Raw genomic sequence first — 72,089 nt, forward strand, 5'->3', positions numbered from 1 at the left:
TCTGCTTAACTCAAGGTCCACTGATTTAAATATTAATCTCATCCAAACCCTCCTCCCTGAAACGTCTGGAATAATGTTTGACCATATATCTGAGCACTGTGGCCCAGTCAAGTTGACACATAAAATGAACCATTACAATATCCTTCAACATTTTGATTTTGGAAGGTTTAGTGAGCATCAGGTAGGGCCTAGAGGGAAAAAAATACATGTCATGTGCAACTTCAGGAAGCTTTTTCCAGACCTTAATGTGAAGGACTCTTTTTTTTTTTTTCCCCCTGTTCCTGGTTTCACAGGTGAAGTGGTGAGCTCCAGGGAGCCACAGAATAAGTCCATAAAGAACAAAGAGCCAGCCCTGTTGCCTATGGTCTAAGCAAAAAGAATTCCCATGGCTCCCATGTGATCCAGCTACTTCCCTTGGCAATGACCAGATAGTGATTGAAGTGAAAGGCCAGGGTTAAGGGTCGCAAATTTCAATGACTACAGGAGTCAGGCAGGTAACATAAATGAGCCAGGCAGGCCAGATGTAAGGCAGACAACAGTGCAATGATAAATGGTGTGTCCCTCTACCTTAGGGCTAGGGAATCAGGAGGAAGTGATAGAGCTGGAACAAAATGGGGTGTGCCTGTGCTTTCTAAAATGGTCAGCTGCCCCTCCCTGGAGCTGATTGTTGCCAGACATTCAACCTCTTCAAGGGAAACTGGAGATCTGGATTTTCATGTGAAATCTCCTGATTTTATTTATTTCTTTTTCTTCTTCTTTTTTTAATGTAGTATTTTTACTTCTTATTTTGAAATAACTTCAGACTTATAGGGAATTTGCAAAAATAGTAGAGAGTCTTCACATACTCTTCCTAGGTCCACTGGGGACTGGAGTCCCCAAATGTTAACATTTAATCATGCTTGCTTTATCAATCTTTGTGTCTCTTTCTCGTGTTTTCCTGAACTTTTTGAGAATCGGAGCTGAATTTTTAGTAGACCTGACAGAAGACCCCTCCAGAGCTAAGTGTTCACTTCATGACTGTTTCCATGATGGCAGATTCTGCTCCTTGAGGGCTAATTTTATCTTTGGAAACAACAGTTAATTGACCAGCCAGAATTTGGTGGAGTTTTCTTTTTCTGCAGAGAGTGCTTCCAAATATGTCAAATCTCCCTTTCCCATTTTTTAGTGACATATTGAGCAGATTCCACATTTTTTAGTGTCTTTCGGTTATTAAGAGTCCTTCCAGTTTAAAACTTTACCTCCTTTTTTCCGCCCCAGCAGACACTTAACTGGAGAGACATGAAAGGGGAAGGGGTCCAGTTCTGAATCTCAGGGAGGTGGGACAGGGCAGGCAGAGATCTTCTGAGGAAACTGGTCACTGTTAATAGAGGGCGAAGTCCTCATTTTCTGGCTTGGTCTCCATTCATCTTCTCCTCTGAGGACTTCCACTGATGCAAGGTATGATGGTCTCCAGGTGGAGGGTGCTCAGCTTCACCCCGGCTCTTGCCATTGCTGAGGAACCCCTCAACAAATGGCAGTTCCCTTGGGCCCTGCCCGTGGCCCATAGCACATTGCTCTCATCAGGTGCTGCCTCCTTTCTTCTGGCTGGAACCCCCCCGGGCAGACTCTTGGCCCTTGACCACTCTTCTAAATGCATTCATGAGAGCAAAGGGAAATTTCAAGTTCTCTTCCTCGCCCTCCAAAGGCTTCGGGAGACTGAGGTGGGAGTGTCTTCTTGCATCTCTTCTATGGCCTACCATGGAAAACTTCCTGCCTCTAGAAGTTTCAGATGACAAGCAGGCACATTTCATTGTTCACTCTGCCCTGTGGTAGAAATTGCCACAGGGACACCAACATTCATTCTGATCATCTTCCTACTGGACATTTCCCAACCTTTGCAGTTAAGTGTGGCTGTGAGACCGAGTTCTTGCCAACGATGTGTATCACTTGCTAGTGTAGCCCAGACAAACCTCCAAGCAATCTGTTGCATGCTCCTTCCACTCTTCTGCAGTTGCAATGGTGATGAAGATGACAGGTATTGAAGATGACAGGTATTGGAAGATGGCAGAACAATTGCCAGGCTGAATCCCTAAATAATTACATGGAGAAGACTGACTACTGCCCCATTCCCTCAAATCTGATACATGAGAAAGATACAAACTTCTACTGTGTTTGAGCCACTATACTTTGGGTTATTGTTTATAGTAGTGTAGCCTTCCCTAACTAATATATTCTTGCTACCTGGGGACACAAGCTCTCCCCAAAGCTGTCCTACTGTGATCCAGTCTGGGAAGCTCCAGGTCAGTCTAGAGCGAGCATCCATCCATAAAGGGTGATACCAGTCTCCTCTTAACTAGAACCTGCTGTCTATGAGTGATTCCCACAGCCCCTTACTTGACTTGAAGGATGGTGGGGGCATCTCCCTCCCTTCTTTCATGGGGGCATTCAAGAAAAAGCTCTTTGATAGGAGCACTGAATTCCCCACAGAGCCAGTGACCCTGATGATTCCATTTTTCTCCTATCTGCAGGGCAGGGAATGCTAGTCCTGGGGCTGATTGGGGTTGGGTGGCTTTTCCAACTCTTGATAAGTCCCAGGGTGGTGCAATGCTTCAGGTGTCAGAAGTTTTCCATGGAATGTAGGGTATTAGTGGCCTGTGGTTTCCAGCTGTGCACCCTAGTGCCAATTCCATGGCTGTGGAAAAAGTCTCACTCAACGGGACACCTGGGTGGCTCAGTCGGTTAAGCGTCTGCCTTTGGCTCAGGTCATGATCCCAGGGTCCTGGGATCGAGGCCCGTATCAGGCTCCTTGCTCAGCGGGGAGCCTGCTTCTCCCTCTGCCTGCCTCTCTCACTCTCTCATTCTCTCTGACAAATAAATAAATAAAATATTAAAAAAAAAGTCTCACTCCACATTCTGATCATAACAAAATGTCATTGGGCAGGGAAAGCAAGGAATAAGAGGGCAACCAGTTGGGAATTGAGGCTCAGCCCCTGCAGACATGAGTGAGGGGGTGGGTAAGAACTTTCTGGGGCCTGTGCTCTCTGAAAAGGCTCGGTCTGGAAGCTGTGGTTCAGGGTGAAGGACCAGGGTGCTCACTGATGCCTCATGGGGGGCTCCCCCATCCTGTGGGCACCTGACTATGCTTTTCACGTCACCTCTCTTTAAAGAAAACACACACATATTCTAAGTCTGATGCTTTCAGTTTAATAATGTTTTTTTTTTAATGTAATTAATTATTTATTTTTTATTTTTTTATTTTTTAGGTTTTATGCTACTGTCTTAAAGCCTGTTGCTTCTGGGCATCGTTTCTTAGCTTCTCATTACAGTTTTGGCCCCAGGTTGGGTTTATCCTTAATATTATGGATGACATCATATAGGATAGCTATAGAAAAATGAGAAAAGGAGGTGGAAAGACAGAGGGAGAGAGAGTTGAGGATGGAGAGGGAAGAGTGGGGGGAAGAGAATATGAATGCTTCCCAGGCACCAGTCCCACCCTGTCCATCCCCCTCAACTCCATCTTCTACTTTCCAACTTCACCCAGTCCCTAGAGGGCCTTGCACAGAAGTTGGAGGGATGGAGGTTAGACTTCCCAGAGGCTGAAGGACCTGCCCCTTTCCCATCTAGGCAGGGTCTGCAATGGGAAGGCTTAGACCCCTGGGCCATCTGGTATCAGGCAATGATGGTTTGAATGTGGGTGAGAAATTGGAGACATTTGAGGGAACAGCAGGAGGGAAGTGAGGGTGGGACATGATGAAAACTTGTGAACAACTCCTCCGCCCCATGTCCTCTTCCTCCTGCTATTCAAGACAAACTTTCCTATCTTTCGGGTTCACCCGCTCCACTTCCAGACAGGGATGCCCTTTTCCTCCCCTAGGCTATGTCTTGCTCCAGCACACGATTGGTTTTCTCTTTCAGAAAGTCTCTCCTGTCCCTGGCTCCTAGAGGTCGGTATCCCAGCCCCCCTTCCCCGGGATCCCTCTTCTACTTGTCTTCTTTCCTGCACTCACACCCTGGCATTAACCCTCCCACCCAGGGCTGGGGCGGGGAGGAGAGAGGAAGGACTCATGGTTCACCGATCCCGGGACAGAGGCAGCCTCTGGGTCATTGGCAAGGGAGGGCAGAGTGGCCTTGTCAAGTTGGGGTCAGTGGGTAAGCCAGATCCAACAGGGGCTGCCTGAAGCTCCCAGACCTCTAATCACAGGAGGGTGGGTGTGGACAGATGGGAGAGAAACGTCTGCCACACTGGGTCCACCAGAAAGGCTTTGTAATATCTAAACCAAAGCCCTCTCTCTGTTATCCTCCCCACGGACCTAGGCGACTCCTAACAGCCCTATGAGAACGGAAGCATTTTCTGACTTTCTTCCATACCTTGTTAGATGCCCGAGTTTCGGGCATGATCTGGTTGTAGTGATGGGACAGGACGGGTTCTGATTATTGCATGACGTGAGGCCCCCAGCCCTCCATTCCTTCATTCTTTCCACAACAGGAATGAGGCACATACCAAGCACCAGATATTGTGTTAGAAGTTGAGGATATAGCTTCAAGGAAGCTAGTCTTTGCTTGGGGAAGCTGACAGTCTGTGGGGGATTTGGAGGAATTAACATAATTACGTGAACAATGATTCCATTACAGGGTGATGGTGGTAGGAAGGACGCATACAGGAGGCAGTGAGATGGATAGTAGGGACCGAGACTGTTCTGGGGCTTCAGTAAGGTCAGTAAGGCTGCTCTGAGGAAATCAGTCCATTGCTGTGGAGAGGTGAAGGGGCAAGCATTTGAAGATCCGATAGGAGGGGGTTGATGGCTGGGGGGTGGGTGGGTGGTAAAAGAATGGGGTGGGGGATGGGCAGGCAGCTGTGTAAAAGTCCGGGCATGTGGGAAATGTCGGCTCATTGGGGGAGAAAAGGAATGCCCTAGTGGCTGGAGCAGATGGGGCAAACCAGAGACCAGGCTGTGGAGCCAGGTGGGCACCAGAGGATGCCTGGCTTCCTTTGCTCAGTGGGCACGGGCCCTTGTGTGGAGAACCTGGTGGGAGGCAGGAGAGGGCTACAGAGACACTCGGGAGAACTGCCTCTGTGGAGGAGGGGAAGGGAGGAATGAGGGCAGGGCCCGTCTTATGGGGGCTGTAAGGATGGGTGCAGGGGAAGGGCCATATTCAAGGGCACAGACCAGGGCCCTAGCCAGAGCTGCCAGGAAGAGAAGCCGTGAACCTCAGGCTTCCATGTGCCGGAGTAGGTACACCACAGAATCCTCAGAAGTCCTGGCATGAGTGGGAGGAGACATCACACCCTGGAAGAGAAAGCATGTCCCTCCCAGTCCACAGGGTTGGGGGTGGAGTTCTCTTCCACCGTTTCGTAGCTGACTGATTTGGGGCACGTCTCGTGGTCTCTGACTCTGTCTCAGCAGTGTGCAGAATCATCCAGGGCACTTGTGAAGTTCGATGGGAAAAGCTCAGGGTAGACAGACAGGGAGAGGCTCCTCCCTGAGCTCTGGATGTGCCCACCTCACCTCCTCAGGAACCCGTTCCCTACAGCACCCCCGCTCTCTCCTGCTTAGTTCACTGTGATCCTCTCTTGGCTTTCTCTTTTCAACATACAGACATCTTAAAAATAAACAAACAAAATGTGAATGTTATTCCTTTCTAGCTTCTTTCCAACCCTTTTACAAGCCAGCTTTTGAAAAAACTACCTCGCTATCCTGGTTTTACTTGATGTTCCTCATGCCCTGAATTGTTCCCACCACCATCCCTGGGACAGAAACAGTCCTTGCCAAGGTGCTCAAATACAGTCTCCACTTCGCAGCCTGTGGGCCTGTGATGCTGCTAACTCCTTACCCTTTTCAATGCTGGGATGCTCTCTCGCTCTTCCTCCCCTCCCCTCCCACCCTCTCTTTTTGGGCCACCCTTCACCCCTGCCCCCTTGACTCACCTCTCCTTGTCCCTTCACTGTTCTCCAGTGTTCTATTCTTATCCCTTGCCTCCTTTCCTTACATCCACTCTGTGTGACTCATTCTTGGAGCCACACTTACTACTCCCACCTCTTCATTCCGGCCTTGACCCATTGCCTGAACGTGAACACCCACCCAGGAGGTAGTGAAACCTATCAAACAGAGCTCTGGGCCGGATGCTTTTACAGGTTCCTTGTGCTTGCCCCTCTCTCTGCATCAGTCGGCCCGTCCCCGGGGTTGTCTGCTCAGGGCAAGCTCTCCTGAGCCAGACTTTGAACTGTGTGGTGTGGGGGCCATGTTTAATTTGTCTATGCACCACCCCCAACCTGAATCAAGATGCCTAACACAGTAAGAAGGCAGTATTTTTTTTTTTTTAATGGAGTGAGAATAAATGTGTGGAGCTACATGCTTTCAGAATTTGGGCTGAAGGCATGTGGAGCTGGTAGACTATGCTTAGATTAATCTTTTGGAAACTGGGAATTTCACTTACCTACCCAGCCACTTGATGTACACTTTGCTGGAGTATCGATGGGGTTTATTAAGTGAACCTAGCCTGATGGCTCCCTCTGTCTTGCAAGGTGGGCTTGTGCCCGTAGTGTAAAAATCTGGTGATTTAGGCCATAGAAGCTTCCTTGAGTTTGGAAAGAGAGCTGGCATGTTCTCAAAGGTGTGGAGAGTCTCTTTGGGGCTCCATGGTGAAGAGAGCTGGCACTGGGCCCCGAATTCCTAAGTGGTCCATGGTGGGACTTCCCAGGAAGGGTGCTGGGGACAGGTTAAGAAATGGGGAATATTTTGCTTGAGAGAGAATGTTGCTACTATGTTTAACTGATGGCTCCCAGCAGGGTCTTCAGAAGGAAGGGTCAGCTAGTTCCTGTCATTCAGGGTGGGAATAAAGTTGGGAGTCAGGGGGTAAATCAAATCTCATATCAAAGGTTGCAGGGAGGCCGTTGTGGGGAGGAGCAGGCAGAATTCAGAGGAAGGTAGGGTGGGGGTTTCCAGTCCTTCTGCAGGTACTGAGCACTGGCATCAAAGAGGGAAGTGTGGCAGGGTTTCTACCCCGTGGAGCTCACCGTCCAGGCTTGGTAATAAAGTTAAACTGAAGAATCTGATATTAATATGGCCTATAGTGAGGAGAACCAAGAAGAGGAAAAAACATGAAGGTCTAAAGTAGTGTAGGGCTGCTGGGGGGAGAAGAGTAGAAGTGTTAGATGAAATGCTCAGAGGCATTATGGGCAGGAGAACGAGGGATAGACGGTGCTACATTCCCGGAGATCTGAAACTAACTGCAGAAGAGGGTCAGAGATGGGAGTGGCTCAGGTTGAAGGAGAGCACGGGTGTGTGTGTGTGTGTGTGTGTTGGGGGGGTATGTGGTGTGTGTGGTGTGTGTGATGTGTGTATGTGGCGTGTGTATGTAGTTGTGTTTGTGTGGTGTGTGTGCATTGTGTGTGGTGTATGGTGTGTGTATGTGGTGTGTGTGCATGTGTGCTGTGTGTGATGTGTGTGGTATATGTGTATATGTGGTGTATGATGGGTGCGTGTGTGTGTGTGCGCATGTGTGGTGTATATGTGTGTGTGTGGCCGTGTGGTGTGTGTTTGAGTGGAAGGTATGTGTAAGCAGAGGAGGATGCTTTCTTCCTAATTCAGAAGTCGTCTTGACAGATCATTACACAGCCAACAGGAACAGTTAGTTCTTGGCTATTTGCACAAATCTTTTCCAGGAGGGAATTAGCCCTCGAGATGCTGGAATCAGCACTGCCCACAGCAGCCTCTGCACCACCGCCCTGCCCCCTTGACTCCCTCCACTTTCTGGGCTTCCGGAATTACAGGGGCTGGTACTCCCAGGAGTGGTGATGAGGGGTCAGAGGTCTGCATCGTAAAGACTTTTTTTCCATTAGTTTAAAACAAGATGTTTTTCATGAATTTAAAACAGCTTTGTAATGACCCATGACCAAGCCGAGGCTGTTACCCAAATTAGAGAGGGAGGGGATGTGGGGAGGGAGAAGACGATAGGGATGATGCCCTGAAGACTGCAAGTCCTCTTTTCCTGGATGTGGTTAAAGAAAAGTACACCCCAGGCCTGTGGGTTATTTGAGCGGGCGATTGTTCTTAGATGCCTGGTTAAACATCCTGGTGATTGTTGGGGTGCTGATCTGACCCTCCTTCTGTCCTCTGGGTTCCTTCCCATTCTTCTCTACCTGGGTGCTGAGCCTGATCCTCAGCAGTAGGCTGGGGGATGTGGAACACAGAGGGAGAGGTGACCCTTCCTTTAGGAGGATGGGAATGATGTTCCCTGAATCTAAGACATGGATAGAAGGTGCCTTTACCAGGTCATCTCACACTGACCACTCTGAGTGACTTCCCCAGTCTTTCTGGCAAGCACCTGTGGCCACTGCAGTCACAACCTTTTTCCCTGAGCTGGTAGAAACCGACCGGCCACCTTGGTCAAGTGCACCAGGTATGACTAGGAGGTAAACTGGCTGAATTTTACCGAAGCTTGCCAACAAAATGTTCTCAGAGTCAGTGTCCCAGGCTTTGGATATCTCAAAGTAACACATCATGTACTTCTGAAAGGTGAGCTAATATTTGGAAATGATCAACTACCACTTGGAACCAAAGGTGAGAAAGAAGGTGGAGAGAGGTTTGGGCTGAAATTCAATTTGGTTGCTTCATCCCAAGGCTCCCTTGTTGTCTGGCTTCCAGACTAATTCTGAAAGTCATTTCGAAAGGGGAGACCATTTTGGAACAATGGAAGTCCATTGGCATGAGTATGGCTTTCCAAAGTGATGAGTTTGAAGAATGTAGAGAAGTTCTGGTTTATTTGAGACAAATAGATTCTCCCCTCTATTACCATCCAGTTAGCACTTGGCCTTTGCCAAGTCTTTGGAGCACTTAGCACTCAATCCCTCAATCCCTTTATCCTGCCAGGATGGAGAGTTGAGGACTATCAGACCCCAGAGAGTTGCAGGGGAGGGACTAATCTGGGGAGACTTCGTGGACCCAGAGGCCCCAGGAAAGGAGCTGGAATGTGGGCCTTCAGGGCTGGGGACTGTAAGTCTTACTTAGTGTAAGGCTCAGATGCAGAATTGGGGAAAATGAATGAGTGGAAGTGATGTTGGGCACCAGCAGAACAAGGAAATACCAGAGGAGAGGCAGAGGGGGACAGCTGGTAGAAAGCTGAGGTAAACTGTGACGGTGGGGCTTAAAACAGGAGGAGAGGGAGGTCGTTGTGGTTGCCCGCTGTTCTGTGCCTTTGGATAATCGGAGGTGGTTCTGAAGTACGGCCAGAACCTGAGGTAGGTCTGCATCCTCCTCCACTTCCGGTCCTGGCAACGCACTTCCTAACCCTCCGAGGTGCTGGGGGTCGAGCCAGGCGGCGTGGAGAGCCAGTCTCCTCGTGGAGGTGACTTGGACAAATAGGATTTTTATGTTCTTGTTAATTCATGTGGGAGCCTGGGGCCTCGTGGGGCTGGAGGTTGAGGAAAGGAGCTGCCCGTGAGGTTTGCAGGAGTCTTGTTCTCTGCTGAGATTCTAGGAACTCCAGAGGCCACTGCCCTGAAATGCCCCCAATTGGCCACAAGTCCTGGCTCCCTCCAGTGCCCTGGCTCTCTCCTGGGTAGAATTCCAACCTCTTCCCCACTTCCTGTTCTGAGTTAATGACAAGGAAGGGGCCCGCCCGCTGGGCAAGTGGGATCATTTAACCTCCTTAAAGACTTAGAAACACTTGGCCCAGGAGGGTGTCAGGGAGAAGTCATTGCATCCACAGCCATCTGAACGGCAGAGAGAAGGGAGGCCGATGGGCCAGGCTGAGGGTTTAAAGGAGAGGACAAGAGAGGCATTCCTTCCCCTGCCTTATGTTCTGAGTGTCAGATTTCTGATGTATCACTCATTCCCTGTGTCATGCCTTGGCAGTCCACCTGTCTCAGTGTAGTCGCAGGGAGGATGGCTCTGGCTTTATGTCCTTTCTCTGATACTTGTTTTTAAGACCTGATCCATAGACTTGATCCCCCTTCCCACTGGGAGAAATCCAGCTTCCTTGTCAGTATCTGTGTGGATTCCCAGGAGCTTCTGCTCTTCTGAGCCTTTTCCCTCTGGCTTTCTTCCCGCTCAGCTGTCACTATCATTAGGTGTCTTGATTCCTGGAGCTGTTCTCTGTGACTTGAATACCCCCAAATATGGGACACAGCCCCTTTCTCTGAATTTTTCTGAGCAACACCAACATAGGTTTTTTGTCTTTGCTGAAAATTTGGGGTTTAATTCCAGCACAAGAACGCTTTAATAGTGAGTATGAATCATCCGTGTCCCAAATTTCATTGGCCCTGACTGCCACAGGGAACGTCACACCATCTCTCGCTCCCTAGACCTTCACACTCTCCAGGCCATTATCTTTCCCCTGCGCCCTTACTCATTCACCCATTTTTCATCTCCTCACTCCGTCAGTGTTTATGGACACCTACCATGTGCACTGTGCTGGTGACACATTAGTTTAAATAGTTGAGTTCTCTTTGTCTCCTACCACGCAGGGAACCGTACCTTTCTCCACGGAGAATGCAGAACCCACCCCTGGCATGTTGCCGTTTTTACACCACATACCTCAGCTGGAGAGAAAACTTCGTATCCTGAGATACATCACAACAAACCACAACTCCGTGAAGCACTATTCCTCTATTCTGACCCTTTATCCTGTGAGTTGTTAAGTGTGTTTCTACCAATGAAATAAGGAACAGACCAACCGTCACTTGGTTGCTTTCCTTTACTTTCTGTGTGTTTTATCCAGAGAGCCCAGTTCTTCCAAAGGAATTCCTTGTAAGCACTGCAAATAAAGATACTTTGTTTTAAATGTTCAAATTTGCCTCTGAGTTTTCTAGTTTTCTTTTGACATCCTTTCTTTGGGTGTTAACCAGAGCTCACTGAAATGTTCTCTTCTGCACAAAAAATGTATAGCTGGATATTTTGCAGGGCATGAGGTCTATAGCCACGTACTTTTGTTATAAATTATTCTATAATAAGAACGATGTAGGGGGTGTCAGGGTGGCACAGTCGGTTAAGCATCGGACTCTTGATTTGGGCTCGGGTCATGCACTTGCGGTTGTGAGATCGAGCCCCGTGTCGGGCCACCCTGGTGGGCATGGAGCCTGCTTGGGATTCTCTTCTTCCCTCTGCCAGCAGGTTTGGGAAGTAGGAGGTGGCCTGGACAGCCTGTGGGCCCTGCCAGTGCGCGCTCCCTGGTAGGGTCAGGATTCTGTTAGCTGGCCTGTTTGAATCCTGGGTTTTTGTTTTTTAATTCCTCATTTATTTTTCTTAAATAAGATCATGCTGAAAGGTCTGGACTACTTCTGCTGGGCTAAATGAATTAAACAAAAAGTATTTTTCTATGCATGAGCCAGGGGGGATTTCATGGGCCAGAATGTGGTGAGACGGCGGTGACACTCTCTAGAACAATTCATGAGAACAGCTTCTGGCCTGGCTATCCCCCCTCTCTCTTCCAGCATAAAGCTCGTACTTAATGTTTCTGAATTTAGAGTTAAGAAAAGAGGACAATTTTTATATCCAGGGATAATTTAAAGGCTGAGTCTTCTAAGAGGGTCAGGGTTGTGGGGAATGGTGAGAAAACTAGCCCTCTTCGAGTAGAGCATCTGGCTGAGATCTAGGAGTGGTAGAAAGGGACGCACTGGGTAGGATGGTTTCTGTCAGAACTGTGGACATATTCTGGGTCTGGATGAATCTTCTCTTGGGCCCCAACCTTGTTTCCATATCTATTAAGCAGAGTCACCTGGTACTAGCGCCTGTCCCTTTGTCTTAGGATGTTTTTTACTTCTGCCACACTGATGCTTACAAACGATGAGTTTCTGGCCCCTGGTTGTATCGCGTCCATGGGCAGCATCCTGCCACATGTCTAGTTCACCTTTGGTCTGTGAACGTTGTTCCCTGGGAAATCTTCCTGCGGAGTGGCTGGGAGAGGCTGGATTCTTCTCACGGCTCTGCCGGGGGTACCCTGGGTGTCCTTGGAAAGCCCCCGGACCCTTGGCTTCTGCCCCCTGCTGCATAAAACAAGAGGTTACCCTTAGATCCCTACCAGGCCCACATCAGTGCCCACCATCCCAGTGAGGGGGCTGGCCCCTCCCCAGGTCTCCCAGTGCTCTCTGGCTGATGTCAGACTGCCTGCCACGGGGCTGGAGCCTTGTCTAAATGGAAAGTTCCCTTTCCAGGGAGGACTCTGAGTCCATGCACTGGACTGACAGTGTTCACACCTTTTGCCCCCCAACCTCTCTTCCCCCAGCCCCAGGACACTTTTGCCTGAGAGAAACACTGGGCTAAGGGCAGTTTTCTATCAGGTTTGTGTGTTTTCTGCTTCTCCCGGGTCCCACAGTCCATTCTGAAGATGTGGAGGCTGCCCTCTGAGAGAATGGGGAGCGGGGAGTTTTGGGGGAGGCAGTCTCAGGAGGAGGAGAGGCCCTGACAGCCATAGCAAATCCTGGACAGCAGGGGGCGCTGTGGGAGCGGCCTGATGGTCCCCATGGCAATCCTTTCCCTCCAGAAGTCATCTCAGGCCACCCCTGCCTAAATCAGACTCTCCCTCACCCACCCAGTCCAGCCCCCTGCCTGTTTCGTTTTTGTAATTCCACAGCGCACTTACATGGAAGGTACTTGGTGTGTGTTTGTCCAATGAATGAATAATGGAAAGAAACAGAAATCTCTCCCAGGTTCCTACCTTCTATGGGCAAAGGAGAGATGCCCTGACCCCAGCTGGTCAGCTGTGCTTCACTTGCCTTGTCAGGGGACTGAAGTCTCACTCTAAGGCCTGCTGCTTCCAGGTTGCCAGAGACCATGGAAGTGGGTGGTGTGGAGTCCTGAGCAGTGGTCTTGAATCACAGCTCTGATTATGTGCAGGTTCTGTTCTTTATCCGACCAAATCCCAGGGAGCTCCATCCAACTCCAAGGATATCCCTGAGAGGGAGACTCACAGGTGGGGGTGTTGGCAAGCCTCAGACCAGGACCATGCACTGGAAGGAAGGTGCGAATGCCCTCCTGTGGCCTCTGATGGGAGGATAACCAAGAAACTGAGGTTCTGGAAGACCTGGGGACCTGGGCCAGCATATCATTCTCCTCTCCAGGTGGTTCTGGGGCTCCGTGTCAGGGTGAGGCCTGATGTGAAGAAGAAGGGGGTTATGGCCTGAGCTCTGTAGCCTGGTTCATGGGGGAAAGAAGCCAGACTGCTGAAAAAAGGATATATATTCCCGAGTAAGGAATGTGTGTAGGTCAGGTGTTAGGGCCACTGAGTTCCCTGCCCTCGTATCTATCGTCGCTGTCACCTCACAGAATGCTCGAACTCTCATTTGTACTATGACAATAACCTCTTGGTTGGTCTCCTTGCTTCCATTCTTTCTGCCCATGGTTTTGCCAGAATGAGCTTTTGAAAAAGCATATTAAGTCATGTCAGCTTTTACTTTCAAAATCTTTCAAAATCTTTGTCAACCTATTACCTGCAAGATGAATCTTAAACTCCGTAGCCATAACCCCGCTCTCCTTCAGATTGTCATCAGGCTTTCTGATGGCAATGCTTTGTGCAAGAGAAAAATGGGGACACCTGGCTTGCTCAGTCCGTGGAGCATGCGACTCTTGGTCTCAGGGTCGTGGGTTTGAGCTCCACATTGGGTGTAGAGATTACCTAAATAAAATAAAATAAAATCTTTTTTAAAAAAGAAAAAAAATGGGAGTAACATATTTAAGATTCCAAGGAAAGAAAATGTGAACCAAAAATTTTATATCACTGTTACCAATGTGCCCGTCCTGAGAAATCTGCTAGAGAGTGAGCTTCAGACAATCAGGATGACTAGAGGGATCTTACCAGAAGGAATGGTGGCAAGCATTAAAAATACAGTTACAGGGATGCCTGGGTGGCTCAGTCGGTTAAGCGTCTGCCTTTGGCTCAGGTCATGATCTCAGGGTCCTGGGATCGAGTCCCACACTGGGCTCCCTGCTCAGCGAGGAGCCTGCTTCTCCCTCTGCCTGCCACTCCCCCTGCTTGTGCTTTCTCTCTCTCTCCCTAATAAATAAATAAAATCTTAAAAAAAAATACAGTTACATGTAGAACTAAAAGTAAATGAGCGTCTAAAAGGCAAGCACAGCATGAGCTGGTTATATATTCAGTTGATTGAGGTATGGGGGTATGAGAATAAGCAGAGAGTGCAGGTAATTTAAAAACATATTCTGAGTATTGGAGGTAGTGGTATTAATATTGTTATTTTCAGACTATTATCGTATAATGTCAGATAATGTAAATGATGGGCCTGTTTGATTATCCTGTGTTTTTAAGAATTAGGAATCATTTTTTTTCCCTCAGGACAACAACTTGCTGGGATTTTTATTGGGATAACATTGAATCTATAGATCAATTTGGAGATAATAGACAGCTTTACAATATTGAGTCTCTCTAGTCATGAACATGATCTATCCCTTCATTTATTAATAATTTTGAATTAGTAATAAAATATTAACAATGTTTTGTAGCTGCTGTGTAAAAAATTTTCCTTAACCTTATTCCTACAATTTGGGCTTTTTGATGGTATTTTAAAAGCTACTTCTAGATCTCATTTTCTAATTGTTCCCTCCTTGTGTATATAGAAATGCAGTTGATTTTTCTAAATTGAACCTATATCCAATGACCTTGCTCAAATTACCTAATGATCTGATGGCAAGTTCTTTGGGATTTTCTACATCTACAATCATGTTGTGATCATGTGTGGGGGTGATGACAGTTTCATTTCTTCCTTTCCAATTCATACATTTTTTTCTTGCCTTTTTGCAGTGGCTAGGGCCTCTAGTGCAATATGGACAGACATGGTGAAATCAGGTATTCTTGATCTCAGGTGGAAAACTTTCATTAATTCACCATCAGTATCATCTTTAATGTAGGTCTTTTAAAAAAGATACTCTAGATTCACAAAGCGCTTTTCTATTCCTAGTTTGCTAAAGTTTTTATCATGAATGGGTATGAAATTTAATCAAATGCTTTTCTGCATCTATTAAGATAGTCATATTACCTTATTTATTCTGTTAATGTGTTAATTCTGTTAATAGGTAATAATTTATTCTGTTAATATAATCAATTATATTCACTAATTGATTTTTTAATTCTTCCAGCTTTACTGGGGCATAATTGACAAAGAGAAATTGTAAATATTTAAGGTGTATAATATGATGTTTTGATATACATATGCCTTGTGAACTGATCACCACAATCATGTTGATTATCATTACCTAATATAGTTACAATTTTTTTTAATAAAGATTTTATTTATTTATTTGACAGAGAGAGAGATAGCAAGAGCAGGAACACAAGCAGGGGGAGTGGGAGAGGGAGAAGCAGGCTTCCCACCAAGCAGGGAGCCCGATGTGGGGCTCGATCCCAGGACCCTGGGATCATGACCTGAGCCGAAGGCAGACGCTTAACGACTGAGCCACCCAGGCGCCCCTACAATTTTTTTTTAATGGTGAGGACATTTAAGATTTTTCCTCCTAGCGAATTTCAAGTATACCATCCAGTATTGGTAACTACAGTCACTATACTGCAATTAGATCTCTGGAACTTATTCAACTTGCATAATAGAAACTTTATACATTTTGACCAGCATCTCCTGGCAACCCCCATTCTACTCTGGGCTTCTATGAATTTGGCTATTTTAGATTTCATATACAAGTGAGATCATGGGTCATTTGTATTTCTGTGTCTGGCTTATTGGTCACGTTTGGAAGATGATGGGAAATTAATCCATTATCTTTAACTGGTAAATAAAGGGAAATAATTGAGCACTTATTCCGTCTGTATGGACCTGTAGCAACTGGGTAACCATATGGTAGACGAAGGAAGTGTCTCTTAATAAATGCATTCCAACTAATAAATGAAAAAATGTTAGAATATCACCACTTTGCAACTCTCAGTTAATTAATGGATTTAGACACTGGACATCAGTAACTTTTTTTTTTTTTTTTTTTAAGATTTTATTTACTTATTTGACAGAGAGAGAGATAGCGAGAGCAGGAACACAAGCAGGGGGAGTGGGAGAGGGAGAAGCAGGCTTCCCGCCGAGCAGGGAGCCCGATGTGGGACTCGATCCCAGGACCCTGGGATCATGACCTGAGCGGAAGGCAGACGCTTAACGACTGAGCCACCCAGGCGCCCGACATCAGTAACTTTTAACATCATGTATTAAAAAGAGAATGAGATATTATTACCTGCCTCTTGGTGAAAGGATACAGCACTGCCTAGACAGTCTTATCAAAAGGATCAAACATCAGTCTGACCCAGGCTCTGGATTCAGCTGTCCGTTTGCTGAAAATACAGAATCAACAAAAATCTGGGCTGTCAGAAATCATGCAGGTCAACTGTCTATCTACAGGTCAAAGGTTATCTTCAATAGATACACTGAAAGGAAAAGAAAGGGATGAAGGGGGAAACCTTTGGATTAAAAGGGACTTAAAAAAAAACATTATAAAATGTAAAAAAAAGGAATTTTAAACTATGGTGTACAGGGATGCACAGTTGGGCAATAAAACCATAAACAAACACAAGGAAAATGTTATAAACATTAAGATGGTGGTTACTTTTGGGGGGAGGAAGACAGGTGTGATAGGGACGGAACACTTGGACAGGCTTCTATGGTGGTTGGCAACATTCTATGATATGGGTGGCGGGCCATATGGGTTTTTGCCTTAAATAATTCAGTAAACTACGCATTTTTGGGGGTGGTTTTCTGTATCTGTATTTTGTTTTACAATACAAAGTTGTAAATAAGCCTAGTCCTTTTCTAGAAAGTTCTCCTTTCCATACTGCAGTCCCCATGCACCCTTTGATAGCTCCATTCTGAGCACTAGTGGCCCTTCTGACAGATCAGTGCTCTTTCCCCCACCAGAACTTGGCACGGCTGCTCCTTTTGCTTAGAATACACCTCCCGGATCACTGAACTAATAAATTGCGAAGTTGGCACTGCACCCTGGTTGGCTGATTCTTAGTCCTGGCTCTTTCCACTATTATACACTGCTCTCCTTTCATAATCCAAGTTGATTCAGAAATCTGCCATGTTCTAGCTATTACCACTTCTTAGGTGATAAGCCTTCTGGGCTTGCCCAGTGAGGGGGACTAAGGGTCTTTCATTAATGCTTAATTCTTGGAGGCCCCCATCTTCTTTTTGGGCCCCTGGCTTTGGAACTTAAGACTGTGTTCCTTCTACTGATTTCCTTACGAGATTATGGTTTTGGGCACTGCCCTCCTTCTTCTTGGCAACCTGGGAAATTCTAATCTTCTTAGTTTTAACTTCAGGCAAGGATACACCATATGCAATTTGGCTTCCTTTTCAGTGTTTTAACCGCTCACATTGCAGGTGAGAAGGCTGATGAATCCAAGAGAAGGGGAGTATTTGGCTTTAAGTTCTTGCATTAGAGAGGCAGCCAATGTAGTGAAAGATGAAGAACCAGCACCAGGCTCAGGTGCAAGGTCATGTTTCTTTCTGTTGACCTCATGCCCTGACCTCTGTTCCCCAGATTCAGCACCAGGCCAGAATTTCTGTGTTACAGGGATTTTCTGCTCACAGCCACATGTTGGGCTGGAACCAGCATGCCCAGCATCCCACCCTGGGCCTTTTGTAGTCAATTCGCTTTTGGAGACCTCTGGTACCCTTTTCTGTCAATAGACCCCACCCACTGAGATAACTTCAGTCAATGAGGGGGAGTGTGTTACTATTTAATCTCAGGAGGGTAAAGGTCAGTGTCTTGATCCCTCTCTTCTTGGCAGTTTTGTTGGACTCTGCATATTTATCTATTTTCACCCCAGGGATCTGCTCTAGCTAGTGGAGATCTTAAATAAACTCGCTTTGCCTAGCCCACATAGAAAAGGTCTGATGATACTGTTTCCCTGGGAGAGTGGGTACCTACCCACCTTGCAACTATACAATTAAAATAACAATTTACTGGTTCCTAACATAATAATGAAAATCTGCTTAGAGATGACCCTCTTCCCTTTAGACATATAAGAGGCTGGTGAAATCTTTTTTTCTTTTTTAAAGAGAGAGTGTGTGCATGCACCAGGGGGGAGGGGTAAAGGGAGAGGGAGAGAGAGAATCTTAAGCAGACTCCACGCCCAATGTGGAGCCCAGCTCAGGGTTCGATCTCACGATTCTGAGATCATGACCTGAGCCTAAATCAACAGTTAGGATGCTTAACTGACTGAGCCACCCAGGTGCCCCGAGGCTGGTGAAATCTTTTTTTTTCTTTTAATGTGTTTATTTTTATTTAAATTCAATTAACATATAACGTATTATTGGTTTCAGAGGTAGAGGTCAGTGACTCATCAGTCTTATATAATACCCAGTGCTCATTACATTGCATGCCCTCCTTAATGTCCATCACCCAGTTACCCTATCCCCCCACTCCTTCCTCTCCAGCAACCCTCAGTTTGTTTTCTATGCTTAAGAGTCTCTTACTGTTTGTCTCCCTTTCTGATTTCGTCTTGTTTTATTTTTTCCTCTCTTCCCCTATGATCCTCTGTGTTGTTTCTTAAATTCCACATTATCAGCAAAGATCATATGGTAATTGTCTTTCTCTGATTGACTTATTTCGCTTAGCATAATGCCCTCTACTTCCATCCATGTCATTGCAAATGGCAAGGTTTCATTTTTTTTTTTTGATGGCCGAGTAGTATTTCATTGTATGTAGATACCACATCTTCTTTATTCATTCATCTATTGACGGGACATTTGGGTTCTTTCCATAGTTTGGCTATTGTGGACATTGCTGCTATAAACATTGGGGTGCAGGTGCCCCTTTGGATCACTACATTTGTATCTTTGGGGTAAATACCCAGTAGTGCAATTGCTGGATCATATGGTAGCTCTATTTTCAACTTTTTGAGGAGCCTCCATACTGTTTTCCAGAGTGGCTGCACCAGATTGTATTCCCACTGGCTGGTGAAGTCTTAAGTTTTATGTTATTAAGCATCCAAGTACATAAGTAATAATCAATTCCAATATTTGTATTAAATAAGACACTTATAACTTGATTGGCTTAAACTATTTAGGGTTACAACATTGATTTTATATAATTTAAAATAAAAAGAGGGATATTTTATATTTTGTTTTCTATGTATCCTTATTAATCATGTGTAATTATTATTGGAGTTGGTGAAAGCCTGCAAATAGTTAGAGGCTCTATGTTACCACCCTGTGGACCATTAGGGATCTAGGTCACCCAAGTAGGGAATCTTCGTTTTACATGAAAAGACCTAGAATATACTCCATCTTAGGTCCTCATAAAAGGATGCCCCACTGGGCCTGAATGGATGCATGTCTTGCTCTGCATGCTTGTTCACATCTCTCATGGGGCTGTGCTGGGCTTTCATATTAGATACACAAACCTCTGTGTGTGTGTGTGTGTGTGTGTGTAGTATATATTTGGCATGAACATCTATGTTTGTGTTGCAAGCCATTCATAGGAAAAATAATAACTGATATCTTGAAAGTAATTCTGAATTTCGAAGTCAACATGCTGTCACAAACATTGCATTATTTAAAGAGGCTCCGAGAACAAAACAGACATCTCTAGACGCTATGCCCATGTGTACCTTACCTGCCTGTGCAACTTGCACGTGAGTCTGTGCGTAGCACACTTAGCAGAGCCCCTCACATTCCTGGGAGAGACTGATGAGGGCGAAAGTACCACCTAGAACCCTCAATCCACAGCAAGAGCTCAAGGAGCATGCTTGCTAACTCACCCGTATCCCATTTTCTCATTCTCCTCATTCTCTTCTGGGTCAACTTTCTCTTCTGTGTGCTTCCCCCAGCCTCCCTTTCCTTAGAGCCTTTACTTTAGAAAACTTCATAGAAATTGTAAGTTCTTGGGGCGCCTGGGTGGTTCAGTTGTTAGGCGTCTGCCTTCAGCTCAGGTCATGATCCCAGGGTCCTGGGATCGAGCCCCGCATCGGGCTCCCTTCTCCTCGGGAAGGCTGCTTCTCCCTCTCCCACTCCCCCTGCTTGTGTTCCCTCTCTCGCTGTGTCTCTCTCTGTCAAATAAATGAATAAAATCTAAAAAAAAAAAAAAAGAAATTGTAAATTCTTTTTCTGCCTCTTCGAGATCTCTTAAAATCTCTAAAAGAGCTTCTTGTAGGTTTTACAACCTGAGGAGTATCTTTCTCAGGGCCTGGGAGCCATCTCTTTGAAATGTAGTCCACAGGGACTGTAGGCCTGCTCTCCCAGGCCCCAGGGAAGGTAGGCGTCATAACGTGCCTGGCTCCAAGCAGCAAAACCACCTCCTCAAGATATGAGAAGTGTATTTTTCCTCTGGATAAAGGCAATTAGCCCAGGCACATGGCCACCCCAATTACCAGGTGAGTTTAGGATGAACTGTGCATGACAAATGGTGCTGTCGAGTCCTCTTGCTTGGGGACTAGGTATCATTAGCTGGAGAACATGTATGTAATGTGATGCACGTACTTGGCTATTGAAGAGGGTGAGATTTTTTTCTATTTTCTGAATCTCTTTAGTGAATTGCCTGTGATGTGCGTCACATTCTGGCTGAATGCTTATTCAATAAGAAAACTGTTTCTTTGTCTTCCACTTTTGTGGTAAGATATTCTGGGTCAGCTGGAGATTTTGTTTTGATAGTATTCCCCAGCTCCTCCTTCTGCAGATTTCTCTTCAGCCTCCTCCTTTGCCCGCTCCTGAAACCACATTATGTTACCAAGAAATACCCAATAAACCTTAAAGGACATTTATCCTCTTCCTCATCTCTCCATAAATGTTCATTTATCTGGATTTTGCTCTAACAGTCCTTTGGAAAAAAGTCCTTTAAGGCTGACGGGATATTTCTTTTACGAATTTAATTTTGCTGAGTAGTTTTCTTTTTACAAATAAAAGTATTCACTATTTTTCATTATATTTAATTTTTAAAAGATTTGTAAAATTTTATTTAAAATATTTGAAAATATGGATAAACAAAATGAAGAGAACCAATCCATCTTTAAGAATGTTTATTGAACATGGGGCACCTGGGTGGCTCAGTGGGTTAAGCGGCACACTCTTGATTTCGGCTCAGGTCATGATCTCAGGGTCTTGGGATCAAGCTCCCTGTGGGGCTCCCCGCTCAGAGGGCAGTCTGCTTCAGGATTCTCTTTCCCTCTGCCCGCCCTCCCGCTTTCTCTCTCAAATTAATAAATAAATCTTAAAAAGAAGATTTATTGAACGCTGGAGGGAGCGCAGACTGGAGGGTGGATTGGAGTAATGAATTTGGTTTCTAAAATGTTGTATTGAGCTGGCTGGGTGTTATCCAAGATATTACATAGGCAGTTCAATATATAAGTAGGGAAACCAGGAGAGAATTTGGGGCTGGCTATCCAGTGGTGGCAAAAATAAGAGCGTGAGTGTGTACCAGATACTGTGCCAGGAAGGAGAGCAGGGGGGCCAGGGCCCTAATCCTGTTAACATCTATGTGTTTTTAAAACTTAGGAAATGAAAGCAAGCGCTGTTATGCAATTTGTCCAGGTTAATAAGCAGCATAGATGGCATTTGCCTCCAGGTCACCTGTCTCCCGAGGGCATGCTCTAATCTCTATACTGTATTTCCTCTCTCAGTCTTTCAATTCAATCTCTTATTCCTAATTTGGACATGGGGCGGTTTGGGTTTATTTGTTTTAAGAGATGTTCATATTTTAATGTATTTTCTTCTAGCTCATGCCCAACTATGAAGGGATTAATTCATAATCTTAATATTTGATTTGTTCTCTCCTATTTGGATCCTGTGGTTGGACTTTTTTCTCCTATGGGTTTTCCAAAAGCAAAAATAACAATCTCGATCCCATGTCATTCGAGCAGGAGAGTAGTTCATAGTCTTGACTGAAGGGTCCTTGAATCCTCCAGAATTCTCTGTGTGTCTGGTGAGGGCAATATCCCTCTCCCCTCCTCCTGTTTCCAGAGTGACTGGCTGAAGGGCTTGCCCTAGAGTGAGCCTACAGAGGAGTGGACGCAGACTTGCACTAGCTCTAGGCCCTTAGGTGGTCACAGATGAAAAAAGCAAGCAGGACCTTCCTTAAGAGGAGACGCCAGCTTGTCTGTTGGCTCAACTTCTATAAAACCACAGACCTTAATGGGAAACCCTTCGGTCAGCGTCCTCATCCTATATGCCCCTTTAGGCCTGCCAGGAGAGAGATCTATCATGGAAACTGACATATAGAAAGTTGTAGAAACCTTTGCCAGATATTTATAGCATTACTAAATGCCAGGAGAGGGAGGCCTAAAGGTACCTCGATTAAAACAAAGAATTAACAAATATTTGAAGGAAGCGAACAGTTTGAAAAAGAAGAACTAAGACAAATGTACAGAATAACCGATTCACAATGAAAAAAACCTTATTTTCATTTCATACACAACAACAATTATTTAGAAAACATCGACTGGATATGAAATCACAGAACTAGGGTAAATTTCCATGAAGAGCCATTAAACAAGAAAGATTTAAGATTTTATTTTATTTATTTAAAAGATTTTAAAAATTTATTTGAGAGAGAGATAGAGTGAGAGTGCACCCACGAGCAGGGCGGAGGGGCAGAGGGAGAAGGAGAAGCAGGCTACCAGCTGAGCAGGGAGCCCCATGTGGGGCTCGATCCCAGGATCCCAGGATCATGAGCTGAAAGTCAGACACTTAACTGACTGAGCCATCCAGGCACCCCAAGAAAGACTTAAGATTTTAAAGATGATGTAAAAAGAAAGCAATTACTAGGAGGGCTGAGTAACTGAAAATACTTGGCTAAAGATTTGGAAATTAAGTTTTTTTTTTAAAATGTAAAACAAAAAGGCAATAGAAATGATGGGTTGAAAGTTAAGAGATATAGATATGTCCAGAAGAACAAATATTCATTTAAGAGAAACTAAAGAGAAGAAAACAGAAGGGAGACAAAAAAAGCCAAGGAAATAATAGAAGGAAATTTCCCTGAGGGCAACTTACACTAAAGACTTTAGATCCACATAGGGGAAGAGAGGAAAAAATAAAACAAGACGAAGCCAGAGAGGAGGACAAACCATAAGAGACTCTTAAACATAGGAAACAAACTGAGGGTTACTGGAGGGGAGGCGGGTGGAGGGATGGGGTAACTGGGTGATGGGCATTAAGGAGGGCACATGATATAATGAGCACTGGGTATTATATGAGACTGATGAATCACAGGCCTGAACCTCTGAAACCAATAATACATAATTCAATTAATTGAATTTAAATAAAAAATTTAAAAATAAAACTAAGTATGAAGAGACAAAAAAACCCCCAAAAACCCCTCAAAAAACCCTTTAGATCCAAAGTGCCCCCTACGGATAGGTAGGAATACTGAAAGACACCCCCATCTAAATTTCTGATTTTTATGGGTAAGGAAAAGACTTATTAATTTACAGAGAAATAAGCCACTCACAAAGGAAAGCAAATCAGATTAGCAGTGTCTTTTCTGCAACACAGAAAGCTGAAGGACAATGGAGCAGAGTCTGCAAAGGTTTAAAGCTGCATATCTCTAGTCAGTTAAACATTGAGGCCAAATTAAAGAGCTATCAAAGCATATCACTAAGACTCCCTTTTTGGAATAATTGGTCCACAAACAATACAATTTCAAGAAAGGAGAACATGATATAGAAGAAAGAGTGATAAGCAGAGAAGCCCATAGAATTTATAACTAAATGTAAAAAGTTCTTGTTATTATCATTGTGTTTAATACAATTATAAAGAAGTGATTCCTAAAATAGAAATATAGTCTCCATTATATTGACAATTGTTTACTATCTTATATGTTATATATTATATTGACATGAAAATTAACAATATCTGAAATAAAATATGTTATTTCCTTAAAATTTTGGAAGACTGAATGGAACAGAGGGGTAAATCATACATACTACAGATCTAATTTTGGGGGGAGAAACTCATGGATATTAATTGTTGGTACTGATACAAAAATAGATTTAAATAGGTTTGCTAGATATTTATGTATATTTACTAATAGAATGAGTCCAGTATGTAGATAGCAACAATGTGTTACTTGCTTACTTAGTATCCATCCTTGCTTTCTTCCTTAGTAATAGAATGCTGATTTCATTTAGGGAGGTAACGTGTCTATTTAAAGGACAACGTTTCCCAGCCGCTCCTGCGGTAAGTGGTGGCTGCATTACTAAATGTAAATGGAAGTGTTGTGTGAAATGTCCGGAAAGGCTTCTTAAAAGGAGCTGACCCAGCTGACCTGGGCCCTTTGTGGCCTTCACCCTTCTTTCTTCCTCCTGCTTGGAAATTGGACACAATGGCTAAAGACCTCACAGACGCCTATGGTCTTAAGAAATGAGAGTTGTGTTCTAAGGATGGGAGACCCGAAAGAGAAGAGCTGGCTGGATTTCTGAGGCCAGGGGAGCCTCTCTACCAGTCCTGGATTGACTTTCCTCTAGACTTTTTTTTTTTTGCTTGGGAAAAAAAACCCACACGCCTTTAAGCTGTTTATTTTGGAGTTTCTATTCCATGTGGCCAAACTGAATCTTAACTGATTTACAGATCTTCCAAACTGATAGAGAAATAGGAACAACATCAAAGACTTGATCAATCCAGCAAAGGTTAAGAAAGAAAAAGAAAAAGAAATAATGAACAACAAGAAAACAAAATAAATAAATGGCAGGTTAGAAAGTATACTGAAATCATAGATTTCTTTTATAAAAAACACACCAAAAAAAATGATGCACAACAGTTGAAAATAAAGGGTGGTTAAAGACATGTGAGGTGAATGGGGTGGCAATATTCATATCTGGCAGAATAGAATTCAAGGCCCAGATAGTTAAAGGAAGTGTAAAGTGCTATTTCAAATAGCATTGCTAGAAAAAAGGTAAAATGTGCCAGGAAGATATAATAGTTACAAGCTTTTATGCACAGACCTTGCATGGGAACAGAGCAAAAACTATTATAAAAATGAGGTGTATCTGACAAAACCAAAGTCTCTGTATGAGACATCACTCTGCGAGTCTCGGGAAGTGACGATTCATGTGAACCAGATATAATTCTGTGTATAGACAATTTGAACAACACAATGGACAAGCTTGCTTTGAATGTTATACTCAGTGAAGAGAGAGTAAACATTCTTTTTAACACTCACAGGGCTTTGCAAAATCAATTAAACACTAGGTACCAGAGAAAATCTGAATCAATTCTTCAAGAAGAAATTATAAAGGCCACGCCTTTTTATAACCTTTATAATCTCTTAACACAGGATAATACAAGTTAGAAATTAAAGATGAGAGAATTAATGATAATTAAAAAAAAAAAAAACCAAACTAACCACTGGGGAAAAACAATAGTCTTCGTAATAATTGTTGGGTCGAAAAGAAAACTGAACCTTGAATTCGGATTGTTTGGAAATGGGTATTATGTGAACACGATACATCTTCACCTGGGTTGTAGCCAGTGAAGTTCTTAGAGGACCCCTGGTGTTTAGTGCTTTTATGAGAAAAAATACCTAGCAAAAATAAATTCAGTGGCTGGTTTAGTGGCTAGAAAATTGCCAGCCGAAGACCCTGGAAATAAGGAAAGGAGGGGATTAATCGATATAAAACCAGAAATTATTTAACTAAATTTAAAACGAAGCAATCCCAACAGAAAGAAGCATGGCTCTCCCCAGACATCTTCCTTTCCCTCTGAAGTGTGGCTCGCTCATACTCCCACAGCTGAGCCCTCAGGTTGGGCACAAACATGTCGATCACCTTGGACTCCGCTGTAGTGGCCCGACATACCACTAGCAGCCCCTCCTGCAAGGAGTCCTGGGTCCTCTGCCTACCCCTCCTCATTGCTGCATCTACTAAGCTCCCTGACAGCCCCCTTCCTTCAAGGAAGACTGAGTCCTGGATAGTGGTCTTCCCTTTTATTTCAATATTCTGGACAACTGCAAGGATTCGTGAGCTTGACCCACTCAGCAGTCTGTGTTCCCTGTTCCTTGTCCTCATCTTGACTTTCATCCCAACTCCCATGGCCAGTGCCTGGACCTGGTCATTTACTCAGAGCTACTCTACTTCTTAAAAACACTGACCACAATCTCTGATCTTCCAAAGCTCTCATTCTGATACTTCCTTTATACCTATTTTTCAAATTTCACTTCCTTGACCTCTATATTCTCTTTTTATATGTTTGCTGATTCCGGTCTTCACTTGCTTCCCTTTCCAGGTTAAGTTACACGGTCCACCACTTAGACAACTCTTTTACCAATATATGCTACTCCCTGGCGCCATTCTTATGAACTCTGGCAAAACTTCCACCCTTGATGACTCGAGTTATCTGCCTTCTCCGGTCTTATTCCAAGTTTATTGAGCACATCTAGTTAAGAAAATACACAAAATTATAAAGATGATACCTTCACACTTCTGGTTTACAACCTCAGGCCATTGACTCTCCAAGCAAACCCAGAATGCTTGCCTAGTTAGCACTGCCTCCCATTCTCCACAGAAGCCAAGGCTGACCTTCTTCTAGCTCCGTAAACCTCCCATCCCAGCACATCCTGCCTCACCCACAGCAGCTAAGCTCATCTGCTTCACAGAGAAAATAGAAGCGCTTGGACATAAATTCCCTTTGTTTCCTGGCAACATTTACAATCTTACATGTACTTACATGCACTTTTTCCCTCTTCCATAATTATGATGTTCAGAGTTGGCCTCTCTTTTGTCTAAGACTTAACCCTTCGTCTAGGCTCTAAATTCCATCTTCTGTCCTCTCAGAACTCTTGCTCTGTGGATTATCTCCACTCCCTCCTGCACTTTAATTTCTCCTGGCATTTTTAAAAACAATTAAACAGGGCTTACAAGGTCCTTTGAGATCCGGCCTCTTCCTGCCGCTCCCCAGCATTCTCCTGTTCCATTTCTCACCCTTTAGTCTATGTCCTGGCCATGCAGGTTTTCTGTCAGTACCTTCAGTGGGCCTTGTTCTCACTTATCCTGGGATTTTGCACATGCTGATCCTTATTTCTGGAATGACACCTTCCCCTTCAACTCCCGTCCTTATATTTGAGTAATGCCTTTTACATCTTTCATCTTATGTTCCCTTTTCTAGTGGACTTCACCCACACTCCTCAGTAGCCCTATCATAGCACTTATCATTTTGAAATATACTAAGAGATTTATTTTTCTGGCCTTCCTCATTCTTGTTTTCTCCAAAAAGACCAAGGCTGTCCTATTCAATGTTGAACTCCTGGCATCTGGAACATGTCTGACAAACAAAAACCATTCAATATTTTTTGTTGGATTGGGTCAACCCAATGACTGAATCTTTGGCCTTAAAGCATAATGCAGAACTTTAGGAAGCTTAATTGGGTCATATGGCAAGTATATTTTGTGTGGTTGAGAATCCTAAATGGTGCTATTCATCAAGCCAAAATTGAAATCTTGGGATTTTCCAGTTGGGAGAGATGAAGTCCAAAATCATCAGTGTCCAAAGAAATGAGCCAGAGAGAGGTTTTCACTGTACATGGTCATATTTATCTTGTTCTGTTCCTGACCCCAACTAGAAGACATGGCCAATGAGGGTCTGCCATCTGATCTGGCCTCCTCCTCCAAGCATTTTCTCTCCTTGAAAAGGAGTTACGAGAAATCTTGACTTTCCCCTAGAGACGAATACAGTGATATATTTCAGCGCAGAAGCTTAATCAATGAAACTGAAAAATAATATTTGAGTTCTATTAATGCAATTCTGCTTGGGCGTCTTACACAGTTTAGGTATTCTTGACAAATATCCCTTTCTGAATAGTTTTTTTTTTTTAAGTCAAAGGATTTGATTATTACTTTGGGATTTTGTATTTTCTGTGGTGGAAACAAAGAGTATAAAATGCTTAGAGTGGGTATTGAGTAGGGTGGCCATATGCCCTGCTTTGCCTGGTGCAGTCTTAGTCTAGACCTATTTTTTCCCAGAGTCTGGTCTGTGTTAGCACGTGACCTGGAATTTTTATATGCTAGCAAAAATTAATATTATTATTAATGGCTACATTAAAATAAACTGAGGTAGTTTGGTAGACCTTCACTTTGCATTTCAGTGATGTTCTCACTGGGTAGTGTGAGAAACCCACACTCTCACTTTAACACATGGTTAAATCTGAAAGACAGCTCATGATAACCTTTCTTCTTCTTATCTTTTATAGATGCGATTTGACTAACACTTCCCTTTGAAAGACAGCATGCAGGACACTCTCTGATACAAAATAGTGTGCCTACTTGGAACAGTTAGGGACAGTGATTTCCTTTAGGTCTTGGATGGTGGTGGGAGAAATATTTGACATGGTCCCCCCTGCCGGCCACTTGGGGTGTCAGCCATTTGGGGTCTCACCCTGTGAAGTGGCCTGGGAAGTGCAACAAAAATCAGGGCATAGGCTGACAGGCAGCAGGAAAGTTGGGCAGTTATGGGAGATATTTGTGGGACCAGAGGTCTGTAATAGGCAGACAGTAAATAGCCAGACTTCCCTTGTGACAGTGGTTTTGGTCAGTTGTTTTATGGTACAAATCTCATTTACTTATTTTACTGTTTGGTACGGTTTTAAGAATTTTGAACACTTTTGGCAGCAATGAACTAAAACAAAAAAAAACAAACAAAAATTAAGTAGCAGATACTCATTTCCTAGAGAAATTGTTGATGAACATGACACTTGTACAAAATGTTTGACATTTACTATCCATTACAGAAACCATAGTGCTATGGTTTGAATGTTGTAGCCCCCTAAAATTCTTAAGTTGAAATCCTCACGCCCAGTGTGATGGTATTAGGAGGTGGGGCCTCTGGGAGGAGCTGAAGTGACGAGGGTGAAGCCCCCATGAATGGGATAAGCGCCCTTGTAAAGAGACTTACAAAGAGATCTCCTGTGCCCCTTCTACCAGGTGAGGAGACAACGAGGAGTTAGCTGTGACCCAGGAAGAAGACCTCACAGAGTTCAACTTGATCTTGGACTTCCCAGCTTGCAAAACTGTGTGAAATAAATTTCTGTTGTTTCTAAGCTCCTCGGCTTATGGTACTTTTGTTATAGCAGCCCAAACAAACCAAGACACAAAGTCCTATCACTGACCACAGGAAAGCCAGAAGACACAAGCCTGCTGAAGAAGCATTACCATATAATTTAAGAAGACTGTGCTCAAAGGCAAAGCTTTACCATCTACAGCTGCAGAAAGCATATTTTTGTATTATTCTATGGGAGCATGGCTTTTCATTTAGATGAAATGGCTGTTCTAAACTAATTTTGTTAATTTTAAATTCCAAGTTTCCTAGAGTGTGTGTGAAAAGCAAACTTCTGGCTGTTAAATTATTGGCTCCATTAACAAAAGACTTGGCAAACATTTAAAAGATGCCCATTTTACATGAACGTCATCAGATATTTTAAGTAGAAAATCAACTAATTCCGGGGCACCTGGGTGGCTCAGTCGTTAAGCATCTGCCTTCAGCTCAGGTCATGATGCCAGGGTCCTGGGATTGAGCCCCACATCGGGCTCCCTGCTCAGCAGGAAGCCTGTTTCTCCTTCTCCCACTCCCCCTGTTTGTGTTCCTGCTCTCGCTTGCTCTCTCTCTGTCAAATAAATAAATGAAATCTTTAAAAAAATGTTAAAAAAAAAGAAGAAAATCAACTAATTCCAAAATGGTTCGGTTTTTTTCCCATTCAATTCTTAGAATCAAAATAAAGATTTTGGAAGTCCACTTCACATTATTGGGAATGATATTGTAAATTTATTTAAGCAGTTTAAATTTGAAGATAAAAATTATTTGGGGGTGCCTGGGTGGCTCAGTTGGTTAAGCTTCTGCCTTTGGCTTAGGTCATGATCCTGGGGTCCTGGGATGGAGCCCCATGTCGGGCTCCCTGCTCAGCAGGGAGTCTGCTTCTCCCACTCCCTCTGCTCCTCCCCCCGCTTGTGCTCTCTCTCAAATGAATAAATAAAATCTTTTAAAAAATTATTTGTTTTTATGGTGATAATATGAATATAAGTTTTAGTGGATCATAATGTCATGGTAAAAGTTTAAAAATTAAAAAAATAGGAATGTGCTTGTGGTGCACATATAATTTATATTTGGGACCAAATAAATGACAATATTCTACCAATCCAAACAGGGCTACAGTTGTCAAAATTTATAAATATACATTAAATTTATCATATATAAAATGACAAGCTAGCATATAATTAATATATGTATAAGCATACATATATACATAATAAACATGCATACACAAGCATAAATCATAAATTATACGGATATAATTTATGAGGAAGGTGATACCATCAACCTAATTTAAAAAATAAGCAGAGGGACGCCTGGGTGGCTCAGTCGGTTAAGTGTCTGCCTTCGGCTCAGGTCATGATCCCAGGGTCCTCGGATGGAGTCCCGCATCGGACTCCCTGCTCAGCAGGAGCCTGCTTCTCCTTCTGTCTGTCGCTCCCCCTGCTTGTGCTCTCTCTCTCTCTGTCTGACAAATAAATAAATTAAAAAAAACAAAAACAAAAAATAAGCAGAGTAATTATTATTGGTTTATATTCATGGATGTTAATCTGTGAATTCTGAGTACATTTTGTTTAAAATTCACTGGAAGTCTTTAATCAAAGTATTCGTTAAATGAAATGCCAAAAACTTCAACATTTGAAGCTTTTAATAAATTGCAATGATTGAAAAGAAAGCCTGCAACAGAAGGACACTGAAATTTATTTCCATAAAAGCAAGTGAAAAAACAAACAAATCAAATGATCAGCACTCAAACATTTCACAAGGTTTAATTTTGAGATTTTAGAATAGCTCAACCTTGTGGGAAGAATGTTTTGATAGAGCTTCCATATTTAAACAAACAAATTGACATTTTATTCTGGAATTTGATGCAATTAAGCCCTATGATGTTGCAGCAACTCAATCTGGTGAAACATTCAAAGAATCATAAGGAAAGATTACTTGTCAATTCTTTTTGCCTTCTAAAAATATTTGTCAAGTAATGCTACTCTGAACAGGATAGAAGATAGTATCTGTGGAAATTTCTGGGCTGAGATATTTACACATTTCAATAAGAAAAATTAGAATAAAGTATTTTATTTGGCAGAATTCTCTGTGTTTACCAGATACTTCAGCAATTGCAGAGAGAGTGTTTTTCTCACTTAAAATATTATGATCTGCAGAAAAGAGTTAATTAAAGGTGCCAACAATTTCAAATTTATTACCATAAAGTGCAACTTTGGCAAAGGTTGGCAGAGGTGAAAATAATAAAATCATATTGAAAGAATATTCTTGAGAATAAAACCAGTTGACATGGCGTCAGACAGACATGGCTGAGACACATTGAAGTCTGTGAGTACACACCCTGAATAATTATTCTGCTTACATTATTTTTTAGTGCATGGCTTGAGGCATGATGTGTGTATTACATTCTATGAATTTCAACAATTGTACTATAACTTGCTAAAAAATATTAAGTGATTACCATTCTGTAATTTTCTGTGTTGTTCTCTGGAACTTTAAGAATAAATGATCTTCCAGAAACAGTCCACCTTGAACTCCCTGGGTGAGCGATGTTTAATCACATTACCCACCAATTTCTGGGGACCTCTGGGAAACTGTCAGGTCATCAGAATCAATAGAGCAGAATATTTAATACCTTGAAATGATTTCTTTGTCAGAGATAGGGCACTGAGTTCTCTTGAAAATACAGCACTGGAAGCTGGCCCGGTCACCCTTCCTATCTGACTTATTGTTTAGGCAAAGAGGGGAACATCAGTGAAATTTCCAGTGACAAAGGCGGCCCTTAGTTGTCAGGTCTGACCCCTGTGGAGAGGAAAAAGCCAAAGCAGGATTTTAGGAAAGCTTTATTGCTAGAATCCGTGTCTTAGAGAAAGAAATCCATGTCTTAGAGTGAGAAATCAAGAGGAATGGAGAATTCAGGAATACAGCTCCATGGCTACATTTCACAAAATGGTAAGCAATAATCTCAACGATCATAATCTCTTATGATTTGGGTCACCTGCACAAGTGTTTCTCTACTAGTTGAGAAACTAAATATTGAAAACATGTTAAGGTGCCATGTGAAGACCTCCCCCCCACCAACCTCCTAGAGAATGAGTCTACAATAATCTGGAAAGGAGGCAAAAGATTGTTCATGGACACTTAGACCATGTGAGATAATCTGGTGTTGTTTATCCACGACGTTTAATAATAATTTAAATAATAATGCAGTTTGCACAAAATTGTTCATACTTTAGCTTAAATGAAAAGAAGTCTGGCATAGAGTCCTTACGCACAATAATGACTAAGGATCCCAAGCCTGCCTACTTGGCACCTTTCTTCACCTGAACATTGTTGGAGAAAATAATAAGCTGGCTGGTCTTGGTTTAAATGCACTGCTATAAACCTACACTGGGCACTTATCACTGCCCATCAGCCCGACCACATTCCTCCAGTAAATATGCTCCCCACTCTCTCCTTGCCTTCCCTCCTCAAACCTTCCGTGAACACTGAGTTACTTTCTGTGCTTAGGGACTTTGCATAACTTTAACCATCTTTTTTACTGATCAATCCCGTCTCTTTCTCTCTATCCCAGGTCGCTCATCAACTTCTAGACTTGTTTGTACAACTTGCTGGCGGACTTCCACGGAATGTTTCACAGGTGTTTCAAACTCAATGTCATCTTTATTATCCTCACCCCCCACAACTGCTCTTCCTTTGGTGTCTCTCATCCCACCTACTGGCATGAATACATTCTTAGATGGCCTAGTGAGAAATCTTGGGGTTGCCCTAGCTTTCTCACTCATCCCCACATCTAATTAGCTATGCAAACCTGTAGAGTCCTCTGGATTCTTCCCCTTTATTTTCAGTGCCAAGCCCTGACTGTTTCTCATGCCAGTGAGTTTATCTGTCCATGATCTGATCCATCCTCTGGTTGTTGCCAGAATGGTTTTAAAATTTAAATATGATCTTGTCATTTCCTTCTTAAAATCTTCCAACTCTCTCAGCTGCACTTCAGAATAAACCTCTGATATTTAGCAGAGCAAACATGGCCTTTCATGATCTGGCCCTGCCACGTTTTTAGTTTTTTCTCTCCTCGATCCTTATTTGACGTTATGCTTTCGACACAGATTTTTTTTTTTTTTGAAAGTTTTCCATTAACTTGTAGTTTTCCTCTGTTGTTTCCTAAACCTGAGAGCCCTTGCCTTACTTCAAGCTTGTCTAAATCTACTCATTCTTTCAGGCTCAGATTAAGAATCTCTGCTGAAAACTTTTCCTGGAGTTCTCTGAATTTTCCCATTCTTTCAAGTCTGGGTCAGGGATTTTGCCCCTGGGCTTCCATGGCACCCTGTGGAAGTATGGGCCCAGTGAGTTTCCTAGGACAGGCCCTGTGAGAAGTGTCGGAGGGAGGTTAAGGCATGTCTGGTTGGTGGAGAGCAGCCCTGCCCCATCTGAATGGCTGCTTCTTGTAGGGGCTGGCGTACAGGGAGGAAGGTCAGGTATGTTTGCAGGAGGCAGTTGGCTCATTGGGAAATAAATGGAAATATAGTGATCAGGAATTGGAGGGTCTGGGGGCCAGTTGGTTCTCTGATCAAGAGTGTTCAGGAGAGATTCCTGGCAGCGAGGGGTAGAGTGGGGGGGCATAGTGGGAGAATGCGACAGGACAGGCAGGTGTGGGTCCGTGCTTCTCCATCAGATAAACTTTTTGCTGGGCACTAGTTATAGAGAGATAACTATGGCAGATTCCCATCATCAAGGGATTCACAATTGGGTTTGGGATTAAATTTGAGATAGAGAATATTTAATTTGCCTTGCTCCTAACGGGGGATATCCTAGAAGAGATAAAATGAAGTTGTGACGTACTTCAGGGTCAGTGGGTGGAGAAAAAGGGGTTTCTGGATATTTAAAGGCCGTAGTATGGACTCGGCAGTTGGTTGGGTAAAGGGATTAAGGGAATGAATAAGGGCTGCTTGTCTGAGGGTTTGAGTCTGGGAGTACACTGGTGAGTGTGTGTGTGTGTGGAGTGTATGGATCGGTGGTGGGCAAAGGGAAGAACTCTGACTCTAAGACCCAAATGGTCTCCAGCAGCAGAGCATTAGAGCTGAGCACTAAGCCAACCATTGCAAACTTTGCAATTTGTACGTCTTTCCTAAGAGGGGATTGGGTCTCTGACACCAACACCGGAACTGCCACAGGGCAGGGGCTTTATAAACATCACTGCTTACTATTGACCCATTCCTCTAGTTGCCTCACTCCTGACCTCAGGAGTTAATTAGGAAATTATTCACAGAAACGGGGGCTTGAGAAATAGGAGCACATGTTCTGAGTATTTTCCCCCTTTATTTAATAATAAATCCCAGGTTCAATGTTATTAAATGTAAAGGAAGGGAAGGAACTGAACGTGTGTGTTGGGAAGGTACCTGTTTCAAAGAAGATGCCTCCCCTCACATGTGTCCTGTTGAAGGACTTTTCTCCATGAAGTCCTGTTAGAGCTGAGGGACTTCTCTGTATTTGCAAAGTTGTGTATCCTCCACCCACCAGACTTTTCTGAACTTCTTTTCTCATTCTGCCTGCTTGTGCAGATCTTGCCTAGAAGTGGAACTCCAAATAGAGACCCCAAAGGGAGATAGTGACTTTAACTCATTGGAGTTGAGATGTAGATAGAGGTTGCACTTTGAGGGCCATCTTACCCTGACTCCTGCAACCCACGTGACTGGTCTTCTTTGCCAAGCGCCTCTGATGTTGCCGCTTTGCTGCTCTGAGACCTTTGACCCTTCACCTTGGCCTGTGTGGAGGGCAGGGGAGACAAGTGACTGGAAAGCAGTGGAGCTGAATTTTTACTGGATGCCTCAGAAGATCCTTGATTCAGTCCTTGAGAGTCAACACGTGGCAAATCTTGGTCTGTTGTGGGTAAATTTGATTTTTGCAAACAGTTATATCAGTGTTATTTTCTATCAGTGCCTCCACTTTGGCTTTGTTGAATCTTACTTTCCTTTAATGACTCACTGGGCAGATACCATGACTTTCTGGTCATTTGATTATTGAGGGTCCATTCTTGAAAATTTACTTTCAAGCTTTGTATAAACGTCATATCACTTTTTTCTGTGTGCGCAGGCTAAGCATGTGGATGGAGGGAGCGCCAAGGGACAGGTGTGTGGCCTCATGGGAAGCCTCATGTTCATTGGACAAATGAGGCCCCAGCCTACATTTTCTGTTCAACCCCATCTTATGCTAGTCCCCCTGGGCTTCCCTCCAGCTGACCCCTGGGCACTGGGGTCAGAGAAATTAATTTGACGAGATTCCTCCCTACAAGAAGTTTACAGTCTGGGACTGACATTGAACTTAACACAAAACATTGTGAGATTAATCGAACTTGTAATAAGAAGCCTCTGGAAAAGAAGGGTAGTAGTTCGGGGACAGTGGGAGTAGAGGAAAGGACATGTGTTGGGTAAACCCTGCAGTGTCTGTGAAGACAGGACTTGGCAGTTGACCAGACCTGGGGGAGTGAGGGGGAGGGAGAGTCCAAGTGGGGTGTGTGCGTGCACATGTGAGTGTGCATATGAGTGCTTGGGGTTATAGAGAGGTGGAAATTCCCCTTCTCCTTGAAAGAGCCTTGAAAACCCAACAGGGGTAGATCCTGCTATTTGCACCAGTCTTTTTTTCAGATGTAAATTAGTCCTCAGGGTTCCTGACTCCAAAACCTGCAGCAGGAAATACCTCCTTCCCTCCAGCCCTTCTTGCCTGGCTCCTCATTCAAGGCCCAGGAATTGGAGGTGATATACTCACGGGAGTGGAGGTGGAAGGCAGGGATTTGAGTGGTAAAGATTTTTTTCATTAATTTAAAATAAGTGCCCCAAGTTTAATGTCCGTCCTAAATAGGGTCAGAGTGGGAAGGCATAGGACAGGAGAGGTAGGGGCTACTCCAGAAAGGGTTCTTCTTTTTTCCTCCTGAGATGGTTAAAAAACATACCCCTTTGTACCTGGGTGGCTCAAGAGGCTGTTTTCATGGACCTCCTGTGGAAGGTCCTAGTGATTCTATGTCTGACTGCCCTCATGTCGGGCATGTTCTCTCTCTAGTTCTCATACCTGTGTGCAGAACCCTGTCCTAGAGAGCTGGGAGATATAGAATTCAGTGGGGAGGAATGACCCAGTCCCTCTGGGAGCTCCTAGCCTGCTGGAGGAGAGACCTACATACCCAAGACGCAAGCATAAACTGTCTTTATAGGAGCCGTCTCACATTCATCACTTTGACTTCACTCGTCTTTCTGTCGGGCACCTGTTGGCACTGCAGTAACGAGCTGTTGCCCTGAGCAGATGCAAGCTGACTGGTCACCTTGGGTGAGGGCACCAGGTATGGGCAGAAGGCAAAGAGGTTTGCTTTCCCAGGAAAACACCTTAAAATAAATGCCCCAGGCTTTAAATATTCTCATGTGACACATCACAGACTGATGAAGGCTGAGTGGATATTTGGAAACAGTCAAAGGCCATTTAGTTCTAACAGTGAGGAATATGAGGAGAGAGGCTGAAGTTAAAAATGGGGCTTAGAGGGGGGCCTGGGTGGCTCAGTCGTTAAGCGTCTGCCTTCGGCTCCCTGGGATCGAGCTCTGCATCTGGGCTCGCTGCTCAGCGGGGAGCCTGCTTCTCCCTCTCCCACTCCCCTTGCTTGTGTTCTCTCTCTTGCTGTCTCTCTCTCTCTGTTAAATAAATAAATAAATAAATAAATAAATAAATAAATAAATAAATAAAATCTTTAAAAAAAAAAATGGGGCTTGGACACCCAGGCTTTCCAGTTTGCATTGGTTGCTAAAGAGGTTCTAAAGTTCATTTGAAAAGGGAAGTTTCCACAAATATTTTTGGAGCAAGAGACGCTCTTTTCCTTTTCTTTTTCCTCTTTTTTTTTTTTTTTTTTTTTTACAGCTTTATGGAGACATAATTCGCACATCCCACCATGTTAAGTTTCAGGTGTATAGCGGTGTTGATCTGTTACATTTGTATATGGCAAAATGATCACCACCGTAACCTTAGCTACCACCTCCATCCCGACACATAGTTCCTATTTCTTTTTTGTGGTGAGAGCATTTAAGATCTACTTTGTTAGCTTTAGTCAAGTATGTGATACAGTATTATTAGCTATCATCACCATGATATGCATTAGATCCCCAAATCTGTTAATCTTAGAACCGGAAGTTCATGCCCTTTGCCCAGTCTCGAGCCATTTCCCTCATCCCTCAGCCCCTGGTCACCACCACTCTACTCTCTGTTCCTCTGAGTTTGACTTTTTTAGATTCCATATATAAGTGATAATTGGTCCTCTTTTGGGATAAGTGCTTTGTCTCTCAGAATGACTAGTTGATGAGGATAATGGTCACTTGGAGGTAGAATTTCTGATTTATTTGTGACAAAGTTGTTCTCACCTTGTCATCACATACTTGGACTTGGTTTTACCAAGGCCACTAACATATTGAGACAAGTTCCTCTGCCCCAAAGCAATGGAAGACTGAGGCATCATTCGATCCCGGGAAAGTGTAGGGGAGGTAATATATTTTGGGGGCCTTCCTGAAGGAAGAAGCCTATGAGGTGGAATTAGAAAGGAGGGGAGGTAGAAGTCAGGGCTGCCAAGCTAGAGACTGCTTAGTGGGAGTCCTGGATGTGGAAAGGGAGAGGCAAAACCAGGACAAATCAACTTAGTGGAATTGATTTTGGGGACCCCTGTCAATGAGGGTGACATAAATGTGAGGCAAAGGGAATTGTTTGAAGACTGGGATGGCTTTTATGGGAAGCTGTGATAAGATGGGATCCTAAATAGGAGGAAAGGGGCTCCCTGTTTAACTCTGTGCCTTTATTTACTTTTGGCAATTAGAGCTGGTTCTAAAGTACTGATGGGACCTGGATTGGGTCCTTGCCAAGTCCATCCACCTGACCCATTCTTTAATACCCGGAGGCACCAGGGAGGCAAGCTGAGATACATGAATTGCCAATTCAATCATGAAAATGACTTGGGTAAATAGGATTTTTATGTTCCTGTAAGTTCATGTGTGAGCTGGCCTTGGGGAAAAAAGAAGCTGCCCAGTGGAGTATGAAGGACACTAGGGTTTCTGTTCTCTGCTGAGATTCCAGGAAGCTCAGGAGGCCGTTGTATCCTGAAATGTCCCAAATGGCCACAATCCTTGGTTCCCTCTGGTTCTCTCTTGGGTAGAATTCCATTCTCTCCCTTTCTTCCTGTTCTGAGTCGGCAACAGAGAAGAGCCAGCTGGAGACATGGAGGGATTTATCTTCCTTAATGGATCAGAGACAGGGGAAGGGGCTTAGGTAGATGTCATTGCATCCATATCTGGTAGCCTGGCAGGGAGGAGGGAAGCAAATATGCCATGTCTTGTGCATAGTGGAGCTTGTGTGGGGGGATAATTTTTTATTCTGACTTTACTTTTTGCTGTCAGTACGCAGTTTTGCTCTATAGATATACGCTACGGTTGTATGTTTACAAAAACATCTTTCTCAAGGCTGGGAGTCTCCTTGTTCCCCAACCTTCTTTAATATCTCCTTTTTATACATGAAAAATACCAGATGGGGGCAGTCCAGTTCATTCACCAAGTATCAGTAATCCCCAGGGGCTTCTATTCTCATGATAATTTCTCCCTATGATTTCCTTTTCTGGCAGAACTACCAATCTATCTTGTTCCCAGGAGCTATTCTATTGGCTTTGAATGTCCCCAGACATAAGACTTGGTGCCCTTTGTCTGAAATCGTCTGAGCACCACTAACATGAAGCTGTTGTGTGAGAGGCTCTTGCTGAAGGTTTGGTTTGACAGCCCAGGATGACCGTTTCTTATTGACCATTGATCACCAACAGTGTATGTTCATCAGCTCTGGCTGACACAGAATTTCTCACTATCCAGCCCCCTCTTTGGGCCTCTCATCCTGCCACAATGCTTCTCTTCCTGGACTTCCACCATCCCCCGGTTGTTGCCCCCTCCTCAGGCCCCCTCTCCTAATTTTTTCACTTTCTTTCCTCACTCATTCACAAAACAAGTGTTTATCGGGGGCTTACCACTCGCAGGGACTCTTCTGCATGCTGGTTTGTTTTGCTGTCCTTGTTTCTTATCACCCACGCAAACCTCACCTTTCCAACAGAAGGCATTCAGAGATCCTCAGGATGTATTTTTAAGCAACAGACAAAACAGAACAAAACAAACAAAACGACCATCTGCTCCTGGATGAAAGTTGTCACTCTTCTTTAAGACAGGAGATCTACAGTCAGTTATTTTTGTCATAGAGTTTTCTTACTCTCTGGGGTCTATAATCAGGGTGAAGCTACAAGGGGCAGTATGTGTGTGCGTGCGTGTGTGTGTGTGTGTCAGGGCTGGGGAGAACAAGGAAGGTCTCACTGCAGGGTGAGGTGGTTCCCTGGCCAGTGGTAGACAGTGTAAGTTCATAGCAAGGTTCTGATGCTGAGCCCCAGGGTCTGGTGCTCCCTCTCTCCTAGGCTCCCTGTGAGCTCCGTGTCCTCTAGTCAACTGCTTCACTGGGACACGTGCTTCTTAGCTGATCTTCTGTGTGGAGGCAAGGGGCTCTTGACAGTCGGAGGGGGGTGGGCCGAGTCATTGACAAACTGCGGGGTGGAGGGGTGTAAGAGAGTTCCTGGGCGAGGAGTGGAGCAGGATCGGGGAGATTTCTGCCTGTCCTTTCAGGGAAGTTTGGGAGCAGCGGCCGGGGAGGTGGGGGCCAGCGTGGGACAGTGGAGCTGTGCTGTGAGCTCACCATGGGAAGGCCAGGACCCTGTTTATGAGGCAGTCGGGCACAGGTGTGTGTGTGGTATAGGATCTCTGTGGGAGGTAGGGGGATACTGAGTATCTGTTTTGTTTGTGAACTTGTGCACAAGTTGTATGTTTAATTTACTTTAATTTTAACTTTTCTGGGCCAGTCTTAGGGGAAGAAGTGCCTCGAGGAGCAGGGCAGGTGCTGGGAGCTGGATGGAGAAATGTAACAGCTCCACAGCCCAGGGGGAGCCTTCAGAGGGGGTCAGGGCTGAGTCGGAAGGAGGCCGATTCATGCGGTTTCCCAGCATGCCGCTGCCTTCCCAAGTGTCACAAGTGACATTCCAAGCTTAGAGCTTGGACCTGTGTGGGTAGCTGATTGAGGGGAGGTAGGAGCCCCAGGTAACTTAGAAAAAATCTTCCCTTACAGGGTCCACGTCTCTACCACTGCCCACTCCCCCTCCCCAGTGTGCTTTTACTATGACCTTTGGAGAGTGTAGTGCAGGGCAGCAGCAATGCCAAAGTAAATAGCAAACTGAGGTTGGCATGGAACCCTGGCAAACACCTGCCAAGGAGCAAAGTAAATGCCCTCAGGCAGCAAGAGGTGGCTCGGTGGATTTGGGGCCAAGTGAGAGGGAAAAGGAGAAAGGCAACTGAAGGAGGGCCCTTTTGGCAAAGGAGTCTGAGCCCTGTCTGGGTCCCTGGGAACTGAGGGTACATGCTCAGAGCAGGGCATGTTTGAATGAGTCAAGAGAGGGGGAAGAGCGGGGCCTGGCATGGGTGGGTGGGCAGAGACACACGAAGAGATGGAGACACATGCAAAGAAAGACAGGAAGGGACCAGGAGGGAGAGGGAGAGGTTTTGGAGACAGTAAAGAGAGATCTGTCTAGAGCGAGAGACTCTGAAAGAGAGGGATAAAGAGACAATACAAAGACTGTCCTGAAAAACTCCCTTCTCTTCATGGTTGAGTTCATGGAGAGAAGACTGGTTTGCCCTGGCCGCGGCTCAGAAAGGCTTCCCAAGATCTGGGGGAATGAGGATGAAATGAGGTATCGGCAGATAACCTACCAAAGGCAGGGGGCTTTACCTGGCTGGAGGTGAGAAGTTGGGGTTGGGATGGGGTGCAGCCCTGTTTCTCTGTCCCCAGGAGGGAATGGTCCGAGGTTTCTGGGAGATGCCCCCCTACTCGATGATAAGGAAGTGTAGGTTGGGTGAGTGAGGAAGGCCATAAGTCATTTGCCCTGGCTGGGGTGGGGGTTGAAATGGAGTCCACTTCCCTTCCTGTTGGGAAGGGCCGGTTGAGCGCTGAGAAATGACCACCTGTACCTGTGAGGTGTGTCGTGTCTGTGTGGCCTGGAGCTGAGGCTGTGAGTGTAGCCCTTTTAGCAGGACCCCTGCAGACTGGGGAGAGACCCTCCCTGTGGAAGAAGCTAAGCAGCTCTGCGGACGTTCCACGTGGAAACGTGAGGGTGGGTGGCTCTTCCAAGGGCTTTCCGTGCAGCTCCCCACCCGGCCTGCCTCTCGGTGCCCCAGGGCTGTGGCCTTAGCTGCAAGCTCCTCACTGTCCTCCCTTGGGTGCCAGTCTTCTTCTTCCCCTTTCATGGTTCTGGGCATGGCTTCTCAACCTTCTTCACACCTGTGTAACTATTCCAGACTTTAAATTCCCTCTGTGTTAAATGATCAGATTTAATTGTTTTCCAAGTTGGGCCCTGACTGAGAAAGACTAGTGATCAAAACAGAAAAAAGGTCCTTGTAGTCATGAGCTTATATCTTCCTTGAGGGGGAGGAGGGCACAGAATAAAAACGAATACACATAAGATTCCAGGAGGTGACCGTTCTTGAGATGGAGATAGGTAATAGAGAACTCTACGCTGGGGGTGGGGTGGTCAGAGAAGATCTCTTTGACAAGGGACATTTGAGCTGCAGGAAGTGAGGGTGGCAGATATCCGAGAGAAGAGCATGACAGGCAGAGACCCTGAGGCTGGACCATCCTGGCATCTCAGGGACTGGCAAGAAAACCACGTGGCAGAAGTGGAGGGAGCAAGAAGGGTATTAGTAGGAAATGGATTCCAAGTGTGGGGGCGCAGATCATCTGGGGTCTTGCACACCCTCGCAAAGACTTCAGTGTTTACTCGGAGTGACTAGGAAAGCCACAAGGAAAGGAAAAATTTGAGCGGAAGAGTGATATTGTCTAACTTACATTTTAAAAAGGATCCTTTTGGCTGCGTGGAGAATAGACTCGGGAAGCAGAGACTACTTTATCAGCTAGGCTACTGCATGTTATAGAAAACCCAAGATAGGTTTATGTTTTCATAGTAAAGAAACACAGAGGTACACAGCTTAGAGCTGGCAAGGTAGCTCCACGTGGTCATCCAGCACTCACTCACACTTCCCTATTTTTGCTTCACTCTTCCTCCTGGCTTCCAGCCTCCAGGGCGCTTCTTGTTCTACCATGAATGCTGAAGTGGCAGCCCCTGGGCACTCGGGAGGCAGCATGGGAGCAAGGGAGAGGAAGGACTAGCTCTAGATCTCTTCTCATAAGGCTTCATGCAGCACACAGCAAGGAGTTTCACGCAGCATGTCTGATTTTATTACACCAGCCAGAACTGAACCACATGACCACCCAACTGTAAGGGAGGCTGGGAAATGTAGTTTATCTGTTGCACGTATTGTCCAGGTTTTTGTCCCTGAGGGAGAAGGGGAGGATGGATATTGGGTGGCAATTAGCATCCTCTACTGCACAGTTAGGAGGCTATTGCCGTCATCCAGGGGAGAGAGAATGTTGGCTTATACTAGGTGGTAATGGAGGATGGTTGGATTCTACACTATTTTGAAGGTAAATCTGAAGGGATTTGCTGGAAAATTGTTTGTTGGTGAGAGAGAGAGATTGAAAGGGTGGTGGTGGGGGGAGTGGAAGATGATGCCAAGTTTTTGGCCTGAGCAGCTCCAAGAATGGCAGTTGCTATGGACTGAGTTGGGAAAGACTTTTGAGGGAACCCAGTTAGTGAGGCTAGTGTTGGAAACCATGAGTGCTATCTTGGCTATTTTGAGAGGCCCATTAGACATCTTGGTGGAGATTTCAAACAGGCAGTTTGATGTATAAGGTTGGAGTTCAAGGAACATTTCCATATTTCTGGGCAGGATAATATTTAAAACCAAGAGACTGGATGAGATTACCTTGAACACAGAGGCAGAGAGAGAAGAGAATGAGGTCAGGAAGATGGAGGGAATCAATAAAGGAGACAGGGCAACAGTGACCAGTAAGGGAGCAGGAGAACCAAGAGTAGGGTCCTAAAAGCCTCGAGCACCTAGTGTTTCAAGGAGGTTGTGATGAACTATGTCATGCGCTGCTGATGGGTCAAGAAAGACAAAGTGAGGATTAATCAATCACAAGGTGATTGATCATCTTGATAAGAGTGTTTTCAGGGTACTCATGGGGGACTAGATTATGCTCAAGGAAGAACAGAGGAGCATATCATGGAGTACGTGTTCTGAACGTTCTTTTCACTACAAAACAAGTGGAACCTGCATAGAACATATTTTTAAAATTGCATTATTGAGCTTGTAAGAAGTCAAAAAATTCTCCAAAGGGCAAAAATCCTGTAAACCATGAACTAAGACCAGAGTGGTAAGCGGCTCCTTCTTGGCAAGGAGATTCAGGGGAGTCTGAAAATTCAGTTCTTGGCTTTAACAATGTCTACCCAAATATCCCTATTTCAAGATCCCCCTTCTTCCTTGCCGGTGCCCTACCTTTAGCATAAGAAACCTAGAGGGGTTGAAATTTTAATTGGTGTTGTGACTTTGAAAGCTTTCCAATGAAACTCTCACTGTGGTCCTCAGCCACATTTTCCCTGTGAGTACAGGAAATGGGAGAACCCTTCAAAGTTGCCATGAAGGCCTCTGGTTCTCCATGTGTGTTTCCAATTGTAGATTCAACACCTCTCTCTCCTCTCCTTACTCTTCTAAGTACACGTTCTAGCACTGTATGAAGAAATCAGGTGACTGTGATTTTTATAAGATACCACTGTTATCATAGCAACTAAGTGCCCAAACCACCTGATCTCTGGATGCCTTCCTTGCTCTCCAGCTGCACTTTCCCCCATATTACTGCTTGTGATAATTTGAGTAAAATGATGCAGTGAGCTAAAAACACGGATTACTAGTGCCTCAATTCCCCGCAGTACGGAAGGCTGTCATGTCTTCTGTTGAGAAAACCACCCTCCTTGAGTGACCTGGCAAGGCCTGATGCACAAAACCTAAAGAGAGTAATAAATGGACAAACTCTAGCTGGAATTCAGTGAGTGAAATAATCACATAACAAATGATTCAACTATAATTGACTTTTCAACTAGGAGAAAATCGTTTCCTACCTCATCTGATGTATAAAGTATATTCCACATGGTCTAAAAACCTAAAAAATAAAAGAAAGCAATAGATGAATATTTAAGAGAATATGAAAATACCTTAGGGGGATGGAAAATACCTTCTCACAAAAGGGAGAAAAACAAGAGAAACTAGAAAAGAAACGAGCATTTGTGATTATGCATAAATTTAGAAGCTGTGTATGTCAAAAGATACTACACATGTGGAAAGATAGGACACAGATCAGAAAATATGTTTTTGTTATACATGTGATATTCAGAGGGCTGCTATCCATCTTATAAAGAGAATTTCTGTAAGATGACAAAAAGTGAAAAATAACACCAATCCTAAAATGGGCCAAGATTATGAAGAGGAAATCTGTTGAAGGGAAATACCAATAAGAATATAGAAATCTTCTCTACCTCCTTAGATAAATGAAAATTAAAGCATCAGCGAGGAACTATTTTCCACCATCTTATTGGCAAAAATTAAAAAATAGATACCATTGTGCACCGTCAAGTATATGAGGAGACAGACCCTCACGTCCTCTCAGTGAGAACATGGCTTGCCATACCCCTTTGGAGATGAATCTGAAAATATCTATTAAAATTAAAAATACATCTATCATTTGTTCCAGCATTCTGAATTATGGGAATAATTCTACAGAAACAAAAGCATTTGTACACAAAATGTATGGACAAGGATATGTATCATAGGCCTGTAGCAAAATACATATATGCATTCAATTAAAGAAAAGGAAAAGTAAGCTGAAACCTCACCAACAGTATACCAATGTGTCTATCAGTAGGGGGATACTTGTATAGAGTATGGTGCAATTTCAGTACAGAATATTATTCAGATGTTAAAAGAATGAAGTGGATCTGGAAGGATGTTTATACCGAATTATTAAGTGGGAAAAAAAAAACAAGTCATAGATGGTACACCGAGTGAGATTTTACATTTGAAACAAAACAGCCCGTATATTTTTTTATATGATCTCAGAGAAAGATGTGGAAGAATACTTATAAAACTACTTACATGTGGAACTAGGACTAGAGAATGTTGGGGGCGGGGGAATGAGGGTTTATGACCTTTTCCTATCTCTGCAGTGTTGACTTATTGCAATGAAGTGAGCTCCACAAGGACAGCAATTTTGATCTTGTTTATTGCTGCCTCTGTAGAACCTAAAAACATGACAGGTATATTGGATCTATTCAATAAAATTTATTGCATAAATAAACATTTATTATTTCTTTAATTAAAAAAGGGAAGGCGTATGGGATCAAGTGATGGAAAAAGCAGAGTTGAGTAGAAGTAAGAACAACCCTATAAGAGATGTGGAGGGAGCAGCTGCAGGAAGGAAAGTCCTCTTCCCGGAGGGATCTGGGGGGGATTTTTAATTCAGAATCAGAAAGTCAGGGAGGAGGGATGGGCCACAGGGTGATTCCAGGTGTAATTAAGCAAATAACTCTCCCTGGCACAGCCAGGTCACTTCTCCTTCCCCTTGTTGGTTTATCGAGTGGCTGATTCAAGGGTTTGCTCTTGGAGCCAGTGGGAAAGGATCGGCTGTTGTGTGAGGTCAGAGAGGTGGAGCACGATTGGGTTTCCAAAAGGGTCACAGAAAAAGAAAAAGAAGAACTGCGCTGTAGGCAACAAGATATACCAAAGCCAGTCCCTGAGAGCCAAATTGTTGCCAGGTGGCCTGCTAGCTCTCCATCCGCACACCCTCGGTAATTCCATCATCCCATTGATGCAAGGACTACACTTGGTTAGCTCCAGGGAGAGACAGTCCTCCTTACAAAAGCTGAGGATCCAATGCCGGGTATCTATAAAGTCAACTTAGCACCTCACTTGAAGTAAAGCTAGCAAACATTTGAGGGAAATTAACATCATAAAGAAGAAGGGCCAAGAAGAATAAATGAGATAACCAGTTAGGGATGAAACAAACAAACTTTAAACAATTATAATTATTATCTTCAGAAAATTTTACGTTATAATTCATAAATATTATGAATATTATATTTATAAATCAACGGCCAAACATAGACAAAAAGTTCTTTTTTTAAAAAAAGATTTTTTCTATTTATTTGACTGAGAGAGAGAGCACAAGCGAGGGCGTGGGAGAGGGAGAAGCGGACTCCCTGCTGAGCAGAGAGCCCTACTTGGGGGAAGCTCAATCCCAGGACCTGAGACAAAGGCAGACACTTAACCGACTGAGCCACCCAGGATTCCCCAAAAAGTTTTTATAAATCAAAAAATCACTTATCAAAAGAAAGTTCCAAATAATTGGAAGACATGACTAAAATGAATCACTGACTTGGAAATCATGGTTTGGTAGAGTCCCATAGCATAGACCAAAAAGACAAGGAGCTGGGAATTAGGACGATACAGATAAGAGTCAAGAAGGACAGATCCAGGAGATCAGATAAGCTTAAGAGGAGGTTAAAAGAATAAATCAGAATAAGAAGAAGGAGGAGAAAAATTCCAGAAGTGAAGAATTAATAATTCTGATCAAAACCTCCTACCGAGGGGAAAAGGGAACGGGTAGGTGAAATTGCTGGAATCTGAATTTTAGGGGTAAGGATAATAATTTACAAGTTTCCAGAAAAAAATCACAAGCAAAGGAAAGCCAACTGTAATGGCCCAAGACTCATGGTTAAGATTAGATGCCAGTGGACAAGGAAGCAGAGGCTACTTGGTTTTGAGGAGAAAGAATTGGTAAATGGAACTTCTGTAGGTAGAAAATGTCAGAGAAGAATTAGCTACAAAATAACAGGGCCGCTCATATACCATTGAAAAAATTACTCTCAACAGATTAAAAATTAAAAAAGAAGATGGTGTACATTACTATAATAGTTGGTAAGCACTAATTATAATTTACAGTTAAATTTAATAACAATTATTGTTAATATTATATTTCATACAATTTAAAAATTGATCTCTAATAAAAGAGTATACAGTACAATAATTGATCATAATATGGAACTAATACTTCACTGTTATTTAGGAGGGATGGTTGGGAAAGACAGAAAATTAAAGAAATGATACATATCTTATTTTGAGGAGAGATCATAGTGTTTAGTTGTTGATATTTGTAGAGAAATGCCTGTTTAAATAGCTTTGTTAAAAAATTAAATGTCATAGCTAATAGAATGTCGATTTTTGGCAGAGATCTCAGTTGTCCAATATCCTTTGTTCTTTTCTTCTTCCTGCGTGGAGCTTGGACATGATGGTGGATCCCTAGCAACCGCTGTATGACTCTGAGAATGGAAATTATTCTCTGGGAATGGTGCAACAGAAGGAGAGCAGGAGCCTGGGTTCCTGAGACCGTGGAGCCTCCACCTCGGCTCTGTATTGCCTTCCTTCAGACTTCTTTTACATGAGAGAATACATATTCTTTTTTTTTTTTTGAGCAAAATAATCTTTGTTTGCAGACATTAACCATTTCATCTTTCCCACTGTCTTTTTTTTTTTTTTTTGGTTTGCATGAATTTAATTTTTAAAAAAAATTTTTAACATTTAAATTCAATTAATTAGCATATAATGTATTTGGTTTCAGAGGTATAGGCCTGTGATTCATCAGTCTTATGTATAACACCCAGTGCTCATTACATCACATGCCCTCCTTAATGTTCATCACCCAGTTAGCCCGTTCCTCCCACCCCCCTCCGCTCCAGCAACCCTCAATTTGTTTCCTATGCTTAAGAGTCTCTTATGGTTTGTTTCCCTCTCTGATTTCATCTTGTTTTATTTTTTCCTCTCTTCCCCTATGATCCTCTGTTTTGTTTCTTAAATTCCACATATCAGTGAGATCATATGATAATTGTCTCTCTGATTGACTTATTTCACTTGGCATAACACCCTCTAGCTCATCCACGTTGTTGCAAATGGCAAGATTTCATTTTTTTGATGGCTGAGTAGTATTCCATTGTATATATATATTTCCCACATCTTCTTTATCCATTCATCTGTTGATGGACATCTGGGCTCTTTCCACAGTTTGGCTACTGTGGACATTGCTGCTATAAACATTGGGGTGCAGATGCCCCTTCGGATCACTACATTTGTATCTTTGGGGTAAATACCCAGTAGTGCAATTGCTGGGTTGTAGGGTAGCTCTATTTTCAACTTTTTGAGGAGCCTCCATACTGTTTTCTACCAGCTTGCATTCCCACCGACAGTGTAGGAGGGTTCCCCTTCTCCGCATCCTTGCCAACATCTGTTGTTTCCTGACTTGTTACTTTTAGCCAGAGAATACATATTCTTAAGCTTCTCTTATTTTAGTGTTTCTGTTTTAGTCAGTGGAATCAAATACTAACTGATACCTAGATTCTTGAAAACACCAGGAGAAAAATAGAAACAGCAGCCTAAAACTCAATTGATCTTGGAAAGGCCAGCAAGAGCGTAAAAATACAAAAAAGAAGGGAAAATGCCACATGCAAAATAGATGGCGGAGTCACAAAGTAAAATCCAGTTGTATGCTTTTTATGAGAGATGCACCAGAAATAAATGGACACAGCAAGGTTGAACAATAAATGGATAGATCAGTATGCAAGGTAAATGCTAACCAAAAGAAAACAAGGTTAGCCATGTAAGTATCGGACAAAGCAGACTAATGTTAAGATCTTTAAGTGGAAAAAAGAATGCCTTTTATTTGGGAAAAAAAAAAAGGTATGATTTGCTAAGAAGTCAGAACAGTCACAAACTTGTATATACAAAACTACTTTGCACTTGACGAATAAAATAAAATCTGTTAAAAATATAAGGAAAGAACAATAATCACAATAGGGGACATTAACCGCCCCCCCAATCTAACATAGAAGATTTGAGTGTTATGATGAAGATTTATGATTTTGCACTCAATAAACAAAGAATAAACATTATTTTCAGTTCCCATGGGGCATTAAATACTAGGCACTAAAGAAAATGTCAATAAATCCCAAAGGTTGAAGATGTACAGGTCACATTTTCCAAAATAATGCAATATAATTGAATTAAAAACAAAATTGTAATCAAAAATTCTTTTAACCACTTGGAAGTATTTTTTTTTTTTTTAAGATTTTATTTATTTTTCAACAGAGAGAGACACAGCGAGAGAGGGAACACAAGCAGGGGGACGGGCAGCAGGAGACGGAGAAGCAGGCTTGCCTCTGAGCAGGCAGCCTGAGGCGCGAGCCCGATGCGGGGCTCCAGGCGGGGCTCCAGGCGGGGCTCCAGGCGGGGCTCCAGGCGGGGCTCGATCCCAGGACGCTGGGGTCATGACCGGAGGCGAAGGCAGATGCTTAACGACTGAGCCACCCAGGCGCCCCGCTTAGAAGTATTTTTAAAGGCAGTTTACTAGGTATCTCTTGGTCAAAAGGTAAACCAAGCATTCAGTTGCTGGCAATTTGGGAGTTGAAACATGAACACTTTACGTCTTCACCTGTGGGTTGCAGTCAGTGTGGTTCTGAGAATTCTTCATTTTTATTGGTTTTTACTACAAAATGAGATATAACAAAAGTAAAGGAACAAAAACATTTAACTTTAGAGACTAGAATATAGAAGCCAAATAAACCAAAAGGAAGTAGGAAGGCATTAGGAGATATAAAAGCAAAGCTCACTGAAGTAGAAAACTGCAAACGGAGTAGCACATGGTTCTCAGGGGCCCCTCTTCCCCGGGAGGCACCTGAAGGGCAGTCTGCTTGGCCGTGCTGCGCAGCCCGGCTCCCGGGCTCGGGAGGTGGGTCACACAGACATGCTGGCTCCTCGGTGGGCGATGCAGTTTCCAGACCAGGTGGCTGACTAGCACCCCTGCTTTCCTGAGGTTCCTGTCCTCTGGCTACTCCTCCTCACTGCTTCATCGGCTCACCTCTCAGGGACTCCTCTTCTTTCATTTAAGACTTTGGCTCCTGGATGAGTCTTGCTCCCATGTCCTGCCCACGTCCTAGATAATTTTTTCTTTCTTTCTTTCTTTCTTTCTTTCTTTCTTTCTTTCTTTCTTTCTTTCTTTCTTTCTTTCTTTCTTTCTTTCTTTCTTTCTTTCTTTCTTTTTCTTTCTTTCTTTCTTTCTTTTTCTTCTTTCTTTCTTTCTTCTTTCTTTCTTTCTTTCTTTCTTTCCTTCCTTCTTTCTCTTTCTTTCTTTCTTTCTTTCTTTCTTTCTTTCTTTCTTTCTTCTTTCTTTCTTTCTTTCTTCTTTCTTTCTTTCTTTCTTTCTTTCTTTCTTTCTTTCTTTCTTTCCTTCCTTCTTTCTCTTTCTTTCTTTCTCTCTCTCTCTTTCTTTCTTTCTTCTGATTTTATTTATTTATTTATTTATTTATTTATTTATTTATTTATTTGACAGAGAGAGAGAGAGAGAGAGAGAGAGCAAGGGCACACAAGCAGGGGGAGCAGCGGGCTTGATCCCAGGACTCTGGGATCCTGACCCAAGCTGAAGGCAGATGCTTAACTGACTGAACCACCCAGGCACCCCTAGATAATTTTCATTTCCTGGAGCTTCCCAATTCTTGGACCAATTCTGCTAAATTTCATCTCGACTGCTTTGGACACCCATGGACCTAATTTATTACCTAAATTAGCTTCATTTATGAAATTCTTAGTTCAAATATGCTCCTTCCCTTGACCCTGACCTTGACTTTCAATTCCTAACACTCTGACATAGATATTTCATTTATACCTCCTCTTTCACCTCTAGTGCCTTGGCTGCTTTGGTTTCTCCACTCCTGTCTTTAAAATCTTCCCTTTCTGCATTAGATTTCCATGATCGAATGCACTCAACTCATGAAATGTAGTTCTGGTTCATTTGTGAAAAGTGATTAACTGACTTTGCTCACCTTATCATCTTTCTGTTGTACATGACCTCAACAAACTCATTAGCTGATTTATTGCAAACCATATTTTTAGGTTCTAAGGAATCATCTGGAGCCCTGAGGAATCCTCAGATTTCGGAGAGTGGGGATAATCTGGGGAAGCTTTATGAAGGAAGAGGCCTGTGGAATGGATGGTGTGGAGCTTGTTAGCAGGGGAAGGAGAGGCAAAGTGAGGTGGGAATGCTGCTGGGAGCCCTGAAGAATGAGAGTGCTGCAAATTTGTGAAAGGGCCAAAATTTCATGATGGTCCTGTTAGAATGGTGGGAGAAATAAGGCCTGGGGATAAAATATGGATGAAGCAACTTCTGATCCCCTTTATGGAATTCCAGGTAGCAACTGAGACCAGAAATCCTCCAACCAGGCCACATACTCTGGATCCCTCCTGTCTTCTGTCCTCTCTGGGCAGCATTGCATCTCCTGTTCTGAAGAAGTAATTAACAAAGAAAGGGTCAAGCTCCATAACAGATACAGGCACAGAGGGAAAGGAACTCAGGGAAGTTATCCTAGCCATGTCCTGCTCAGGTAGGAAGAGACCAAAATTGTCACTCCTAGTTTTGGGTTCCTAAGGGGTCCTGAGGCAGGGAGCTTGTTTACAAAGGACAAAAGAGGAAGCCCTTCCTGAAACTCCTGTCAGTCAGCTGGTAGGTCAGTCTTCTCCGTGGCTTAAGAACTCCCTGTGCCAGGTTTCTGGTGGCGAGGTCAGGATACCCACTCGGATTGCCTTCAAGGCTTTTTAGAACCCAATTCAAACTTCTTTTAGCCTCATTTCCCAGCGTTTCATCCATGGCATATTCAGGACTCATCCAATTATTCCTGAACATTCCAAGGATGTTCCCATCTCTGACTGGAATGCTCTTTCTTCTTTTTCCTCTTGTCAAAATGCTATCCATTCTCAAGGTCCTGCATAAAATCCATCTCCTCTCTTGTTTCTTCAAGCCTCCTGGGCTCAGAGGTAATTATCCCCTCATGGCACTCATGCACATCTCTGGTGCAGCACTGAGCTCTGAAATTAGACTATGTGTGTGTGTGTGTGTGTGTGTGTGAGAGAGAGAGAGAGAGAGAATTGAGAGTCAGGGAAGATTAAGGGAAAGACCATGCATTGAAGCTTGCAAATTTCTCTCCGGAGTGTGCTAGGCAGAATAATGCCCCCCTCCTCCCAAGATGTCCACATCCTCATCCTCACAGCCTATGAATATGTTATGTTACGAGGCACAGGGGAATTAAGGTTGCAGGTAGATTTAAGTTTGCTAACCAGCTGACATTGAGATGGGGAGATTATCCTGGATTATCTGGGTAGGTCTAGTGTAATAAAGATACTTATAAGGAAAAGAGGGAGGCAGGGGAGTCAGAATCAGAGGAGATGTGAAGCAGAGGTTAGAGTGATGTGATTGCTGGCTTTGAAGAAGGAAGGGGGCCATAAACCAAGGAATCCGGGCAGCTTCTGGAAGCCGGAAAAGGCAAGGAAACGTATCCTCCCCTAAAGTCTCCAGAAGGAATACAACCCTGCTGATGCCCTGATGTTAGCCCTGTGAGGCCCATTTCAGACATTTATCTCCAGAACTGTAAGATTTGTGTTGTTTGAAGCCATGAAATTTGCAGGATTTGTTATAGCGGCAATAGAACGATGCACTGAGACAAGTCTCTTGGTGGGCTACTGTATCTAGCTGCTTCTCCTGTGGGCTGATTCTCCTTCTAGGGCAAAATCCAAAGCAGTTCTGAGTTTCTAGCTAATGTGGGAGGACAATTCTGTTATAGCTCCCTCAGGCACATGAGGTGGGCGATGGTGAAGATGGTGAAGAGGAGGAGTATATCAAAGGGGGCCTAGTGCAGCATGGAATATTATGGAAATAATCAGGGATGTTGGTGAGGGCTCATTAGGGACAGAGTACTACCATGTGCCTTCTTCCCACTTTCTCTGGGTGTATTTCGTCATGTGGCTTGAAGTCACTGGGTGACCCAGGGAGAGATACTCTTCTTTGAGGCTCAAACTCTTCATTTGTAAATAAAGAAGTTGGATCAGATTTCTCTCAGGCCACTGGCAGCTCAGATAATTGGCCTTGATGTTCACTCAGTGTCCCCCTCTGCCACCCCTACCCTTGTATTCTCTTGTGGAAACACACAGACCCCCAGAGGGCCTGAGACAGGCTTTTCTCCAGATATGTGCCCTGCACACACAGCTTTACTCAAGTTCCCTGTCTTGCCTGGAAGAAACCCCTTCTATACAATAATTTCCACAAATTGTATGTGGTCAGAATATTTGCTATATTCTCTGGACCCCAAAACACGAGAATGCTTCCTGCTAGAGTGGAAGGATAGGAAGTGTGGGATCTTTCTCAGGCTTCTCACTGTTGATTTTTGCAGTGAATTGTTTGCCATAGCCTGTTTGGAACAGCAGAGGGCACTGTTAGACAGCTAAATTTTTAGGTGTGCAATGACCAGCTGTGTGAATTTCATTTTTAATTCTGTTATAGGTATTTCAAACTGATTGCAACTATTCTAGTTTGTGAAATACTTCAAAAACACACAAGAATAGAATAATATAATGAGCGCCCATATTACATACCCACTGTCTAGCTAGATCAAATTTTAATAGTATGCGTATTTAATTAAAAAATAATCAATTAAACCTTGAATCCTCTTCCTTTCAAATCAGAACTAGCCACTATTTTTTTAAAAAGATTTTATTTATTTATTTGACAGAGACAGACACAGTGAGAGAGGGAACACAAGCAGTGGGAGTGAGAGAGGGAGAAGCAGGCTTCCTGTGGAGCATGGAGCCCGATGTGGGGCTCGATCCCAGGACCCTGGAATCATAACCTGGGCCGAAGGCAGACGCCTAACGACTGAGCCACCCAGGCGCCCCTAGCCACTATTTTTTAACTGAGTATTATTCCTCTCTTGCATATTTTTGGCTCTTTTATTACATAATCATGTGTCCATTAGTATTACAAAGTATTGCCTTACAGATTTTAAATATTAAATAAAAGCTCTCACATTTTTGTTTCCTTCTGAAACTCGCTTTTTTTTTTTTACTCCAGATTTTATTTTGAGACTTATCTCTGGTGGAAAATATACTTGTAGTTCATTATTTAAACTGTTTTCCAGGATTCTATTGTGTGAACATAGCCAATATATTTCTATTCTCCTGTTGATGGATGTTTGTTTTTCCATTTCTTTCTCTTACTAAACATACTACAAAAATATTTTTGTTCATGTCTCCTTGGGTATGTGGGTTAGAGTTGTAATTGTATGATACAAGCTTCTTCAATTTTTCAAAAAGATTATTTATTTATTTGAGAGAACAGAGAGAGAGAAAGAGCAGGAGCAGGGAGCCCAATGAGGGGCTCGATCCCAGGACCCTGGGACTCATGACCTGAGCCGAAGGCAGACGCTTAACCGACTGAGGCACCCAGGCGCCCCTGAGCATCTTCAATTTTAATACACATTGCCAAGTTGTTTTCCAAAATCTTCAAACCAAATGCTCTGCAGAGGTGATACCCACAAGATATATGATTATTCCCATTGCTTCAATGCTTGATATTATCAGACTTAAAATTTTTGCAAATATACTGTATATGAAAGTGGTTTCTTATTGTATTAATTTGCACTTCTCTTTTTATCAATGAATTTGAGGTTTTTTTTCATATGTCTATTGGCTGTTTGCATTTCTTCTGTGCATTTCTTTTTTTAAATTAAATTAAAATTTTTTAATTATGGTAAGAACACTTAATATGATATCTTCTTTTATTAAAGATTTTATTTATTTATTTGTCAGAGAGAGAGAGAGAGCACAATCAAGAGGAGTGGCAGACAGAGGGAGAAGCACGTTCCCTGCTAAGCGAGAAGCCCGATGCGAGACTCGATCCCAGGACCCTGGAATCATGACCTGAGCTGAAGGCAGATGCTTAACCAACTGAGCCATCCAGGCATCCCATATGATATCTACCTCTTAACAATTTTTTTTTTAAAGATCTTATTTATTTATTTGACAGAGAGAGAGAGAGAGAGAGAGCACAAGCAGGGGGAATGGCAGAGGGAGAGGGAGAAGCAGGCTTCCCGCTGAGCAGGGAGCCCGATGCGGGGCTCGATTCCAGGACCCTGGGATCATGACCTGAGCCGAAGGCAGACGCTTAACCGACTGAGCCACCCAGGCGCCCCTCTCTTAACAAATTTTTAAGTGTACAGCACAGTATTGTTAAGTAAAGGCATAATGTTGTACAGATTTCTAGAATTCATCATCTTATACCTATTCTTTTTTTTTTTTAAAGATTTTATTTATTCATTTGAGACACAGAGATACAGAGAGAGAGCACACGTAGGGGGAGAGGCAGAGGGAGAGGGAGAAGCAGGCTTCCCGCAGAGCAGGGAGCCCGATGTGGGGCTCGATCCCAGAACCCTGGGATCATGACCTGAGCCGAAGGCAGACGCTTAACCATCTGAGCCACCCAGGCGCCCCTACCTATTCTTTATAGTCACACTTTCCAGGCCTTTGTTCAAAAATCATTTTTCCCAGACAGGTCTTCATAGACTCCTGTAGCTAAAGTTACCCACTCCCCATTCCTATTAACCTCTATTCTGATGCCCTACTATCTTTCCTTTTTTTTTTAATTTCTAAGTTTTATTTTATTTATAAAATTAAAAAATTATTTCCTCCCAGCTTTATTGAGGAATAATTGTCAAATAAACATTGTATATATTTAAGATGTACAATTTGAGGGGTGCCTGGGTGGCTCAGTTGGTTAAGGGTCTGACTCTTGACTTCGGCTCAGGTCATGACCTCAAAGTCATGAGATAAGCCCCACACCAGGATCCATGCTGGGTGTAGAACCTGCTTAAGATTCTTTCTCTCCCTCCCCCATGCACTCTCTCTTTCTCTAAGACAAAGCAAAACAAAACAAAACAAAAAAAGATGTACAATTGATGTTTTGGTATGCATATACATTGTGAAATGATCACCACAATCAAGTTAATGAACACATTCACACCTCACATAGTTACCATTTTTTTCATGATGAGAACACTTAAGATCTATTCTCAGCAAATTTCAAGTATGCAATACAATATTGCTCATAGTCACCATTTTATACTTTCGATTCCCAGAACTTATTCATCTTTTTTTTAAAAAGATTTATTTTATTTGAGAGAGAGAGAGAGAGAGAGAAAATGAGTGGGGGGGGAGGGGCAGAAGGAGAGGGAGAGAAATACTCAAGTAGAGTTCCCACTGAGTGTGGAATCCGAAGTGGGGCTCGATTCCAGGACCTTGAGATTTTGACCTGAGCCGAAATCAAGAGTTGGACACAACTGACTGAATCACCCAGGTGCCCCAAAACTTATTCATCTTCTGATTGAACATTTGTACCCTTTGACCAACATCTCTCCATTTTCTCCACCCACCTTGGCCCATGGCAACCGTCATTCTAGTCTGTTTTTATCAAGTCAACTTTTTAAAATTCCATATGTAATTGATACCATATGGTATTGTCTTTCTGTGTTTGGCTTATTTCACTTAGCACGTTGTCTTTCAGATTCATTCATGTTGTCCCAGATGGCAGGATTTTCTTCTTTCTCATGGTTGAATAATATTCTATTGTGTAAAAATTAAACTCAAAATGAATTAAATACCTAAATGTGAGAACCGAGTCCATAAAAGTTCTAGAAGAAAACACAGGTGGTAATTTCCTTGACATTGACAAGGTAAGACATATGGAGATAAAATTATTAGCTCCATTGTTGATAAAGTTGGTATTGGAGTATGTGACATATAGGCAAGTGGGCTTCCAAATTTTGGTGTCCAGGATTAGACAGATTGATGCCCATTCACAGGCAGCACTGAGCTCCTGTGATCCTTCATGTCAGGGAATATCTCCACAAAATATGGGACATGAAGGGGCAAAGTTTATTGTGTCCTTTCTGCAAGCAACTTATTTTCAAGAGATGAGAGGAAGGAGATAGGTTGAGCATCCCCAGTTATACTTTTCAAAGTCACAGATCTGATGAGATCACTTTCCCCACCTCCCAGGAGCAAGAGTGAGAGGCCAGAAGTATTGTACAAGCAGAACCTTATTCATACAGGAGGAAACCACAGAAACAGAAAAGAAGCATTCCTCCTTGTGCTAGGCATTCCCAATATCCATTCTTTCCTTCTTTATCAGTATTAGAGCTCCTAAATTTAGCTGAGCCCATGGCCCCTCAGAGGGAAAGTTACATTTCTGAACGTCCCTTGCAGATAAGGTGTGGCCATGTAGCTTAAATATGGTCAGTCTGAGGTCAGTGGGAAGAGTATCATTCAGCTTCTAAAAAGTTTCCTTAAAAGAGGGGACATGCCCTATTCCTTTCTTTTCTTTCCTTCCTGCTGCTTGTAATGTGGGCATGATAACTGAGGCTAGAATAGCCATGAAGTGAAAAATACATGGTGAGGGTGGTAGAACGAGAGGATCAAAGAAGTCTGGGTTTCTCCTGGTGGTGGATTGGTCATGCAAATGCTAGACTTCCTATGAGAGAGAGAGAGAGAGAGATTTGGGGAGAAGGGACACATTTAGCATGTTTAAACTCCTGGAAATGGGAAGATGCATCAGACACAAACTAAAAATAGGACATTGGCTTGGTGATTGACCACTGGGCAGCAAAACCCCAGACTTTGCAGGGTGACAGTCTAATGACTGCTGTTATTTAGCGGCAGTACATTTGAAAAAAGGGAACTGCCAGATATTGGAAAGCTAAGCACCTGCCAGTCAGGGGTGGGTTGGGGCAGATGAGGGCTTGCAGCTTATAGGTCATCAGATCACAGAGACAGATCTAGACCTGACTGAGAAAGAGTTAGTTCATCACCCAGAGATCCTGGACTTTGATCTGGAGGTGGTGCCTGGTTGGAACGTTGCTATTGTCTTTTTTGTGGAGGGGGTGTATGTCCTGTAGAGAGAGGAAAGGTATACACTGATAGTTGGGTGGCCAGAGGGACAGATGGTGGTAGAGATTGCAAGTTAGTCCCTAATATCCATTCTTCTCTTCTTCTTCAGACATCGAACGTTCAAATGTTAGCTGGACACTTGGCTGCTGGACCTAAAGATGATTTCCCAGCTGCTATTGTTACTGTTACGGCCACCAGACTAAGTTCAGGCGAAGAGTATGTACATGGAACTGGTTGGTGTGTTTGCTGAGCGATATCCCTAGAAGAGAGAATGGGTGTGCTCTTCTCTTTCCCTTTTCTCCTTTCTACTGGCCAGAATGAGGACAGGTGAGCTGCAAGTGGAAGAGACCTCTTCAGCTGGGTGGTAACATAGAACCCATGTGATGAGGATGGTAGTATAACAAGACAGAAGGCAACGGAGTCACTGGTAATTGTGACCCCAGTACAAGTTATGGTTTGCCTATACGGTGAGAGGAAAAAAGAGTATTTTTGGTTCTTTTTTTAAAAAAATATTTATTTGTCAGAGAGATAGAGAGCACAAGCTGGGGGGATAGGCAGGTAGAGGGAGAAGCAGGCTCCCAGCTGAGCAAGGAGCCCAACGTGGGACTCGATCTCAGGACCCCGGGATCGTGACCGGAGCCGAAGGCAGACGCTCAACCTACTGAGCCACATAGGTGTACCAAGTATTTTTGGTTCTAATCCTCATATTTCCCCTCAGATATATATAATCATAAAAAAAACCCATTGCAGCATTAAAAAGAAAATGACCCACCCACCCATCACCACCAACATCCAAAGGAAGGGACTTGAAAAAAAGGCAATACAGAGAGGTGGAAGTAAGGAGTTGAGCAATGTTTTGTGTTCGGTTTGATTATCAAGAGACAAAAACAAACAAAGCTGTGTTTTCTTTTCTCTCAGAGACCATCTTATTTGAGTGAAAGCACTTGATATTCTCCTTGAAATTTGGGGATGGGGCTGCTTTGCAACTTGACTGGCAATTACACAGCAAGCAGGTGTCCCTGATCCTGGCTTGACCCACCCCCTGGGGATGGACATTTTCTCTAGTGTATGATATTTGCCAGAAGCAAGCTTCTATTTTCTTCCACATGGGGCATAAATTGCATTCATAAACGGGCAAATAGGTTGATTCAGTGTTATATGGTGGTACATTAATAATTTAAATGCTACATAAATGCCACATAAAGGTAAAATATTTTAAGCAAGTTGCAGTTATTAGCCCAGTTATGATACTATATAACAATGGATATGATAACAACAGTATGATGGTGGCCATTTTAAGAATAGATGCATCTAGGGCGCCTGGGTGGCTCAGTCGTTAAGCGTCTGCCTTCGGCTCAGGTCATGATCCCAGGGTCCTGGGATCGAGCCCCACATCAGGCTCCCTGTTCATGGGAAGCCTGCTTCTCCCTCTCCCACCCCCCCTGCTTGTGTTCCCTCTCTCGCTGTCTCTCTCTCTGTCAAATAAATAAATAAAATCTTAAAAAAAAAAAAAAAGAATAGATGCATCTATATTCTATTTATATTGAAAATACTCTATAGATGATATATTATTCAAATGGAATCATTATACCACACTGAAAAGTCTAATGCTAAAAGCTAATATTTGAAGCATTTAAATGTCGTAAACGTTTCAAATGCATATGCAAATAAAACCCCATGATACCCTTTGCTTCTGATTAAATCTTACTTGGAAGTGTGGTATATTTATAGAAGTTGAAAGTTGAGCTCTTCTGATGCCAGCCCTGGTGGGTGAGTGACCCAGAGCCCTGGTCACATGGCCCTGGCCCCAGGCCCAGCTGTGCTACCCCCAGGAGCCCAGGGGAATGCCCTGGAGGGGGAGGGGGTGTCTGTGGGGGCAGTGAGGTAAAAACCTCTCTATTTCCAAGGCCTTACTTAACTTGGGAGATGACTGCAGCCCAGAGGGGATTATCCCATGGCTTCTTCCTCCTTGGGCAGTGGGACCCCAGACTGGGCTTGGCAGGTCCCGGGGCTCTGTGGTGTGATGGCAGAAAGTGCTTTTTTTTTTTTTTAATTTCTTTTTAGAAAGTGCTTTTTGTATTAGTCTTCAGGTTGTCTGGTAGATTTACTAGAAAGAACCCGCAGAGGGAGGAGGGGCAGAAATGGAGAGGAGAGGTGGGGAAGGGAAGTACCAGGGTTACTCTTTATTGAGAGTACTCTGAGAAGAAAATCTCTTTTTTCCTTCTTTCCTTCCTTCCTTCCATCAAACTCTACTTTTCAAAACCTTGGGAAAAAAACCCCTTGACTCTCATACAACGTGGTATGAGAATACATAAAAGATTTACTTAACTTATTAAAGAGGGAACCAGCAAGATAGGAGAGACTAGTATATTCATTAAATTAAACAGACTCCTTGCTGAGCGGAGAGCCCGATGCGGGGCTCGATTCCAGGACCCTGAGATCATGACCAGAGCCGAAGGCAGACGCTTAACCAACCAAGCCACCCAGGCGCCCCTGTTTTTAGGTTATTAGCTATGAAGGTACCCATGAGGTAATATGATCATTGTTCATGTGACTTTCAGTAATGTCAAATGGGAGTGAGCATTTAACCAAAGGCTAAGGCTGAAGTCAAAGTTGAAGAGTAGATTCAAAGACAGAGGAGGAAGCCTTAGTTTTTACAGATGCCACAGCTTGCATCTTCCTCCTGTTCCTCATGCCCAGTGCTGCCCCCTCAGTTCACGTAAGTCCTAAAGGCCCAAGTCAACTACTTAATAGACACACACATACACTTGCACATAAATGAGACGTTTCTGAGCAACTCTCATGTACATCTACATACTTCTACTAGAATATTTAAAGTCCACTCCTCTGTCCCTTAGATGGGCTGGCCTTCCTGGAAAGGCAAAGCAACGAGGTATTACTAAGATGCTATTATGCTGGGAGAGCTGGGAAAAACCAGGATCCTATGTCAACCCTGTCATTTCTCCAGTCCTTGGAGATCCAAAGGGGCTGTGTGTACACAAGAGAAGAACAGCAAAAGCAAATTAAAATCAAAATCAAAGCAAGTCTTTATAATTAACCAGGGTTTTGGTGGCAAAGTTCAGTTCAGGACTCCAGGAAGCTGGGCAGGATTACGTGGAGAATTCTTTCTCCATAGTTCATTCATTCAGCACAATTTTATTGAGTGCTGACTATGTATTAAAAATCATCTTATATGTACAAAAGTAGGGATCTGAAATGGTACGTGCACCCCAATGTTTATAGCAGCAATGTCCACAATAGCCAAACTGTGGAAAGAGCCAAGATGTCCATCAACAGATGAATGGATAAAGAAGATGTGGTATATATATACAATGGAATATTATGCAGCCATCAAAAGGAATGAGATCTTGCCATTTGCAACGACGTGGACGGAACTGGAGGGTATTATGCTGAGCGAAATAAGTCAAACAGAGAAAGACATGTATCATATGACCTCACTGATATGAGGAATTCTTAATCTCAGGAAACAAACTGAGGGTTGCTGGAGTGGGGGGTGGGGTGGGAGGGATGGGGTGACTGGGTGATGGACACTGGGGAGGGTATGTGCTCTGGTAAGCGCTGTGAATTGTGCAAGACTGTTGAATCTCAGATCTGTACCTCTGAAACAAATAATGCAATATATGTTAAGAAAGAAAAAAAAAAGAAGAAGAATGTAGCAGGAGAGGAAGAATGAAGGGGGGGAATCGGAGCGGGAGACGAACCATGAGAGATGATGGACTCTGAAAAACAAACTGAGGGTTCTAGAGGGGAGGGGGGTGGGAGGATGTCTTAGCCTGGTGATGGGTATTAAAGAGGGCACGTTCTGCGTGGAGCACTGGGTGTTATGCACAAACAATGAATCATGGAACACTACATCTAAAACTAATGATGTAATGTATGGGGATTAACATAACAATAAAAAAATTAAAAAAAAATCATCTTATATGAAGGAGATACAAGTGGTGTCACAAACAACAGCCAGAAAAGTAAGAAGATTGATTTTATTCAATGAGAGCACCCCAGATCTGAAAGTCACAGTGACTCAGCAGGGCGGTTTTGCCCTAGATATTATAGGGAGGGGAAACCAAGCTGCAGATGGGGTAAGTGGGGTAAGGCCAGTCAATTATCTGAATAGGAAATGTTTTCCTCTGTGGTTAGACAGTGTGAAGGCACATGCAGTTCTAATCTTAGCTCATCAATTAAGAGACACAAATGGGAAGTTGGAGGTTCTGAGTCTGGCTTGGTCAGCAAGTTCAGGAAAAATGGGAAAGTTCTGTGTTTGACCTTGTTAGAGTGAACAAGACAAAACAAAGCTCTTGACCTCATAGAGATATTTGAGGGGAGGAAGGTAGACAATCAAACAGGTAAATACATAAATTGTATGCCAAATAATTAAGTGCTTTTTAAAAATTATTATTTATTTGACAGAGAGAGAGAGAGAGAGCGCGAGCACAAGCAGGGGGAGCGGCAGAGGGAGAGGGAGAAGCAGGCTCTCCGCTGAGCAGGGAGCCCGATGCGGGACTTGATCCCAGGACTCTGGGATCACGACCCGAGCTAAAGGCAGATGCTTAACCAACTGAGCCACCCATGCGTCCTAAGTGAATAAAGGCAGAATCAACTAGAATGTGACATTTTTCTTTATGATGATGTGATTAAGGAAGAATTCTGAGGAGATGACATTTAAGGCGTGATCTGAAGGAAGTGAGGGAGGGAGTCTTGTGGATATCTGGGGATGAGTGATGCAGGCAGAAGAGGCTGTGAGTATAAAACCCTGGGGCGGAGCATGCTTCTCTGTGCAAGTAACAGCAAGGAGGCCACCATGGCTGGGAAGAGGTGAGAAAGGAGGAGAGTGGGAATGCATAGAATCAGAGGAGTGGCTGGAGGCCCGATCACGTGGGGCTTGTGAGAAAGGAGAAGCCATTGGAAGTTTTTAAAGTGGGTTCTCCATAAGCCCAAAGCTATGCATTAAGGACTCCAATGATGCAGAACCGTACCCGAGATAACCAGGAGAAACTGAACAAGTGGCATTTACCAGTAGAGGCCTGTGTGTATCCTAATTTTCTGTGTACTAGGCACCGGATCCAGTTAGCATCCTGAAATCTGACCCATCATAACCAAATTCCTCTTTTCTGGGCAAGAGCGAAGAGGAGGATGGAGAGTGATCACCTTTATTTTTTTTCCCTGAGTTTAACAAACCTATGGTCAGTTCCTGAAGGAGTAATAGTTAACATTTATTGATCACTTACTATGTTTCAGGCACTGTTTTAAACAGTTTACATTTATGAGTTAGCCTGATTCTCAAACGTACCCTCTAAATTAGATGCTATTATTAACCTCATTCTTCAGATGCTGAAACTGGGATTAAGAGAAATTAAATGCCTTGCTCAAGGTCTTCCAGGGGCCAAGGTGGGATTCAAATGCAGGCAGCCTGCTCTCTTCACCATTCCATTGATGGTAAAGTGCTGTGGAAAATCAGGTATATGCCCACCTGAGACCAAAGTAGTTGACCACACAGCTTCTTTGATGTTGCCAGATTAGCTTACAAATTATGTCAAGGTAGAATTTAACTCAGTTCCAATACAACGTGGTAAGAATTGGCCTCTGCTCGTTCCTTCTTCCTGTTCTTAAGTTTGGATGGTGTTTGGTCATGGCAGTATTACAGTGACCACCAGATGGCAGTATAACCCAACTTAATACCGTGCCAGTAATTTAAATTTTTTTCTTTTCTTTTAATTTTAGAGAGAAAGAGGAAGAGAGAGAGAGAGAGAGACCGAGAGCGAGCTGGGGCTCGGGGAGGAGCAGAGAGAGAAAATCTTAAGCAGGCTCTACGCCCAGTGTGGAGTCCGTTGGGAGGCTCAAGCTCAGGACCCTGAGATCATGACCTGTGCTGAAATCAAGAGCTGGATAATTAACCCACTGAGCCACCCAGGCGCCCTAAGTGCCAATAATTAAAAAAAAAGCCTTCTATCGAATATTCTTTCTTTTGATCCTGCAGAGAAGTTAACTGTCAAGAACATTTCCTTCTCTTTGTCTCAGTTACAGCCCCTGGAATCTTTCCGCGACCCCGGCCCCCGCACCTGGGTGGCTCCCCAGCAGTTGCCGCAGGGCCTGCCCTTCTACTGGTTTTCACTTTCGGCATCTACATCAGAAGGTTATTGGAGAAACACATCCAACTATTGGGAGAATAAAACGTTTCTGTTTTCAAAGAATTGCACCTGAAGCACTAATATTGTTATCTTACATCCCCAGGGATTTTCGGAGGCCTCCTTCTTCCCTCTTGGGGAACACGGATAAAACTTTAAAATCCTGGCTTTTTTCCCTTTCCTCTGGCTCCAGGAGTCCTGGCATTTGGATGCTGAAATTAGTGTGGATGCTAGCTCTGGATACTGCCATGATCTCACATTACCGACAGCCTGGCGTGTTCATTCTGTTTCTTCATTTCCTGAAGGACCTTGACCATATCGATGCTTGTCCTTTCATTTATGACAGTTGCCGAAGCCTCCAAGGAGAATGTTTTTTGGGGCTGCAAAACCTAAGAAGGTTCTACCTTGGCCAAGTCACTTTTCTTCTCAGCAGACCTCCTTAAAGAGATAAATGTACAAAGGAGTGGAGGGAAGGGAAAGCAACAAGAGTTTTGGGATGTGGTTAAGAAATTCCTTCACCTTTAACACCTGTGAGCCCCCCCTCCCCCCCGCTTGTCTTAACTAAGAGCTGGCTCTCTCTTGTGGATGCTTCTATTCTGTGGCCCTCCCAGGCAGAGGCTGTTCATGATCCCACGTTTGATGTTCAAGCCAAGGATCTTCTTTTACCTGAACCAGCTTTCTCTTCCTCATTTTCAGACTTGACCGTCACACATTGAAGACTTGAAGACTTCAGTACTTTGTCAGAGTCTTCCTCCCTGACCCTGTCACTCACTGTGCCCACCTCTACGTGTCCTTTCATAACTTTTTAACTACCTCACTCTGGAAGGGCCCAAACTCTATCCTTTGTATTCTTTTCTGCACATTTTTACAACCTGCCTCTTGGTAGTCAGTTATTAAACAGTTACTGTATTAGATTGATTGAACTGATTGTTATTGTGTTTGTCTTCTAAAGTAGAGATATCTAGCAATTTGTGTTAAACTAGTAATCCTCAAGCTGGGGTTTACTACCTTAGAGATACACAGTTACTGATAACTTAAAGGAAACAAATGTCCAGATTCTCAATTTCCACACATTCTTTCCTAAAATTTGTTTGCCTGAGAATGAGCCTGTGATTAAGGAATTAACCAGATGTCGAAAAACCTCTGGGACCTCAAACAGAAGGATACTTGAAACATGGGGCCAGTGTTACCCCAGTGAATGACTCTAACCAAAAAGCCGATCACTTTGCAAATCAAGTGGTTTCTAAATTTTTGTCATCTGATTATTAATTTTTTGATAATAAGTGGTTATTGTTTTTTTAAAACATATAACTTAAAAGGAATTTGAAGAATTGGTTAACATTGTTAAAACAAAATTTCATCCTTTTTTTTTTAACCAACTAATTTGCTTGAAAATATTTTGTCAGCCCTCACAAATAAAAATAAAAATAGAGATAGTATTGATGCTGAATCTGGCAGCTTTAAGTAATCTTGTATCCTTGGATGAATGAACTAATTGGAACAAAAGTCCATCCATGAAATACATTTCCAATGATATATTTTTATGTTTGATATTTATCAAGATTTATAATTTACATCTACTATTTTGATGAGTGGTAAATAAAAATTGTATTAATATCTAAATTCAGAAGTAAATTTTTAGCACTTGGAATTGTATGGCTACAAAAAGATTTAAATAATATATATATATATTTGTTGCAGAAAAACGTGATAAAGGAATCTATAAAATGCTTTCAAGCATAAACATATGAGGATAAAGTTCTAGGGAACAGTGCAGTAAAAATACAGGTTAAGGAGAAAAAAGAATTTTGTAAAATTTTTAACTTTAAAAACATCTTGTCTTTTAAAAATGTTTGATAGTGGGTGTCAAATTGCTATGGCATTTAGATTCCGTGGGATACATTTGAATGAGTAAAGTAACAGTTTTATTTTAAATGTCAGTATTATAATGTGCTGGAAGTTATATCACTTGCAACAATTTAAATTTAAATAATTTCTTTAACAATCTTAAATGTCAATTTAAAAATGTGTGAGAGGGTATGTAGTTTTTCCAAATCCTTTTAGGATGCCCATGAGTAAAGTGTTCCGGGTCACTGGGCCCTAAGGACATGGACCTCATGGGCATCTTCTTTGACTTTGGTGTGAATGGTACCCTCCTTCCTTTGCCCAATATTGATTCTTGGAAGTTACTATTCAAATGGGATGAAGAGTTTACTCCTACAAATCTTAGAGGAGAAATAGCCAAAGGGAATATTTCCCCATTGCCTTTACACACACACACACACACACACACACACACACACACACAGCCCCTCACACATGTTCTGAAATCTGACCAGTTAGAGCAGTGCTCCTTCTCCCCTACAAAAAGTGATCTCTCAGTTGTCAGAGGAGACAGAGAGGGGTTTGGTACAGTTCCCAAATGATACTGTGAAACTAAGGAATAAAGTAAATTAAACTGGGTATGACAAATCGGGATCTGCTTATAGGATTGAGTGGTGGCACATGTGAGTGTTTAACCCATGTTCACTATTTGAACACTTGCCACTAAGCTATAATAATATTCAGCAACTGCTACAAGATTTTTGTGTTCTCCCCTAAGAATGTGGGAGATTTCCCAGAATTTGTCCTGTTTAGTGTTACATTGGGTGCATTTACCTTGATGTTTGGTGTTTAATATATTGCATTTTCTGATATTTTTGATTGAATGTTTAAAAGTGGATAAATGCCCAAGAGACACATAGGTGTTATCATTTGGTTAATAAGTAATAAATGAATATTTAAAGTCTGTGGGGTATCTATAAAATCAAAGTTTATGGCATGCCCCATGACTCTGGGCTCTCTGCTGTGCTGTGGATTTAGAACAATTAGAAGGAATCAGAAGTGAGATTCCTTCTGAGGATGGACATTGCTTATGCACAAATTAACTATATTAGCGGTATAAAAAGGCAATGTAACTATAGATGTTTGAGACTAAAAATGTCAGGAGAATGTCATGAGTAACTTCCTGAGAGTGAATTTGAAAACAGATGAAATGTGCAAACTTTTTTTTTTTTGAAATGTGCAAACTTTTAAGAAATATAAATTAGGGGAGTGATGTCAGCAAGATGGTGGACTAGAAGTTTCCAGCCCTCATCACATGCGTGAGTCATACTAGCAATGTAAAGAATAAATAATTCTAATCATAGACAACTCCTTTTGAAGATATAAAAGAGGAAATGTTATTCTACTTATTTTATGAAAATAGCATAACTTTTATACTAAAACATTTTAAGGATGATATAAGAATCGTGTATTACAGGTGGGTATTGTTTGTGAAGAGATGCAAAACACATAATCAAATTAACAGCAATCTGAATCTAACTATCTTTAAAGACAAGACACTATCTCTGGACAACTGGATTTCGTCCTGGAAAGAAAAGCTGTTTTAAGATAAGGAGTCTTTTAATGTAATTCCACATATTAAAAGATTAACAGAGAAAATACATATGTACTTATTAAAAGTCTTAGCAAATGAGGAGTAAAAGGGAACCTTCTTTTTTTTTTTTTTTTAAAGATTTTATCTATTTTATTTATTTGAGAGAGAGAGAATGAGAGAGAGCAAGTACATGAGGGGGGGAGGGTCAGAGGGAGAAACAGACTCCCTGCCGAGCAGGGAGCCCGATGCGGGACTCGATCCAGGGACTCCAGGATCATGACCTGAGCCGAAGGCAGTCGCCCAACCAACTGAGCCACCCAGGCGCCCTAAAAGGGAACCTTCTTAACATGAAAAAGTTAAAGTCATTTACAAATAACCTACAGCAAACATTATAGTCAATTATGAATTATGGATTCCTAAAGACATCTATCTTAAGGTCAGGAATAATTCAGAGAATGCTGCCTTCACTACTTTTTGTTCAGTATTGTACTAGGTCCCTAACCTGAGCATTAACATGAGAAAAGGAAAAAAGAGTTTAAATCGTTGGAAAGGAAGAATGAAAAATGTCATTGTGGATGATGGATGACTTCAGTGCTTGCTCTGAGTCTCCCTCTCTGTTTTAAGCCCTGACACTCTCAGTCAATGTTCCTACCTCTATGTGTCTTTTTATAGCTTTTTAATTACCTCACTCTGGAAGGGCCCAAACTCTATCCTTCATATTTTTTGTTGCACATTTTTTACAATCTGCTACTTAACAGTCAGTTATTAATCAGTCATCAAATTAGATTATCTTGTATTTGTCTTCTGAGCTAGAGGTATCTAATGAATTGAGTTAGGCTGGCAATCTTCAAACTGGGGTACCCTACCCTAGACGTACATAGTTACGGATAGCTTAAAGGGAATCCATTTCCAGATTCCCCATTTCCACATATTCTTTCCTAAAAACCCCAAACAACCTATAATTTATAAAACAGATATAGCTCAATTTCTCTATTTGGAAAATCTAGATTATAATGTTGGCTGTTTTTATGAGAATTAAATAGGATGCTGTGTATGGTTTCCCTACAGTGAAGTTGGGAAATTTCTCAGCTTCCAGGAGGCAGGTTAGTGAATAAGTTCTGCGAATCCCAGGAACATTCATAACACCTTGGTCTGAAGATGAGCATTGTGTGCAACCAGCCTTTGTTTTGCTGGTGTGTACTACCTGCCGAAGCATCTAGATTAGACGGAGAACAATGGCTGCAGGATTGAATTCTGACACAGAACCACATTTTACAGGTAGCAATCACTGTTGTTGCTAGTCACGTCCTTAGCATTTGTGCTGGGCAGCCGTGGCTTTGGTGGCTTTGGTGGCCGTTTTTTCACCAGACCAGTCCGGTGCCAGGGTTGTTGTTGGTGCCCTTGGAACTTAAACTTCATCTGTTTCTCTAGCCCTTCTAGTGATGTTAGGAACCAGCTGACAGTTCATATTAAGTTACTTTTCTGCTGAAATTAGCCTTAGCTGAGGCTAGTTTGCAGTAAGTACTTTCCTATTACACAATTATTTTTACTTCTTTATCATACATGCTCATTTTATATAGTTGTGTTTATTGTTTAGACAACATTGAATTAATCTTTCTTTCTTCCTTCCTTCTTTCTTTCTTTCTTTTTTTTCTTTCTTTCTTTCTTTCTCTTTCTCCCTCCCTTCCTCCCTTCCTTCCTTCCTCCCTCCCTTCCTTCCTTCTTTCCTTCCTTTTCAGAGAAAGAGAGAGAGAGAGGGAGAGTGTGTGCAAGCAGGGATTGATCTCACAACCCTGAGATTATGACCTGAGCTGAAATCAAGAGTCGGATGCTCAAACAACTGAGCCACCCAGGTACTTGTATTTCTCACCAATTACTTTTACTATATTCTTTTCATTTATTTTCTTTTCATTGTTATTTAAAATTTGCTTTAATGATTATAAAATAGTCCAAAATTTTGTTAAATTTATTTTATTGTGAGACAAGTTATTTCCAGGTTTTGGTTATTGCAATCAATGTAGCAATAATCTCGTTTATGCATTTAACTTTTTTCTTCCTTTGAGTCCCTTCTGAGGATCGATTTGTAACTGAACTTGAGGAGAGTTCACTGCTTGGGATACATCGAATTGAATACAACCCAAGGAAATGTTAAAAGCAAAGAACATTTTATTACTGGTTCAAGTAAGGAGACAGCTAGCTCTCAAAGCACTGTTCTCCTGTGGGTTAGTACAGGAAGCTTCTATCACATGTATTAGGGGGTGGGGCAGGGAGCTTGCACAGGCCCTTTTGGTTCAATTGCACATGTTTAGTATGCCAACATGCTAGCGCATACATTGTATGTTCAAAAATGGCAGAAAACTCTGCCAGTAGGAGGAAGTCTTAGTATTACAGTGAGCTAAAGGTAACTTCAGGTCAGCTCAAGAGGGGCTTCTGTGCAGGTTCTCCGATCCAACGTGGCTCAGACTGGCTCACGCTCAGGGGGCTGTCAGGCAAGGCACACCTAGGAAGGGGCTATCAGGTGAAACACCTTGTTGGGTGTCTCCTTGGCTGGAACTGTTGGTTCTGCAAAACAAAACATTTCTTCCCTGCTTTTATCCCTTCCCCTCCTCCCTTCTGCTGATAGCTTTCAGCTCTCTTATTTGAGTAACTTCCCACTACATCCTAGCTAAAAGTTTTATGAGGGCTTTTGTATTTATCACTGTGTTACTTTCCAAAATATTGTCCCACCTTTCTCAACATAACTTCTGAAACCCTAGAATGTAGACTACCTTCAGAGAAGTTTTATACCCATTGTTTTATTTGTTTATCAGAAAAAAAATCCTTTGGTTTGACAGGGCAGGATTTATGGAATTCTTCCAGTTGATGAAACTAAGCCCCAGATTTTTCCATGACATGCCAGTTTTCCCCTGTACTAGCAGAGCTGACACCAGAACTCAGTGATGCCAATACTTTATTTCTGATGCCTTTAATTTCCATTAAGTACCTAACAGGTCCTGGACACTGTTCCAAGCTGTGTTGGGACAGCTGTAAACAAAGGAAGGTCAACACAATTCTAATTATCACGGGATTTGGGGATTTGCCTTTCAAAGGGGAAGAGAGAAAAGAAACAAAGAAGTTTGAAGAAGTCCTAACCATTAGGAACTCCCTTTAGGTAACAGTTGCTTGCCTGAAACTGCAGCACTTGAGTGAATCCTGTTTGTCTGATTCCTTCCTCCCTCTCTCCTTCCCTCTCTTCTGCTTTCCATTTTGATTCCTCCTTCCACCCATTTTTATTGATGTATTTAGTCGGTACTTTGTGCTGTATTTTAAGATCACAGAGTTAGTGCAACATGAGTGTTTTAAGAGTGCAGAGTCTAGATGTGGCGAGAGAGAAGGAAACCAATGGTTATAATAAAGGTGAATGCCATAGAGAAAGCAGAAGGTGATGTGGGGTAACAGGGGCCCCTCACTGAACCAGTGCGGTGGGGATCAGGAAGGGCTTCCAAGAAGAGGGGCTGCATGAGTGAATCTAGAACAATGAGATTGCATGCACATGAGGAGTTGGGAATGTTTCAGGGTAGGAGTTCTTGGAAGGATTAGCATGTAGAACAGCCTACAGTAGCAGGGTGCATTCTGGTGTGGATTAGAATGGTTGGAACAATTCTCTAAGTTCCAAAATGAAGAGGAGCCTTCTCAGAGCACAGAGGAATATAATCTTATTGGCATATGGATGGAAGATTTATAGTTTGAAGAGTGGACAAGGCTCACGGGGTTATAAAAAATTATTTATTGGGAGCCCCTGATAGAAATACAGAAATAAACTTCAAGAAGATAAATATTTATGGAGAGTATAGTTCTAGAAACTTCCCTTTTTTAAAAAAAACTCGTTTATCAGGTTGTATTTCCCTAGTAAAATCTCTAAGTCAGTGGTTCTCAACTGGGGTGAATCTTGACCTCCCTGAAACATTTGGCAATGGCTGAAGACATTTTTGTTTTCACACCTGGGGGAGGGAGTGCCGCTGGCATCTAGAGGGTAGAGGTCTGGGATGCTGCTACAATGCACAGCACAGCCCCAAAGGCAAGGAATTGTGTTGCCCAAGAATGTTGAGGCTGAGAACCCCCTCCTTACACTTATATAAATTTTCCTACACACATATTGTTTTTAAAGGGCTAGCCAACAAAAGGGAGTTAAGAATATAGAGCCCCACTCTGTAACCAGTATTGGGAGATGAGAATCTCAAGGATCAGGGAAGGTTGTCACTTCAAAAGTGACAATCGAGGCTCAGAGCTTAGAACAGTGACATAGACGCTTGCCACCAAGGCCTCACGTGATCTTAGGAAGATGTTACCTCCACATGCTTAGTTACATTACCAAATCTGAGTGTCGGTGATGTCAGAGAAGATGCCAGGTGGGTCTTGGCACAGGAGGTTGGGCAAACCCTTGAAAGCTTGCAAGGTGCATATCCAGGGCTAAGTGAAGTGAGAGCAAATGGTAATTGAGGCACAAGGTCAGGGGAGGAGGGGAGGAAGGAGCAGAGTAATGATTGTCCCTGTTACTCTGTGTGTCCTCAATGCTCTGTTTAGATTTCACTGCATTTCTTTGGCCCTCATGGGTATAGGTTTGTGGCACAGTAGGATCTCTGACTCCCTTTCTTTCTGGAGGTTCACACCAACTTACCATCCCTGAAATCCAGCTGCACTTACATTAAGTATATAATTTCCACCTTCATTCTTGTTTATTTATATTTTAAAACTTTTTATTTTGAAAA

General features: G+C 43.0%; 2 long non-coding RNA genes across 3 annotated transcripts; both read left to right on the top strand.

Moving 5' to 3' along the window:
- The first annotated feature begins 1,264 nt into the window (after nt 1-1,264).
- Nucleotides 1,265-28,943, top strand: LOC144382136 (uncharacterized). Its single transcript, XR_013448564.1, has 2 exons — nt 1,265-1,437; nt 28,828-28,943. It is a non-coding gene; the product is annotated as an uncharacterized LOC144382136 (long non-coding RNA).
- Nucleotides 8,917-10,769, top strand: LOC118555844 (uncharacterized). Of its 2 annotated transcripts, none has more exons than XR_004927183.2 (2): nt 8,917-9,217; nt 10,445-10,769. It is a non-coding gene; the product is annotated as an uncharacterized LOC118555844 (long non-coding RNA). The 2 variants fall into 2 exon arrangements; XR_004927182.2 differs by lacking the exon at nt 8,917-9,217 and adding an exon at nt 9,816-10,202.
- Nucleotides 28,944-72,089: the final 43,146 nt, after the last annotated feature.

The sequence above is a fragment of the Halichoerus grypus genome, chromosome 6 (genome assembly GCF_964656455.1).
Source record: "Halichoerus grypus chromosome 6, mHalGry1.hap1.1, whole genome shotgun sequence".
Taxonomy (NCBI): domain Eukaryota; kingdom Metazoa; phylum Chordata; class Mammalia; order Carnivora; family Phocidae; genus Halichoerus; species Halichoerus grypus.